Here is a 72089-nt window from a genome sequence, read left to right on the forward strand (position 1 = left end):
TATCATCACCAAAGCTCTTCGTTGGAGTCAATTCTTTACTTGTTAACTCTATGTTCATGGTTGAGGCTCTCAAGTATATTATCGGCTTCACGATGTAGCTTCTCAAGGTGAGTTCTCATCCCACTTATTAGATGAAACAAGTTGATGGAAGGGAACATATCAACCGAACAGAAACCAGAGGTAACTGTTGGACCAAGACTCAACATTGTGTTTAGGATGATTGTGTATGAATGTATGCCAAAATGTGTGTGAGAATGCTCGACTTGAACACATCCTAAAATACTAGAAAATATGCTTAAATGGTAGTTTGCCAAACCACATGTTGATTGTTTAATCTTACTTGCGCCTAATATGCTTTGGATTTATGATCATACATGTGAATCATATCTTGGGTAAATGATTCATGTGTTAAATGCTTATGCTTAAATGTTTACATGTACAGAGTTATGATTTTATATACTTAAGTAAAGTGTGGCCAAAGGCCTTATGTGCTAAGTGCTAGTTTGTGCTTATTATGCTAAGTGTTGGTCTTGTCTCACATACTTGAAAATTTATCTTATTTGGAACATTCCAAAGCGATGAAAATTAAGTTTTGAAAGTGAACATATATGGACTAAGTTAGGGTTCTTATTTACCAAAACTAAATCCTACAAGTCAACTGACACATGGCAAGGCGGGACCCACAATGCACAAAAGGCGGCCAATCTCCCGGTGACACTTGGTGGAAGCAAGGATATTTCTATACTAATCGGTTTTCATTTTGTAGGTTTTTGATTGGTTTCAATCCTGCAAAAAAAGGGACTACTTCTCAAAAATCATCGCTGTCCAAGATTAGTGGTCCAAGAAGCTACATCAAAGAGGGACCTAGAGAAACAAAATTTTGTTAACTGATTAACCAAGTTTTCTCCCCAAAATGTTTCTAGCTGAAACATGTCTCTACGCAGCTCATGTCATATTCCTCCTACACCACTCAAAAGTATCCATTTTCACATGATTTTTCGTGCAGAAGAAGAATCAAAATAATCTCCATAAGTCATGTTCCTATGTTTTTCACCATGAAGCTTGAAGACTCGCGAGGCAGAGGCTACCACGACATCAAAGAGAGACCATTTTCTCCATAAAGAAGTAGCACGACCAGAGGGACACGGTCATCATTTCCATGTTCAGGAGAAAGTTGTAGTTACAAGACTAACTAACCTAGTCACTCCAACAAGCAACAAGTAAACGGTTGTACCATGATTCCCATGACATCACACGACATACATTTGAAGAAGAGCAGAAGAAGTGCTCATCTCTTAGCACTATAAAAGAAGAAGAGAAAGAAACAGAACACTACCCCGAGTCAAATACAAACCCAACATCTTCAATTCGTTATTTGTTTTCTTATGCATGGCTCCGGTCGCTTATCTTTTTATTTAGCATGACTCCATGCCAACTAGTACTTAGATTTACTTTTTCAAAAGCCCTTGTGGTTATGTTTTAGTTTAAGCTTGTAAAGCACGTGTACATCCCAGGATGCATCCCTTTTTAATGAAGATCCTGATGTATTCCGACAATGCGTTGTTTTTCATTTCGTTCTAATAGGAGTTCTTTTCATTCTGGTGATTAGTCTTCTGTTTTTCATGGTTTTTTTCCAGATTGACACTCCAGGCATTTTAAGTACTTTTCCGGACAAGGCAAACCTCTAGCCAGCAACTTGTGTTCTCTAACTACGCACATTCCATTTGGTGTAGAGGTCACATTCGACGTAGGACCCTTTAGACCATCCTATCAAAACCTTTGGGCTAATAGCAAACCTTGGTACACCTGCAAATCCAACATCCATATCCACAAAACTCTTGTTCCCAATCGCCAGAATTGTGAGGTCTCCTGTCTAAAGCAGAAGACGACAAATATATTTTTGGCACACTTGGTGGGACCTAACATGTCAATAATTTGCAGTCATGACAAAAAGAACTAAAAAAGCAGCAATACTTAAACCAACTAGAGACCCGTCTCAGCCACCTTAACCAAGGGAATCACACGATGATTTTCAGCCTACTCGTTCCGACGAAGGCGAAGGAGAAGGTAATATGAGCCCCGTACTCGTCAACTTTTGAGCCGAAAAATCTTCTCAGCAAACCATAGTTTGATGCAGACCATGGAGCAAATAGCCAAGAACATGCAACAAATTTGTTAGCAGACCATCTTGTAGAATCATGAGGCTCTTCAATGGAATTCCCAGGGTTCTGACAAGTTCTTCAATCAATACAGCAAGGCTCACAACAAGTTGCATTTTCAGCACCTGTTCCTCAGCGGTAGATGTAGACTATTCAATAGCCAGTTCTAGCTTAGCCGTCGCAACAATTCTTAATAGAGCCATCCATCATGCTGAAGGTCAACCAATCGATATCAAATCCCAATAGTTACAGCAATGGCCACCCTGTTGCGACCAACCAAGCTCCAATTTCTGTGGCTTTTCCTCTAGCTTCAGTGCATAATATTCAGAATCTTGGAACGCAAGAAAGAAGTTTTCAGGTGATGCCTCTTGGCTCAACTTCTTTAACTCCACTTACTGTCGTTCCAATCATTGGTAGCGCAGCCGTTCCCTTAAGAACAATGGTGAATGAGCAGAGGGATATGAACGAGACAAACCAAAGCCTTCCTTAGGTGACACCTTCTAAAGACCCTTGAAGAGAGCAATATCTTCAACCGTAACAACCGTAACACCAACCTTACCTCCAAGCAGAGATTGGGGAGCAGGGTCCATTTGGCTATCAGCAGCATTACCACCAACTATAGTTGATTCAGCGGCAACCTCAACAGACAATGAATAGGGATCAGGTCATGGACATAGTTCAAGACATGCTAGGCCCTAGATGCTTGGGGAGACCCATGGACCACAGGCCTTTCATTAAGAGAGTAGACTGTATTCCACTTCCCAGAGGATTTTGGCCTCCTGATTTCTCTTTGTTCCCTAGAAAAGACGCCCAATCAACCATGGAGCACATAACTCACTTTACTATTCATTGTGTTGAAGTTGGAATCTCAAATTGTTTGGGAACTCTCTCACGGGTATAATCTTCTCTTGGTATATCAAGTTACCCGCTAACTCTATTCATACATGGACAGAAATGGGGGAGGCTTCCATAACAATTCTACAAAGAAGAACAAGAAGTCACAGTGGTGGATTTGTCTAGAATTAATCAATTTCCAATAGAGCCGATTAAGTCATTCCTTACCAGATTCAAGGAAGCAAGACTTCGATGCAACATCGAGATTCCAAAAAGAGAAGTAGTGGCATTGATAGTGAAAGGGATGACCGATTCACCTAAAGGAACCTACTATAGGGACTCAAACTACATGGTGCCCAATGTTGAAGATGATTTTAACCATGAGGTGGCTGCAGCAAAAATTGTAAGCAAAAAGTCTTACATTTGCAAAGATATTGTCAAGTCAGAACCTCCTAAGTAGCCAACTGCAGTATCATTCAAGTCAGCCAAATTCTATGCTTATGATGTATCCAAAAAAGACAATATCTTTGACTGTCTCCTGGTAGACAAGATGATCAAGCTGGGCATAGAATTCCTCCAATTGAAGAAATCTAGAAGAAAACTTACTATAAGTATCACAATTCTTTCAAGAATGAAATTCAAGCAAGGATAGACATATGAGACTTTATTGCTCCGAAGATGGGAGCTCACATGGTTTTAGTCTACATAGGCCATATGCCTATATCAACCCTAAGATAAAAGGTGAACCTGGAAGATGTTTAGAATGCTAGACCTCCTAGCACACACCAGAGACCTCTTGTCCAGACACCAAATCCTAAGAAGTTCTGGTCCAATCAGAAGTTTTCACAAAGGCGATTACAAATGAGACCTTCTAGAAGGTTGAAGTTTCACCCAGAATGAGAACAAAAGATATTCAATCAGAGACAACCTTTGCAGAAAGAAGGAAGATTCATCCTAACCCCAGGGAAAAGACTGAAGGATCCTTTTCAAAAGGAAGAAGCTTCAAGCTCAGGGTTCAATTTTAGGGGCAAGTTTAATGCAGGGAAGGTGACTTCAGACGGTTCAAGCCAATTACAATAAGGTAAGGGACTAAAGGCTCTTTTCAGAAGTCAGAACCTTAAGCTCGGGTCTAGGCTCTGAGGGCAAGTTCAATGAAGGGAAGGTGAATCAGACGATTTTTATGGATTGTAGTAGGGTAACAGTGGAAAAGGGATCCTAGGACCCAGAAGGTTCAATGGTAGGCCAGTCTAACATCGTTCATCTTAAACCGAGATCTAGGATAGTCAAACCTCTAGCTTCTCCTATCAATGTTTGGGTAAAGGTCCAGCATCCAAAGGATAAATCCATACTCATCAAGTCTTAGAAAAGAAGGCTGCAGAAGAAACGACAAAAGAAGAAGAATGCTGCCAAGCGTCCTCAACAACCATTTGAAGAGCCTGCCAAGTTTCCATCTAGACAGTCTATGGAAGAAGGCGTTTAGTTTGTTGCTGATGGATTTTTATCTTTAGCCTTGGGAGGGATCGACTACCATTCACTTTTCAGGCAAGCGGCACAATATCCGATAGAAGAAATGCATGTTCTTCAGAGGAATTGATACCAACATAAAACTCAGAAGACATACACTCTTGACTCAAAGAAGATAACATTCTAGAGGCATCAGCCTATTGTACAATAGGAACAGGGCTCTGAGGGAAAGAATGGAAACTCTTCTACAGATGTAAGGTATTTCGAAGATCTTTCCTACAATATGACTTATATTCTACCTAGAGATATTGCCAATGTTGAAGCAATACCAGTAGCAAGTCTATCTATCATGGAACAACCAGCAGTTGCTACTATCCTCAAGGAGCGAATTAAGGAACAGACCATGACCTCTTGTTGGGAAGAGACTGGATACTCCTGCATCGTAGTTCTATCCTCTCTACAACAATGTGTGGTGTTCTGGAATGAGAATGACATAGAAGTGATCAGGGCAGACAAGAATCCATTTTTGACATCAGTAAATTCTGTAGAGGCCAAGATTTATGATGAAGACATTGGCACACTTAGAGTCAAAGGCCTAGACAAGCAAGGCAGACCAAAATCACTTACCTTCAACAAGGATTCATCCTTGGAAGAGGTAAAATCTATCTACACTCAAGTTTTTGGCCCACTAATGACCAAAATTTGCAGGCCGATTACCCCTATAATCCAAGAGATCAATGATGTCGAGACCACCGATAGAAGTTGAACAGGCTCATGCCTTGAAGGTTACCATGCAGAGGATAACCTACTGTAGTAACCAGTTTTCGTCTGACGAAATAATATAAAAATATAAAAAGAAACCTAAAAATTCATTTCTTGGACCCACAAGCCTACAAATATTCAGAGGCCTCTTTCTTGGACCATAAGCTCATAAAAATTCAAATTCAAGACCAATGCAACTAAACCCTATAAAATATCTAGAAATAAAAGAATTTATAAATTTATAAATAAAACTTAAAAAAGGAAAAGGTGACACCTTTTTAGGGTTTGCGAAAAGAATGGAAAATACAAAAATGGGTTAGTTTCTTAGGGTTTGGAAAGAGAGAAGAGATAGGGTTTAAGGGGTAAAAAGGGTAAAAGAAGAAAAAGAAAAAGATATAAAATGAAGGATTTTCATTGATTGTAGGGGGCGCCGCATGAGGGAAAAATAGAAAGAAAGGTTTTTCGGGAGGGAGAAAGAAAAACAGAGACAAAGAAAAAGAGGGAAAATCGGGGAGGAAAATCGCTGGAGAAGAAGAACCAAAGGAGAAAAATCAGGAAACCAGAGAGGAATCGAGAGAAATCAAGACCAGGAAGTAGGGAGTAGCAGCTGGAGAGAAGAACAAAAGGGGAAGATGGAGATATTGCTCAATTTGTTCATCCTCCTTTGCTGTTTTTGTTTTTGGAAGGTAACCTATACAGACTTACATCATTCTTTGTCTCAATCTCTCTGATTCCATTTTTTGGTGCTATTCCTGCAATTTCTTTGGTCCTATCTCTTTAGCTCTATTTTCCCGAGACATATCTAGTTCTGGTTTTCATGGTTTGAATGCCTATTTGTTCATTATATGGAAACTTGGTTTTGATATTTGATTTCCATGATTCAGATCTTTGTTTGTTCACTATGATAATATCTGGGTTTTGATACATGTGTTTGTATATGTATATATGCTGGGTTTTGTTGCTTGAATATATGTGTTCGTATATGTATATATACCAGCTTTTTGTTCGTTCACTGTGATAATATCTAGGTTTTGATACGTGTGTTTGTATATGTATATACACGCTGGGTTTTGATGTTTGTATATATGTATATGAATATGAATATATGCTGGGTTTTGATCTTTGTATTTATGTGTATGTGTTGGAAATTGGGTTTGACATATGGGCCCCCTATGAGGGCTTGACCCAACGCAACCCATATTAGGTTGGTTATTGAGCAGTTGTCTTGGAGACAACTACTGGTAACTTAAGTCAGTTACAAAGATGTAACTTACGTTGTTGTGTAAGTTACAGAGAAAGAAGTTTTTGTGTAACTCTCTGTCAAAATCTTCCATATACTTTGATCTTGGAGAATCAAAGTTTACAAGCAAATATATAGTGTTCGTACTGAGGAATCATTCTTGGTTTTAGTAATCAAGTTACAAATCGATCCTCATTTATTCATACCAATCAGGAAATCAATAAGTTTTCGATTTCTCCTTCAACGTTCTATAGTATGTATATGTGTATACATGCTGGGTTTTGATGTTTGTATATAGGAGTTCGTATATGTATATATACTGATTTATAAGTGCTTGTATATATGTGTTTCTATGCACGGTTTATATGTGTCTATATATATACAGTGTGTATATGTGTGTGTATATACCGTGGGTTTGTGTGTGTCTATTTAATATGTGTTTATATATGTATATGAGTGTACATGTGTATATTGTATATATGTTTATAGGTGTATGTGAATATTTAAATATGAACTTGGTTTGATATTATATTTGAATACCCATTTGACCATTCTTATGTTTGATTTGTTGGGTTTGAATCGGGCTTGACCCTACTTGGGCCGGAGGGCATACATAGAAGATTTGAACCGGATTTGAACAATGGGTCCCCATGAGCAATGTTTGATTTTTGTACATTATATTTGTGTTATTGTTAAGTTTATTATTTGTGATGTATATCCTTGTAAAATGTAAACCTTTGCAATAGTGTAGTGAAAATGCGTACATAAATGTTTTAGGGTGCTAGAAGCATATAGACATTAGGAAATGATTTTGTGAATGATGATTGCATTAGAATGCATGCTTAGGACTTTAAATTCTCATATTATGTCATGATGCTTAGATGTATGTTAGGCCATGTTTGAATGCCATGGAAATAAATGCAACGCGTTAGTTTTAGGACTAACCCAAGCCGTCTCACCTTAATAAACACACCAAGATTAAATTATGGAACCTTTATGTTTTGTTTAAATACTAAGGAGCCTTCAAGATATTGGGTTTCCATTGACATTCATTCAAAGCATTTGGATTTCGTGGAACCGGAAAGCAAATATGTTTTTAGGGATTAGAAGAATTTATTTAAGGACTCAAATGTGGGTTTAAAGATATTTGACCCATTCAATGAGCCTTAAATGAATTCTTTCTTTTCTCATGAAGAACGTAATTGTAAGTGAGGCTTGAATTGAACCTCTTTCCTTGATTGTGGGCCTTTTTGTTGCATCAACCGAGTTCCCAAAAACCACATTTTTCAGAATATCAAGACCCACTCCAATGTGGAATTTTCCATCAAAACTTATCCAAATACCTTTTTTCCTAACTTATCCTCATCCAAGACCAAGTAAAATATTTTTGGCCAAGTCGGGAATGGCCATAGTGATCCCGTGCATCTTTTTTTTTATCAAAAACCACTTCAAGTGGAATCTTTATTAAACATTTTTGGCTAAGCCGGGAATGGCCATAGTGATCCCGTGCATCTTTTTTTTTTTATCAAAAACCACTTCAAGTGGAATCTTTATTAAACATTTTTGGCCAAGTCGGGAATGGTCATAGTGAACCCGTGCATCTTTTTTTATCAAAAACCACTTCAAGTGGAATCTTTATTAAATATTTTTGGCCAAGTCGGGTATGGCTATGGTGATCCCGTGCACCTTTTTTATTAAAACCCACTTCAAGTGAAATCTTTTATCAAACATTTTTGGTCAATCCGGGAATGGCCACAGTGATCCCGCGCACCTTTTTATCAAAAACCACTCTAAGTGGAATTTTTCATCCATTTCCAACGAAACCCATTAAAATTGGATTTTCAAAATCAAATCTTGGTCTAACATTAATGGAACATTTCCATTCATTTGATAATATGTGATTTTCCAGGCATATGGAAAACTCATTAAAACAATTGGGACATACAATCATTCCTCAAAACAAAGTAGAGCCAAATATTAAAACATTTTTGAAGGTAACCGTTTTCGGGAGTTGTGGGGGCCTAACACCTTCCCCATGCTCAATAGACCCCTTACCGACTTTTCTCGTAGACCAAAATGGATGTCCAATTGCATCCTAAAAATCAATTGGTGGCAACTTTATTGTTTTTCATGCCAGTTGCTTCACCTCCTACTTAGCAGAAAAATGTTTGGAGGGTTTGTTCCGGACTGACTCCCTAGTGAGTCATTGTTTGTACCAAAACTAAATCCTACAAGTTAGTTGACACGTGGCAAGGTAGGACCCACAATGCAAAAAAGGCGGCCAACCTGCTGGTGCCATGTGGCTGAGGCAAGGAGATTTTTATACTAACCTGTGTTCATTTTATAGGTTTTTGATTAGTTTCTGGCCTGAAATCTAGGGATTACTTTCTAAAAATCAGGGCTATCCAAGGTAAGTTGTCCAAGAAGCTACAATTCAGGGAGTCTTGGTCCTAATTGATAGATTCTTTTCAAATGTGGTTTGTTGGATTATTACAGAGATTTTAGCTGAACAACCCAGTTTTCTCTCAAACGTGTTTCCAGCTGAAACACATCTCTAAGTAGCTCAAGTCACGTTTGTCCTAAATCACTCAGAAGTATCCATTTTCACATATTTTTTGTGCAGAAGAAGCTCAAAATGATCGCCATGAGCCATATTGCCATGTTTTTCACCATGAAGCCTGAAGACTCGCGAGGCAGAGGCAGAGGCTTCCACGGCATCAAAGAGATACCATTTCTTCCATAAAGAAGCAACACGACGAGGACACTGTCATTATTCCCACATTCAGGAGAAAGTTGTAGTTACAAGACCCACTAACCCAATCACTCTAGCAAGCAACAAGAAAGTGGTTGTACAACAATTCCCATGACATCCCATGACATACACTTGAAGAAGAACAAAATAAGTGCTCATCTCTTAGCACTATAAAAGAAGAAGAGAAAGAAACAGCAAACTACCCCACGTCAAACACAGACCCAGCGTCTTCAATCCTTTATTTGCTTTCCTAGACATGGCACCGGCCGCTTATCTTTTTTATTTAGCATGGCTCCGCGCCAATTAGTACTTAGATTTACTTTTCCAAAAGCCCCCGTGGCTATGTTTTAGTTTAAGCTTGTAAAGCACACCTACATCCCAGGATGTATCCCTTTTCAATGAAGATCCTGATGTATTCCCGCAATGCGTTATTTTTCATTTCATTCTAATATGAGCTCTTTTCATTCTGGTGATTAGTCTTCTATTTTTCGTACTTTTTTCCAGATTGACACTCCAGGCATTTTAAGTCCTTTTCTCGACAAGGCAAACCTTAAGCCAGCAGCTTGTGTTCCCAAACTAAGCACAATCCGTTTGGTACAGAGGTCAGATTCAGTGCATAATCCTACAAACAATCCTATCAAATCATTTGCGCTAACGGCAAGCCCTGACACACCTACAAATCCAACATCCATATCCACAAAAATTTTGTTTCCAACAGCCATAATTGTGAGGTCTCCTGTCTATAGCAGAAGACGACAAATAGGTTCCAAACCTTGAATGATCACAATTTGACTGACTTAGATTCAAATGACTTAAAACTTGAACCACATGTCCATGATGGTCTAATACCTATTTTAGGACAAGAATCAATTGAAATTAGGTGCATTACATTTAGATTTGGCCATATGCTTACATTCCGTCAAAACTAGGTTTTTGCATGAAACCTAAGTTTTGTGCATATGTGTTCCTTTGTAAACGTGGTGAACCAAATGAACTCCGATTAACATAAAATTTTATATGCACCTTAGTTTCATCATAATGAATATATTTTCACTAGGGATGGTTCAAGAGAAATTTGGCCATATGCACCTTCGCTATATGTGCTCTATTTGTGTACTAAACTTGGTTAGGTCATAACTTTGTCATTTGCGAACCAATTGACTTGAAATTTGGTATGTACAATATTATAATCATCATGATCTTTCATCTGAATTCGTTGAGTGATCAAACCTTATCCAAATTTTATGAAACTTTATATACACATTCTAACATGCCTAAAATGATTTATCATGTATGAATTAGAATTTTCTGGGCTAGTTTGAATTACGGTTAACCTAAGTGCTCTATATGAAACTCTTTAAGCTTATATACAATTGGGGAGTTCTACCTCCTTTTTCTTTGTAGGTTAATCATAATGATGATCATATATCACTCAAGAATCAGTTTTGGAAGTGTTTGAAGTCTGGTTTTCAATAATGTTCTTGGAGCTCTAGGAAACCAAGAAAATCCTAAGTTCATCAACCTTCCACTAAGGGAATTATTGAGGTGATTGGAACAAGCCTTGGAGCTATATATTCTTGAGTATGAAGATGCAAATTCATTTTGTATATTGAACATTCAAACATGGACAATTGATCTTTCAAGGAGTTCCCGATTATGCATAATATGCTTCTTGAAGACTTATCTACATTGATTAATTTGGACTGACTATATGGAGCTTAGCTGAGTTAAGTTGTACCTTCCATGAAGGATTGTAATAGTAAAAATGAAATTACACAATTAATAGAGAGTAGAGAGGAAGAAGAAGAAGTGTGTAATGAATATTCTCATTATCAGTAAAGCGTTGTTGGCTCAATTGCAACTTAAATATGGAATACAAGTACAAACGGTCATCATGGAATGACCATTAAAGAAATAACAAAAAAATAAATTTGAATACAAATAAAGAGACAATGCAAAGTGCACCGTTTCACTTAAGATTGGGTTGGCTCATTGTAAGACCAACCGGCCTAGATGAACACAAAGCCCAAGAGGAGAGAAAGCCCAAGAGATAGAGCTTCGAGAGACTCTGCCACTCTGGAGCTTTGAGAGAGTTTGAACTAAGAAGATGACGTGCGAATGTTACGATCACCCATGTCGAATGAAGTCGACTTCGAACTGTTACGAGTTTTGCGAACCGTGATGGCTATTTGTGGAAAAAAAAAAGAATAATTAATGGAAATAAGAACAAGAGTTAGCTTCATTCGAGAGAAGTTGGATCTCCTATTGCGACCGAAAAAAACAGTCTTTTCTGGATATATTCAACATAACACAGCTTACAACGGGAAGACTTTTAAATAAAGAGGTTGGTTATGCACATGATCATAAGGATGTGGCCAAACCCCCCCATACAGCACAACTCTCCAATTCCTAATACTTAGGAAGGAGTTACACATGATCTAAACACATAAACAATTAACACGTAATACATATAAATGGGACACTAAGTGGGACATCTTCTCCACGATACCTATAAAGCTGGAAACGTGCAAGCATGCACGTATCATTCCCCCATGCCAAGATTGTCCTTGGCCTCAAGGACAAACTTTGGATACTGGGCGTTGATAGAGGTGATACTTTCCCAAGTAGCTTCAGCGGGCGAGCAGCCTTTCCAATGGACAAGGACTTGTTTCCCTGTGGATGTATTGCGACTCTCCAGAATAGCTTGGGGAACAAGTGAATGGGCTTCCTGAGCATCATAGTTGGGGGGAGTAGACTGGACAACTTCATGAGGACCAACCCGTGGCTTAAGAAGTGAGACATGAAACACCGGATGAATCTTACAATCTGAGGGAAGAGCTAGTTTGTAGGCCACTGGACTGACCTTGTGTATGATCTGATATGGCCCAAAAAACCTTGGAGACAATTTCTGGTTGCTGAACTTGGAGATACTAACTTGCCGATAAGGTTGCTTCTTCAAATAAACCCAGTCTCCAATAGAAACTCAACCTCACGATGCTTCCTATCATAAATTTGTTTCATTCGATTCTGACTTGTGTGCAACCTGCGGCGAATGACCAGAAGCATTTGATCCTGAGTCTGAAGTGCCTGATCGACATCCTCATTTGGGGAAGTGCCAGGAACATATGAGAGCAGTGTTGGAGGTGCTCGACCATAGACAACCTCAAAAGGTGTGGTGAGGATAGCACTGTGATAGGAGGTGTTGTAGATGTACTCTACCCAAGGCAGCCAAGTAGTCCATGCCTTCGGATGATCCGAAGTGATGCAACGAAGATACATTTCAAGGGTGCGATTGACCACTTCCGTTTGACCATCTGTTTGAGGGTGGTATGCGGAACTGAAGTTGAAATTAGTACCCTGCATTCTGAAAAGATTAGTCCAAAAGGTACCGGTAAATGTTGGGTCACGATCACAAACAATGCTTTCAGGCATGCCATGCAATTTGAAGATGTTGTCAAAGAATACTTGTGCCACTCGAATAGCCGTGTAGGGATGCGACATTGCCATGAAATGAGCATATTTGGAAAATCGATCGACCACCACAAAGATGACTGTCTTTCCTTGAGATTGCGGCAAGCCATCCACAAAATCCATTGAAATATAAGCCCAAGTCTGAGAAGGAATGGGAAGTGGTTGGAGGAGCCCCGCAGGAGAGAGGGTTTGAGACTTGTAACGTTGGCATACATCACAATTTCGAATAAAATCTCGAACAGTGTTGCGCATACCCTTCCAATAAAAGACTGAGCGGATGCGTTGAAGATTTTTATGAAAACCTTCATGGGTACTTGAGTGGAATTCTTTCACAATATGGGGAATAAGTTCTGAAGTAGGAAGCAGATAAATTCTGTCTTTAAAAAAGAGAACTCCATCCGCATATCTCCATGGCCCAATAGCTTTCCCAGTATTAATGAGTGTGACAAGATGTTGTAGAGCAGGATCTGAAGCCACCGCCTCTCGGATGGGTTTTAACCAATGAGGAACAGGTTGAGAAATAGCATGGAGATTACCATGTTCTTGTCGAGCGAGTGCATCTGCAACTTTGTTATCAGTACCCTTTTTACATTCAATAATGAAATCATACCCGATTAATTTGGAGAGCCAACGGTGCTGTGCATCCGTAGAGATTCATTGGTCCCAGAGATATTTTAAGCTCTTTTGATCGGTCCTGATAATGAAGGGACGACCGAGGAGATATGGTCTCCATTTTTTTATAGCAAGGATGATGGCGAGCATCTCCTTGTCGTATGTAGAAAGATCCAAGTTACGCCCATGTAAAGCCTGGCTAAAGTAAGCAATCGGCCGTTGGTGTTGCTGTAAAACTGCCCCAATTCCCACTTCACAAGCATCACACTCGATAATGAATGGCTGAGAGAAATCAGGAAGACTGAGCACCGGAGCGGTTGTCATGGCAGTTTTGAGATCCATGAAAGCTTGATCTGCTGAAGAAGACCAAAAGAAGTTATCTTTTTTGAGCATATCTGTTAGAGGGCGAGCAAGGCTACCGTAGTTGTGTACGAATTTACAATAGTATCCTGTAAGTCCCAGAAACCCACGGAGAGAAGTGAGTGTCGTGGGCTTTTTCCATTCCAACATGGCCTGGATTTTTTCTTGGTCCATACTGACCCCATCGTTGCTGATAACATGACCCAGATAGAGCACTTGAGTTTGGCCGAATGTGCACTTCTCTCGTTTGACAAATAACTTGTGAGACCGTAAGGTCGTAAGCACCAGTCTCAAGTGATGGATATGGTCTTGCATCGTCCGACTGTAGATCAAAATATCGTCAAAAAAAACCAGTACAAATTGTCTCAAATAAGATTGAAATACCTCATTCATCAAAGCTTGGAAGGTAGAAGGCGCATTAGTAAGACCAAATGGCATTACTAGGAACTCGTAATGCCCATGGTGAGTGCGGAATGCCGTTTTGTGGACATCTTCAGGCCGAACTCTGATTTGATAATATCCCGATCGAAGGTCGAGTTTGGTAAAAAATTGAGAACCATGTAACTCGTCCAACAGCTCATCTATCACCGGAATGGGAAACTTATCCTTCACCGTAATTTTGTTTAAGGCCCGATAATCAACACACATTCTCAAGGATCCATCATGCTTCTTTACTAACAAGACTGGTGAAGAATAGGGACTAGTGCTGGGATGAATGGCGCCGGATGCCAACAACTCCTTGATCATCTTCTCAATCTCCGTTTTTTGGAAATGAGGGTAGCGATAGGGCCGAACACTCACTGGTGGACTGTTTGGTGTCAATGGTATACTGTGGTCATGAACCCGTGCCGGCGGAAGAGTTGTGGGTATCTCAAAAATATCGGTAAACACCTCCAATAAAGTGAGAATTTCCAAAGAAATATTTGTGGTTGGATCTGACGGCAACACTGGTGTCAAAGCCTGGAGTTGTATGACCAAGCCTTCCTTGCGCCTGCGAGTCTCTCGATAGAACTCTATTGCATTCACAGTTTTATGAGTAGGAGTTGATAATCCATTTAAGCATACCTTGGTATTCCCAACTGCAAACTGCATCTGGAGTTTAGAAAAATCCCATAGAATTGGACCTAGGGTCTGAAGCCATTGTGCACCCAATACCACCTCATATCCCTCTAATGGTAAGAGAAAAAAATCCACAGTTAATGGTACTCCTTGGAGAGAGATTGAAACTCCTTTGCATTGACCTGCGCATGATACCCGTTCACCATTGGCAACCTGAACTTCCAAGCCGTCACTTAAAATTGGTTGTAACCCCATCCGTGCAGCTAGCTCTACCTTCAAAAAATTGTGCGTGCTTCCAGAGTCTACAAGGACGATGACAGAATGGTTTAGAATCTTACCCATCACTCGCATAGTTTGAGAGGCATGCATGCCCGACATAGCATGTAACGAGATGGCAGGTGAGTCCTCTAGGCATTCAATAGTTTGGCCCTTTTGTTCCACTTCTTCTTCAGGCCAAGAAGCTTCCATAGAAAATAACTTTTTGCATATTTGACCGTGACGGGGACCAAATTTGTCGTCACAGTGAAAACACAATCCCTTTTGTCGGCGCTCCTCAATCTCAGATGGTGTGAACTTTCGGACATGTGCTGGAGCGATAGGATTGTGGGCCAAACTTTCCATCCCAAAGGGTTGAATGTGGGTGGTGTTTGGTGACCTCCTGGTGGTAGCTATAACCCGTGCCTCATAGAGCCTAGCAAGACCCACTGCAGCAGATAGAAAGGCGGGTTGGGATGCCTGAACTTCCACCCGAATTGACTCCTTAAGCCCACTAGTAAAACATCCAATTTGCTGTGCCACAGAAAGAGTTCCTGCACGGGTAAGAAGCCTTTCGAACTGAGTTTGATAGTCACGTACACTCCCTCGCTGTTGCAACTTCATGAGATCGCCAAAGAAATCTTCGAATTGAGTTGGACCAAACCGTACATGAAGACCCGATGTGAGTGCTTCCCATGTACAGAGTTGTCGGTCCTCCTTGGCAATCTGGTACCATAACTGAGCGTCACCATCCAAATGATAAGCGGCGAGGGCCACTTGTTCGATGGCTACAATATTTTGAAACTCAAAAAATTGTTCCGCCCGACATATCCAGCTGGTGGGATCATCCTTCCCGTCATAACGAGGAAATTCTAGTTTAGTGAGTCGCGGCATAAGAGAACGATTGCCGGATTGCTATCCAGTAGAATGTTGACTATTGGAATGCCCAGCAGATGATTCACCACGGTCAGGTGGCTTAAACCCATCAAGGCGGGAACTCAAAGCAGCGAACATCTCCTGGAGTTCATGGCGACTTCGCTCCTGGGCAGAGGAGAGATTGGCAATTTCCACCTCCAGACGTTTGATCCGATCTGCGTCCGTTGCTGCCTCTGATACCACTTTGTTACGATCACCCATGTCGAATGAAGTCGACTTCGAACTGTTACGAGTTTTGCGAACCGTGATGGCTATTTGTGGAAAAAAAAAAGAATAATTAATGGAAATAAGAACAAGAGTTAGCTTCATTCGAGAGAAGCTGGATCTCCTATTGCGACCGAAAAAAACAGTCTTTTCTGGATATATTCAACATAACACAGCTTACAAAGGGAAGACTCTTAAATAAAGAGGTTGGTTATGCACACGATCATAAGGATGTGGCCAAACCCCCCCATACAGCACAACTCTCCAATTCCTAATACTTAGGAAGGAGTTACACATGATCTAAACACATAAACAATTAACACGTAATACATATAAATGGGACACTAAGTGGGACATCTTCTCCACGATACCTATAAAGCTGGAAACGTGCAAGCATGCACGTATCAGCGAACATGCACGAGAAGGAGTTCAACTTGCCAACAAGAATCTGTAATCGGAGTGTCGAACCTGGTTTGGTGAGAAAGTCAGCAGGTTGATCTTGAGATTTGAGGTAAGTCAATCGAATCAAACCATCTCTTATTTTGTCTATGGTAAAATGTAGATCCAGCTTAATATGTTTAGTCCGTTCATGGAACACAAGGTTTTAGCTATTGTAGTACAGTGATCCCAAGCACTTTTTCAACTAAGCCGGGAATGATTACAGTGATCCTGAGCACCTTTCCTCATTCTTGTTGCTCGAAACTCGACTAACTACCCCTTTGTCTGCCTTTTATTTCATTAAAGACATACAAAGGGGGCAGATGTAGTAACCGATTTTCGTCCGACCAAAAATAATAATAAAAGAAAAAATAAAAATATGAAATCCAAATCATTTTCTTTGCTTAAAAGCCCGTGAACCCACGAATTCAGAATTTAAAGCCCAGTACCAAAATGAACCCAAATTTTAGTCCAATGATCCACCAATAAATAAAAACTCTAGAAAATATCTAGAGGATAAAAAAATTAGACTAATAAGAGAGAATGATGTGCGGTGTGGATCAAATATAGGAAAAGACAAAAATTATAAGTTTTGGTTTCAAGGGTAAAAAAAAAAAGAAAAAAAAAAAGAAGGCAAACAAAAAAATAAATAAATAAAAGAGGTGTGGTGTGTGGCGTGTAAAAAGGAGAATTGGTGTAAGGGTTTTGGCAGAAAGAAAAGTAGGAGACAGCGTGTGAGGGAGAAAAAAACGTGGGAGAGAGGTTTTTGGCAGGAGGAAAAAAGGGATTAAAGGGGCTGGGGACAACCAGAAGGAAAAGGAGAGAATAGCCGAGGGAGAGGGAAAAAGGGCAGAAGAAAGGAAAGAAAGACAAGAAAAAAGAGAAAGGTCGTAGGGAGAAGAGAAGAAAACCAGAGAGGAAACAAAGACAAGAAAAAAGAGGGAAGTCGCCCAGAAGGGGAAGAAGAAGGCCATTGCACAACAAGGAACCGGAGGTAATATTTTGTTCATCTGAATCTGATTTCGTTTTGGTTTTGTTATCTTGGAATCTTGTCTTGCATATGATGGCTGCCATGTCTGAGATGATGATAGTTTACATATCCTTCTATCATTTGATTTTGATATCTAATCTGGTAGTTTACTCAGCCCTGGTTTGAATCCCTGTTTGTCTACTCTGTTGATACTGGTTTTCGATATCAAATCAGAATAGGTATTTTTGATCTCTGTGTTAATCCGACTTTGATGCATTGGTATATCCACTATGATTGATGCTCGATTTCTGGTTCATTTGTCTACGAATAATCAAGAATGTGAACTGCCATATTAAATGTGTATATGCGTGTATCTATATATTATGTCTGTGTGTGTGTATATTATAGACCGTGTGTGTGCGTGTATATGTGCTACGTTTACATACATATATATTGTGTCTGAGTATATATATATATATATATATATAGCGTGTCTGGGTGTGTATGTATATGTTGCGTGTGTGCGTATTGATTTGTTTGTGTATAAATGAATATATCTATATATATATATATATATATATATATATCTACGGTTTGTATGAGTGTATATAACATGGTTAGGGGTACACATGTGTTTATGTATATTTGTATGCATGGTTTGACCGTATATGGGATTATGGAAAATATGTTTGTGTATATATATACTTGATGCGAATTTGATTCCTTGATATTATATTTGGATACCCATTTGACCCCGTTCTCTTGTTTGATTTTGGACATGGACCGGAGTGGACACTATTTGAGCCGGAGGGCATACATAGAAGATGTGGGCCGGATTGGAACAATGGATCTCACTGGTGATATTGGATTCTTGTACATTTTATTAATTGTCATGTATAATTGTAAAGATGTAAAACTTGTACTAAGGTAGTGAAAAATAGTGGATGTAAAATAGAAAATACATACATGATATTGTAGAGTGTTCGAAGCATATAGACATTAGGAAATGATTTTGTGAATGATGATTGCATTAGAATGCATGCTTAGAACTTTGATTTCTCACATTATGTCATGCCTTAGACGTATGCTGGGATTGTTTGAATGCCATGAAAATAAATGCAACGTGTTAGTCATTAGAATTAATCCAAGCCGTCTCACCTTAATAAACACACCAAGATTAATTTATGGAACCTTTATGTTATGTTTAAATACCAAGGAGCCTTCAAGATATTGGGGTTCCATTGGCATTCATTCAAAACATTTGGATTTCGTGGACCCAGAAAGCAAATATGTTTTTAGGGATTAGGAGAATTTATTTAAGGACTCAAAGGTGGGTTTAAAGATATTTGACCCATTCAATGAGCCTTCAATGGATTCTTTCTTTTCTCATGAAGAACATAACTGTGAGTAAGGCTTGAATTGAACCTTATTCCTTGATTGTGGGCCCTTTTGGTACATCAACCAAGTCCTCAAGAGTCCCTTTTTTTCAAATATCCAAACCCACTCCAAGTGGTGTTTTACCCAATCTTTGGCCAAGCCGGGAATAGCCCCAATGATCATGTGCACACCCCCTTTCCAAATATCCAAACCCACTCCAAGTGGTGTTTCACCCAATCTTTGGTCAAGCCGGGAATGGCCCCAATTATCCCGTGCACACCCTTTTTCCAAATATCCAAACCCACTCCAAGTGGTGTTTTACCCAATCTTTGGCCAAGCCGGGAATGACCCCAATGATCCCGTGTACACCCTTTTTTCAGATATCCAAACCTACTCCAAGTGGTATTTTACCCAATCTTTGGCCAAGCCGGGAATGGCCCCAATGATCCCGCGCACACCCTTTTTTTCCAAATATCCAAACCCACTCCAAGTGGTGTTTTATCCAATCTTTGGTCAAGCCGGGAATGGCCGCAGTGATCCCGTGCACCTTGTTCTCCAAACCACTCCAAGTGGATTTTTCATCACATTCCAATAAAACCCATCAAAATGAGATTTTCAAAAACAAATTAGAGCCAAATAGGAAAACATTCAAAGGTAACCAATTTCGGGAGTTGTGGGGTGCCTAACACCTTCCCCATGCTCAATAGACCCCCTTGCCCATTTTTCTCGTAGATTAGAACGGATGTCCAATTGCATCCTAAAAATCAATTGGTGGCGATTTCATTTTTTTTCATGCTGGTTGCTTCAGCTATATAGATAGCACTACAACAAAATAGCCCTTTAGATGCGGTCAAAACAGCAGCAAAAGGAACAAAACACCACGGGACAAAGTTTTACCTGCGGTACATAAACCGCGGGGAGAGTAGGCATCACAAAGAAAATACCTGCAGTTTATATGACCGCAAGTGATGTAATAATTCTCGCAAGTGCACAAGAGTCTACGAATAGTACAATGTATGCAAGTACGAGGTCGATCCCACGGAGACTAGTTAATCTAATTTATGTACCTAACGTGATGAATGATTGAGATTTGGGGAAAAAGGAAGAGTGATTGATGTAATAAAATAAAATAAAAACAAAGAAATAAAATTCAGATTTTGTGATACCAATATGAGAAGAACACTAGGGCAATGATTTCACCTAGTAATCCTATCACAAGCATTCAATTAACAAACACACAATTATGGTTCCGATTCAAGGGTTGATTCTTTCTTAAATATGTTGGTTCGTTCGTTCGCGGTGCCAACAAATATTATTAACAATGGATTAATCCTGTTCGGTTCGCAGTTTTTAACCCAAGGCTAACAACTCATTACGATCTAAAGAACTATAACAACCAATCAATCCCCTAAACCTTGTTCATGGCAGTCGACAATTGATTTCCTTAATTTCAGTTCCACTAAAACACGTGAATTCGGTTCGTTCCTTAGTCCTAGCTAGATGAATCTAATTGAGCATTCAATTGGTGATCAAGCAATCAAACAAACAATAGACTATAAGCATGGTAATTAAAAACATGAATCCTTGAACCAAAATTATGCATCCATTAAATTGAAATACTTGCAATATTCATACTAGGCTACATCAAGCCCTAGCAAAGAGGTTTAGTTACAACTCATCTTCAAAGTATCAAAAAGAAATTTAAGAAGAGAAATCATGGAAAAGAAATCTAAGAAGAGAAATCATGGAAAAGAGTTGAAGAAAATCCCCTTGATTTGTTGGAGTTGTTGTTGGGTAGGAAACCTTCAGATCCTTGAATCCCTATGAAAGCTTGGTGAGAAGGAGCTTTGTAGCCTCAAAACCCAGGAAAAGAGTTCAGAGTTTCCTCAACTCGGCCGCCCTCTTTTATATCCTTAAAAGTCCCAGAAAAACCTAATTTTGGTGTATTTCGGGAAGCTGCTACGTCAACCTCCGCTCGAGCGGTGATGGCTGCTCGAGCGGTCAAAGATGTAGCTTCTGTGGCAGCAGCTACCTTCAGCTCCGCTCGATCTCTGTGGGGCGCTTGAGCGGAATACTAGGCCGCTTGAGCGGTCATTTGTGCTCGAGCGGCCATTAGTGCTCCAGTGGTCCTATATATGATTCCAATTGCAATTTACTCCTCTCTTTGACCCGTATCTTTGCTCCAACTCCTCCTACCATAAAAATACAAGGAACATGAATAATATCAATCTAATTCCATAAAGAATTACCGAGAACATAATGCACTTAAGCACAAAAATGTGGTAAAATATATGTACATCAAATACCCCCACACTTAGCTTTTGCTCGTCCTCGAGTAAAACAAAATTAAAATAAAAAAAACTAACTCACTTTCGCAGGAATCGCGGTGGCACTCAGCATGTGACACAAGCCTTTAAACCCCTAGGTGTCCCTAGTGGACGAGTTATAGTCTCGTGAGGGTTTACCAGAACGGTACCCACAAACATTTAAAATAGTCCTTCCAATCTCGCTCAAGCACCAAAAATGTCTTATAAACTGGCCATTAGCTAAAGAATATCACAAAGAATCATGCTCAAATATATATGTATAGAATTAGGCCAACATCAACACAACATATCTCAATTGAAATAGTGCACATTCAAACTCAATTTCAACTTCTCACCAGGAATACTCTCAAGATTCACTCAATTTAGTGGGAGTAAAGTGTTTGCACTCAATTAATCTCATGAAAATAGTCCTACCATATGCTTGCTTGTCCACCCATTCTACACTATTAAAAACATGTAACTTCATGAATCAAGAGGTCTTTATTCAAGGTTGTAATGGGGTCAAAGGTGAAGGTAAAGAGAAAAAGTGGTATAGGAAATCACAAAATTTCTAAAGAACTAGTAAAGCACACAAAAATTAGGGCATATCTCATCTTGTCGGCCCAATCTTCATTCTCAATATTCAATACTCCACCAATTTTTCAGAACTTCAAGATTTCTTGAATTATGCACATAAACTTCCTTTTTTTTTTCTTTTTCTTTTTTTTTTCTTTTTCGACTCATTAATACACATGTGTTCCACATCACATTTATTCTCAACCACATAACATCCCAAAACAAATAAGAACTCCCCCACACTTAATTCTTTTCATTATCAAACTCAACATACTTGAACACCATCAACACTTGAAAAATCTCATGGTATGCTCTACTAATCCCTTAGAATTAGGTAAGTAATTGTTTTTCGGGTTAAAGGGTAAGTAGATAAGTTTCATGAATAAAAAGGCTTATTTAGGCTCAAAGGGCTTTCTAGTGAATAAATACATTAGGGTATAGGCAATTTGGCTATAATGGTATCATCCTAATGCCTCAATCATATTCATGTTATCACATGTATCAATATAGTCTCAAAAAGGTTTAAAGCAAGTTCTAGAGAAACATGTAATCATGAGAGCACACAAGAAAGAAATTGGATTGATATGCATAATGTATCAATCATATAGGCACAAAACTCACAAGGGTAATTATGCAAGTCTACATCAAGTCCAAATATGCTTCTTTCTCAATCAACATATCATGTTAACATCGGCCCATGAAAATTGTAATTCAAGCTCAATTCTCATGAAAATTCTATTTACTAACAAACTAATTTTAGACCTAAACAATTTATGTCTCATCATCGCATTGGAAGGAACTAAATAAATTTGTTCAAAATTTTTTTTTTCAAATTTTTTTTCAAAACAAGCTATTCTCACCCCCACACTTGAATTATGCAATGTCCTCAGTGCATGGAATAATGTGAAAAATAACACGAAGAAAAAGTAATGAGTTAGAGTGATACAACCTGACTGCGAAAACATTCGGGAAGTAATTCCCGCGTAGAATTCTGCACTGCACAGCTGTTGTAAAATCATCAATTTCTCCTTCATATGAGCTCGGATTCACGAACCGTAAAATTCTGCAGAAACTAGACGTCCGTATCTTTCTGTACATATATGGCTTGCATTCTGGTTCATCCTGAGTTGTCCCAGAAAATTGTTTCAATCCAGCGCTTTGGCACAACTTTTTCTTTCTGCAATTGATGCACAAATAGCAATTCAATTCAATGTGGGATGAGTGCTCTTCTATAATGAACTAAAATAATCTACAATAAAAAGGAACGAATTTACCGGGTGGGTTGCCTCCCACCAAGCGCTTTATTTAACGTCTAGGCAAGACGTAACTCTTCAAATAGTTAAATTAGTGAACTTGGAAGCCCACTTTCAATTCATTGGGTTGTAGCAATCGTCTTCCTCTAGCCATGCCCACATCAACACCTGATGCATAACTTCCGTCCTTCATAGTTGCATGAGCAATTGCATCCTCAAGAAGATCAGAATATCCCTTTTCTCTTTTACCGAAAACCACTTGTTGGAGGATATTAGCTTGCTGTGCTTTCACAATAGAGGGAAACAACTTGTTAGTGGATAAAGGAATGGACTCAAAGACGGGAGTATGCTTACCTCTCTCGTATGGCATGACTCTAGGTAGATTCACAGACTCAACCTTAGTTGGATGTCCTTCTTTCTCCACAATGTAATCTTTAATGGTGAGCACTTTCTCCATTGATTTCTCACCTTGTGCTGCCATGAGCTTGAAGGTCACTGTCTCCTCGTTATTAGTCATTGTCAGGGTGCCTTCATACACATCAATTGTCATCCTTGCAGTCTTCATGAATGGTCGTCCCAAAATCAGTGGAAACTCTTCTCCATGACCTTGGCAATCTTGCATATCAAGCACTAGAAAGTCAGCTGGAAAAATCAGTCCATGTACCTTAACCAAAACATCTTCTAGTACTCCCTTAGAATATCGAATAGATCGATCAGCCAATTGTATGCCCACAGAGGTCTTTTTGAGCGCACCTACATTCAAAGATTCAAAGACAGAAAGAGACATTAGATTAGTTGATGCACCCAAATCCAATAAAGCATGTTCAAAGTTTTTATTGGCTATGCAACAAGGTATAGTGAAACTCCCTGGATCCTTAAGCTTTGGCGGCAACTTCTTTTGTGATATGGCACTACACTCTTCAGTCAGTTGAACCACCTTATTCTCATCCAATTTCTTCTCTTCTTGCACAACAGAAGGTTCCACATCCGTCTTTGGGGTTGTCTTTTGCACTGATGAGGCTTCTTCTTTATTTCTCCTAAGACGCCCTGGAAACGGAATTGGGGGAACATAAGGTCTCACAGGTGGAGCAGGTTTATCGGGGTCAGGCAACCCATACATGATTGCACGACGCGACTGTTGAAACGGCTGCTCTTGTGCTTGAACTTTCTGCTCTTCCAATTTTGTAGCAACTCGGCTTTGTTGCTCATCACAAAGTGTGATAGCCATGGCATGCTCCCTATTGTTCGGATTGATCTCAGTTTGGCTTGGAAACTTTCCAGCCTCCCTTTGACTCAATGCTTCAGCGATTTGACCCACTTGTGCCTCCAGTTTCTGATGGTTAATTGCCAACTGCCGCACCATGTCCTCCAATGTAGTGGTAGGTGGATTGGCTTGGTTTTGGGTATTCTTCCAAGAAAAGTTTGGATGTGCCCGAAAACCTGGATTATAGGAGTTAGAGTAGGGATCAAACCTTGGATTCCGATTGTAGGAGTTCATCATATTTGCTTGCTCTTGCACAAACTCTGGGAAATCCACTCCTTGAGGGCATGTAATGGTGGCATGGCCAGGAACATGACATATGGCACATAGCTCTTGTTGAATTGTACGTCCATTCATCGCTAGAAGCATGTCCAATTTACTAGCAATGGCGTCAACCTGCAATCTCGGTGCAAAAGTGTCAGAATTATTAAGTTCATAAACACCAGCTCGCTTACCTCTGACTTCCGAATGTTGCGTCTCAATAGCTAGTCTCTCAAATAAATTTTGACATTCTGTTGGGGTCATATTCCTAATCGATCCCCCTGCATAATTATTAACTGCAGCTTTGCTATAAACTGTCAGTGCCTTATAAAAGATGCGCATCAACACTAATAAAGGCAAGGCATGATGGGGACACTGAGTTAACAAGTTATTAAACCTCTCCCACGCCTCAGAAAACGACTCATCAAGTTGTTGTTCAAATTGCATGATCTTATCCCTAAGAGCATCAGTTTTCTGAGTTGAGAAAAATTTTTCTAAAAATTTATTTTGTACCTCCGTCCATGTCGCCAGTGAACCCGGCCTCAAACCATTAAGCCATGTCCTTGCTTTGTCCTTCATAGTGTAAGGGAAGATCTTCAACCTCAAGTGCTCCTCAGCAACTCCTGTAGACAAAGACATGCTAGAAACCATATTAAAAATTTCACGAATGTGACTAAGTGGATCTTCTGAACTTAGACCATGAAAAGAAGGCATCATGTTAAAGTGTATGGTCTTAAGCTCGTAGTTCCTAGCTGCCGTCGGAAGTACGATGCAAGACGGGGATTCTGGAATAGTGGGGATGTCAAGATCACCCATCGTTTCAGCTGGAACTATTGCTGCCATCTTCTTGTCTTCGGTTGAGGATTCTTCGTTACTTTCACCTTGATTCTTATTCCTCAACAAACTTTCAATGTCGTCTATGTAAGGTTGAAGCTCTCCTTTCAAAGAGCGTCTACCTTGCATAAACCTAAAAAAATAAAATAAAAAAAATTAAGTACACAATTAAACTAAACTAGTCCCCGGCAACGGCGCCAAAAACTTGATGTAATAATTCTCGCAAGTGCACAAGAGTCTACGAATAGTACAATGTATGCAAGTACGAGGTCGATCCCACGGAGACTAGTTAATCTAATTTATGTACCTAACGTGATGAATGATTGAGATTTGGGGAAAAAGGAAGAGTGATTGATGTAATAAAATAAAATAAAAACAAAGAAATAAAATTCAGATTTTGTGATACCAATATGAGAAGAACACTAGGGCAATGATTTCACCTAGTAATCCTATCACAAGCATTCAATTAACAAACACACAATTATGGTTCCGATTCAAGGGTTGATTCTTTCTTAAATATGTTGGTTCGTTCGTTCGCGGTGCCAACAAATATTATTAACAATGGATTAATCCTGTTCGGTTCGCAGTTTTTAACCCAAGGCTAACAACTCATTACGATCTAAAGAACTATAACAACCAATCAATCCCCTAAACCTTGTTCATGGCAGTCGACAATTGATTTCCTTAATTTCAGTTCCACTAAAACACGTGAATTCGGTTCGTTCCTTAGTCCTAGCTAGATGAATCTAATTGAGCATTCAATTGGTGATCAAGCAATCAAACAAACAATAGACTATAAGCATGGTAATTAAAAACATGAATCCTTGAACCAAAATTATGCATCCATTAAATTGAAATACTTGCAATATTCATACTAGGCTACATCAAGCCCTAGCAAAGAGGTTTAGTTACAACTCATCTTCAAAGTATCAAAAAGAAATTTAAGAAGAGAAATCATGGAAAAGAAATCTAAGAAGAGAAATCATGGAAAAGAGTTGAAGAAAATCCCCTTGATTTGTTGGAGTTGTTGTTGGGTAGGAAACCTTCAGATCCTTGAATCCCTATGAAAGCTTGGTGAGAAGGAGCTTTGTAGCCTCAAAACCCAGGAAAAGAGTTCAGAGTTTCCTCAACTCGGCCGCCCTCTTTTATATCCTTAAAAGTCCCAGAAAAACCTAATTTTGGTGTATTTCGGGAAGCTGCTACGTCAACCTCCGCTCGAGCGGTGATGGCTGCTCGAGCGGTCAAAGATGTAGCTTCTGTGGCAGCAGCTACCTTCAGCTCCGCTCGATCTCTGTGGGGCGCTTGAGCGGAATACTAGGCCGCTTGAGCGGTCATTTGTGCTCGAGCGGCCATTAGTGCTCCAGTGGTCCTATATATGATTCCAATTGCAATTTACTCCTCTCTTTGACCCGTATCTTTGCTCCAACTCCTCCTACCATAAAAATACAAGGAACATGAATAATATCAATCTAATTCCATAAAGAATTACCGAGAACATAATGCACTTAAGCACAAAAATGTGGTAAAATATATGTACATCAGCAAGTAAATGAAAAAACGAGCGTGGGACTAGATGCTCAAATACTCGCGATTTGCAAACGAGGCTATAAACATAAATTCCATGGTTACATGTGCCCTTAGATGCACGTTTAGATTCAATAATGCGCGGGTATAATATCAATTTAATCGCAGGTGTAAGTTGTGTCATTTTTAGTTGTCACTTTTCTAACCGCAGAAAATGAGTTTTGCAACTGCAGGTGGATATTTAAATAATAATTATTTTTATTTTTGTTTAATTTTAGTCTAGCAAAACCAATTCTAATATTAAAGAAATTTTAGAAATAAAAAAAAAATTGTTGACATTGGATCTTAAATCATATTCATATTATGTATATTACTTTAATCAAAAAGACATGGTGCATATCCTGTTTTTGCCATAACAAGTCTGGTCATTTAATTAGAATCCTAAAATACTGATAAGTTCAACATCTCAACAATATTTGAGTTCTAGATAGATAAACAAAAGATAATAGGGACCAGTACGTGGAGACAGCTTCATGCACGTACGTAACAAGATGGACCTGCAATATAAATTACATACAGATGAGTTTTAATACAATGACAATAAAAATCATGTTCACTAACCCATAAATTCAATGACATGGAGACTTACCAATGCTAAGTTCTCAATGGTTGGTGACTAGCTGTAGAGGAAGATCGGTGCTGCTCAAATGAAGGTATAGATGCAACATTATCAGCACCAGTCGAAGCATTCACCTTGAAAAATTGAACAAAAGAACTTAGTGAGTTGACTCCACCATGCACTACTAATATGGCAGTACACATCTCCTAGCTCGAATGTCAATCTTGACTAAGGACATGCATTGCCTGCCCATGATAATGAATATTGAGAAACATGGCACATGGGACACATAGGAAACATTCATTAGGTCTATATAAATATTGATCACTCACTAAATAGGGCAATCATGGGAGAAATGGACAAAAAGGAAAATAAAACCACATATCATGTCCACAGCAGTAAACACTAATCAAAAGAAAATTCTAAGAATTATGAACACGAATTTGAAAACCCAAGGAAAGATCCCCTTTATCAATGTTAGAAACTGTAAACATAAAACAAAATCCTTACCGTTTAAAATCAAACGCACGCGAGAGAAGGGAGGGCGAAACACGCGCGGACAATAGATTGCAGAATGCACTGACAACAAGAGGTAAAAGATGAAGGCAGAACACACCGGCAAAGAGAGAGAAGAGAGGGAAGAAAGGGTAGGTTTCATGAGTTCTCGTACATAAACAAGAGGGAAGATAGAGGTTTTCACTTTTGAGAGTCCGTGTATACAAAACAATGTAGTTTAACGTAAATATTTTCCACCTGCGGTCATAATTTTACCGCAGTTAAAGTACCACAGCTAATAGTATTTTTAGACCTGTGGCCGCACAAAACCGTAAGTTAATAAGAGAAATCTAGCAGCGGTTTTATAAACCGCAAGTAGATATTATGTTTAGCTGCGGTCACGTTATGACCAGGGGTATAAAACCGCAGGGATACGGTCTATTTGTTGTAGTGTAGATGCATGGTTATCATAATGAAGAATCATAGGTGATCTTCTATAAATCTTCAATTCTTTGAAGAGGTTGGATAACTAGGTGAATTCACATGTTGTGGAAGCAATGGCCCTGTACTCTACTTCAGCAGATGACCTTGAGGTGTTTCTTGGATTTCCAAGAAATTAGAGATTCCCCAATTTTGACACAATGCAAGATGCCTAGTCAGCATCACAGTAGGCTTGAATCTACAAGTTGTTAGTAGTAAGATAGTGAAAAACATGATACATGGTGCCTTTAAGATATTTCAGTATGCGATGAGCAGCATGCATATGTCCTTCCACAGGTGTTTGCATAAATTGACCTAAAGTACTAACAACATAACTTATATATGGTCTCGTAATAGTTGAATACATTAGTCTACCTATCAAGCTCCTATACTAAAGAGGTTCTTCAAGTTTGTTTCCCATGTCATGAGATATCTTATTATTAGTATCTATAGGTAAAGTACTAATTTTTGTATTTGTGAATCCTGCATGAGTCAGAAGATCCTTAGTGTATTTTTTTTGATAGAAAGTTAAACCTGTCCTGGTTTGATTAATTTCTAAACCTAAGAAAAATTTTAGTGGACCTAAATCTTTTATCTTAAAACAATGTCCTATGTATGTTTTTATTTCCTGAATCAAGTTTATATCATTGCCTCCTAATGTCATATCATCAACATATAGGAGAAGTAAGACAATTTTATCACCTTTGTGATAAAAGAATAATGAGTAGTCTGATTTACTTTGTGTGAAACCAAACTGTACTAAAACTCCCTTGTATTTTTCATTCAATTGGCGTGAAGCTTGTTTTAACCCATATATGTATTTATTTAGTTTGCAAACTAATTTCTTATCACTTACATTATATCTAGGGGCCACTTTCATATAAACTTCTTCCTCTAGATCACCATTTAGGAAAGCATTGTGAACATCCAAATGGTGCATATGCCATCTATAAGTACTGGCAAGGGCAAGAAATAGTCTCTCAGTGGTGAAAATCACCACTGATGCAAAGGTTTCCTTGTAATCAAAGCCTTCACGTTGACCGAAACCTTGTGCAATTAGTCTTGCCTTACATCTTTCTAAAGTGCCATCAGAATTATACTTAATTTTATAAATTCATTTACTGTCTATTGCTTTTCTTCCTTGAGGAAGAGTAGTCAAAGTCCAAGTATTATTTTGCATTAAGGCTTGAAGCTCTAAATTCATAGCATTGCACCAGTTTTTGTTCTTTAATGCTTCTTTATATGATTTTGGTTCAATGTGCATGGAATTGGCTGCTATGAAGTGCTCATGTGAAGGAGAGGTAGCAGTAATAGATGCATAATTGCAATCATACTCTGCAAGGTAAGAGTGAATTTTTATTAGTCTCTTATCTGATGTGGTTATATGTCCATTTGTAAGGTGCATGTTATCTTTCAAATTTAAGTCACTAGAATGATTATCATTATATGACATTATGATTATCTTTATCTTTTAGAGGAAATTCATTTTCATAGAATGTAACATCCCTAGAAATGAAAATGTAATTGTTTTCTAAGTCTAGAATTCTATATCCTTTTATCCCTAAAGGATAACCAAGAAAGATACAAAACCTTGCTTTTGGTTCAAATTTAGAAACTTGAGGTTTGTTTATTTTAGCTAAACATAAGCATCCAAAGGTTCTAAGACCTGTATAGTTAACTTCCTTTCGGTATAGAATTTCATAAGGTGATTTACTATCAAGGACCCTACTTGGGAGCCCAATAATAAGGAAGGCTATTGTCTAGACATAAAAAGACTAGAGATTTTTTTAAATACCACTCTGAATTTTTAGAGTTCTAGCAACATTTAGCAAATGGTGGTGTTTTCTTTCAACCACTCCATTTATTGTGGAGTGTAGATGCATGTTTTCTGATGTTGAATACCTTCATTAATGAATAATTCTTTCATATCAAACTCTAATCCATTGTCTTTTGTTATAGTTTTTATTTTCTTCTGAAATTGTGTCTTGACAAAGTTAAGAAAAGTTGTGATATACATTCTGGTTTATGATTTAGATGTCATTAAATACAACCAAGTCATTCTAGAAAAATCATCTACAATGGTAAGAAAATATTTGTACCCTTTTATTGATTGTATGTGATTAGATCCCCAGATATCCATGTGTATTAAGTCAAAGCATGAATCTGTGTATGCAGAACTAGTGACGAAAGGTTGCCTTTTCATTTTACCAATAACACATTCTTCACAATCATAACCTTTATGACTAGGGATTATCCTAACAAATATGGACACTGTCTCAAATGGACGTCCCAGCCTCCTATGCCAAGTGGCATGACTAACATTGTTAAAAAAATGTCCTAGATTTCCATTCGCTTGATTGTTGAGTAGATACAAATTGTCATGTATCATTCCCATGTCAGTCTTGCTCAAAGTATCCATATCCTACACATTACATTTATTTTTAATAAATATGGTTGCACAGTCATGATCTTTAGTGAGTTTGTTAATAGAAATTGTTGGTGCAGGAGTAAAAAAAAAATAGAAAAATATAGAAATACAACTTCGATCGTAGTGGACTGAGACAGGGGTATCTTGCTCTCTTCAAGGAGATTTGAGCCCTCTATAGTTCTTTGATTTAGAACAAGTGCACCAGAATTCTCTTGGCTAGACTCCTCTAGGGTATAATAGCCCGACTCGATCGTATAGCTAACTCACTCCTACACTCAGTTGGTTAGCTCAAAACCCCACAAGAACACCTTTTGATCTCTGCCCAGGGAATATTAGAGAAAGTATTTTCTTAGCGAGAAGAGAGCTTGTGAGAAGTGTGTGTTTTGAAATAGTTGAGGTAGAGGGCTTTATATAGGCTGGGCTGCATCTAATGACATTTAATGGAATTAGCAGTTACTGACTTTAACAGTCATAACGTCCCAATAAATGCACATTAATTATCCATATTAATTACTCCCAATAAATGTACATCAGTTACACGTAACGAACAATCCCACTTAATGACTAGTAACAGAACAGTCATAACAGTCATGCCTTTAACTACCCACACGTGTGCGTAACACACATGCACAACCCGGATCCTTAGGAACGCACAACTGATCGATCCAAATTAAAAATATGATTTATTATTATTTATCTTTTAAAATACACCAATAGAAATCAAGTTGAAAGTGAAATTATAAACACACAGAACATCTCTCAGAATGATGTCAAGTGTCAATTTCACTATTCCTATATGTGTAATGTCATGTTTTAAACCATTAGGCAGACATACTTGTGAATGCATGACGTGATAAGTATCAAAGAGAGACAAATGACAAATTATGTGATCACTAGCACCACTATCAATCAACCATTTATGTAAATCTTGCTTATGATGAATGTTACCTTGAACAGCTGTAGCTGTTCCAACTTGGAAATGATTTTGATTTCCTACATTATCTACTCCTGTCTTCAGAAGAGACATGAGCTGTTGATATTGATCCACTGTCAACTCCATTTTTGTGTTTTGCTTTTGTACATTAGCATTTCCACCATCTAATATTCATGTTGTTGTGTCAGTTTTATCTCTTGGTTTGGGTGGTGGGAATGGTCGTGGGCTAGGTATTGCCAGTATTTGTAATCAGTTTGATTGGTTAGAGTTTAGTCCCTATCATGTTTTTCAAATTTAATCTCACAGAGTTGCCGACTATGGTTAGCTTTTGTACCCTTCGATGCTTTAGTGGTTAATTTGTAAGCAATGCTATGGTCTTCTGGATCATGTGATTGGTTGTTTATGATGTTTTATTTACCTTATCGTGTTTTTAAAATTTGCACCTCATTAACCTAAATTGAGTTCACATGGTATTCTCATAATTGGATAATGCATTAATAATTATAAGCAGCGATAGAACAAACTCTATGTCAATCTATTTGTTTTGTTATGTAGTATAAATGTAAGAGCATTGAGCTGCGCAGCGTGATGCTAGTCAATTTGATAATGGAAAAATCATTAGGAAATAGGTGGTTTTGAAAAGAATGTTGGCTACTGTTTGGATTTGAATATGGGTTTGGCAGGTTGTAGGATGGTTGATGTGATGTCACTGTGAAGGGTTGTGACATACTATAGATGGGATTTGGAAAGAAGGTTGGGTGCTGAGCATTATTTCCCATTGTAGGGACGCCAAAGTTTGAAGGCAAGTAACCTTGATTTATTAAAGGGATTGCCATGGTTGCAGCTGTAGCAGTTAAGTAGTTGGGCAGTGCCTGTGCACTTCTCAGCATTGCAGAAGCATCAATCATAATACCTGAAGCATCTACATCTGAAAATAGAGGTAGAGGAGGATCAATGTATGGTTCCACTGGAGTGTGAGGAGCATTTACATAACTTGGCTCTGATACCATGAAATAAGTTGTATCATGAAATAAGTTGTACCTTCCACGAAGGATTGTAATAGTAAAAATGAAATAACACAATTAACATAGAGTATAGAGGAAGCAGAAGAATAAGAAGTGTGTAATGAATATTCTCATTATCAATAAAGATCCGTTGGCTCAATTGCAACTTAACTATGGAATACAAGTACAAGCGGTCATCATGAAATGACCATTAAAGAAATAACAAATAAGTTGAGTTGAATACAAATAAAGAGATTGTGCAAAGAGCAACGTTTCATGGGCTTCATATAGCTTGGGAAGAGGGCTTTCTCCAAGTTATTTTGGAGACAGATTCCTCTATGGTTGTGGATTGGCTAAATAAGTAGAGTGTTCCAAAGCTCTCTCTTTCCAATTTGATTAGTGTGTGCCAGAAGCTTGTTAATCAAGCTTGGGAGGTGAAAGTAATTCATGTGTATAGAGAAAGGAATCGGGTTGCTGATTTCCTTGCATCTGAATCTCTTAACCATGTCAATGGGCTAACGATTCTTCAACATCCTATTGTTGGCATTCAAGGTCTTCGTTGGGAGGATTTTATTGGAGTTGCTTGGCCTAGGCGGGTCTTGCAAGTAGAGGTTTAATCCTTTGGTTTGTCTATGGGTATTCCCCCTCCCTAGTATAAAAAAAAAAAAAAAAGAGCACCGTTTCACTTAAGATTGGGTTGGCTCATTGTAAGACAAACCGGCCTAGATGAACACAAAGCCCAAGAGGAGAGAAAGCCCAAGAGATTGGGCTTTGAGAGACTCTGGAGCTTTGAGAGAGTCTGAGCTGAGAAGATGACGCGCGAACATATACGAGAAGGAGATGGAGGATGAGGTACTCAGTCTATCATTAGCATTTCTGGAATTCAATTATCAAAACTTCTAGAAGGAGTCTCAAGCATTGGAGGGCAATTTCATTGGCTTTGAATTCAAGAGATAGAGCATGGAGCCAAAATACTTGGTGGAGAAAGTGCCAACAAGGTGCTTACCAAAGACGTGCAAGCATGAGGACAAGTGGGACCAGTTGCGTAGCTGGTTATCAGAAATGATATATGGAGTGTTTGCCTTGAAGAAGGACTTGTATTAGCTGATTTTTAAGAACCATTTGAAGACCCCAAACAAGGCTTAGTGCCTAGTACAATTTGCTTCACATTATGAGTGTAACAGGTCTCTCTTGTAGGCCTAGGATTCAGTTTTGATTGGATCAAATGGCTGTGATTGCAAGGGACTTTTGAGGCGGAGATGAAGTAGTACTATCTGATCCAATAGAGGAGCATGTGACAACAAATTATTTACAAGAAACATCCTTGAAGTCCAAGTCTAGCAACGGCTAGAATGTCCTCGGCTAAGATTGTTTGCCATTTTTCACCGAAGGACCACGATTGATGATTATCTTTTGAAGGCCAAGATCAGTGAAGATCAGTGTCTATATTTGATCCTACGATTGATATTGAAAGAGAGCTTGCACACAAAGAGGGATCTCCTTCCCATTCTAACTTGGAGGGGACCTTCTTAGGTCCACCCCCTATTTAGGTTCACCCTTCTGTCCACCCCCATCAAACACCGTCGGATCTAAAAAGTACACTCTAGATGCTCACCTGTGAAAAGACTATGATGACCTTCATAGACTTATTAAGAAGGGGTGGATGGTCCACTCTTTTCATGAGGGTGGACCATAGTAATTCCCAACTTGGAGAAGCCATTTGCAAGATTGAACACCTATTTGCTCTCAAGCTTTCAAGCTTCATTAAGCCTACTGATTTCATCAAGCTTCTACCCAAAATGCTTCAACTACCATCTTGCTTATGCAAAGTGTGAAGGTCCTCTTCATTTGAGCTACTGTTTTGAAGCTTCTCCATACCCTTGCTTTAAAAGACTTCACCACTATCTTGCTTTTGCAAAATGCGAAGGTCTTCATCTATTTGCTACTATTTTGAGAGAATTTCGAAATCGTCATTTGAGCTTCATTTATACACATACTTGTGAGGTTATTGCAATTGTATTGAGTGTTACTCAACCACATTAGCTTAGTGCTAATTTTGAGTGAACCATTTGTATGTAAAACTCCCTTTATTGGACGACTACCTTGTTAGAGGTTAAGTTTGAGGGAGTGCTTGAAACCCTTGGTTGTAAAGTTTGAAGATTGTCTTGAAACCCTTGTGAGTTTTGTAGAGCTCTTGTGAAAATCACACCCTTAGTGGATTGAAAAGTCCTAGGTTGGTGAGCCTAGGTAGTAGACATAGGAGAAAGGTCTCCGAACTACTCTAAAATACTTGTGTTGATTTTCTTAATTACATTGTTTGCTCCTTGATTAACTAAGTGTTTAATTACTTTCTAAACTATTTTGATCATTGCAAGACCTTGCATTTAAACTTATTTTCTGGCTCCGTTTGTTGATCATTTGCATGAGGTTGTTAATTGCATTAGTGGAGGTTTCTCTAAACCATTAAGACTAGTATTTTAAGTGCAGGAATTTTCTGAACCCAAATCTGTTCGTGACTAACAGGCTGCATTAGAGCTGGAATTTTGATCTGAATTTTTGGTATACTCTTTATTAGAGTGTTGTGATATCGCATACTAAATTTCGTTAAATTTCGGCTTGATTTGCTAGGTGAAATTGCTGCTACTAAATCTGTGCGCAGTTTAGTTACAACCCATCATCCAAGAAGCGAAAACAAATCTCAAAAGAGAAAACATGGAAGAGAGATTTAGAAAAACCCCTTGAATTGATGGAATTGTTGTTGGATAGAAAGCCTTGAGGCCTTGAATCCTTGCAAACGCTTAAAGAGAATGAGTTTTGCTACCCCAAAAACACGGAAAAGAATGTCTCCAACCCTAAACTCGTGGCCCCCCTTTTATACTAAGCTTTTAGAACCAAGAAAACCTAATTCTAGACAAATTTAGAAAACTGGTATGTCAGGGTCCGCTTGATCCTTCTGGGGCGCTCGAGCGGCTGAGGTTAGTCATTTTGTTCCCACAAGACATGTACATGGCCACTCAAGAGACGATATATGCTTGAGCGGCCATATAACTCTCTCCTGGTCCATAATGGTGCACGTGGAGAGATAGATCCTTGTGCATGGATCCCTCTGCCATGTATAGTTTATGTGATACAATTTCATTTGCCTTTGTCTCCTTTTACTTCAAATCTTCTCCCCGACGCTTCTACGTCAAAAACACAAACAACGCAAGTAATACCAACTCAATTCCATCAAATTTACCAAGGACAATATAGAAAATACGCATAAAACTGTGTATAAATATATGCCTATCAAATACCCCCACACTTACGTTTTGCTCGTCCTCGAGTAAATCATGAGAAAAGAAAACACAAAAAAAGGTTCTTATACTCCTTCATTAATCTCATAAATTCATACCACCATAATTACATCCAAAAACAACTTACTCAAATCTCAACTCAGAGACTTCAATAAAATTAGAATAAAAAACTATCATATCCATCTCAAAATCCACGTGAGTAATCATCCATCACATAGCGCTTAGCTTCAACATCAAACCTCACAGATAATTCACTCCGAATAAAAATTCACACCAAAGTTGGCTAAGTACTCTCAAAAGAAGCGTATGTGAGCGGAATAATATAAGAGGATAACCAAATCCCACGTACAAGTCATGAAGAACGCTATGAAAGAAAGCAAAATTAGATCTCGTCAAAGGATACCACTTACCAAGAATCGTGAACAATATCTCAAATCACTTCTCGGAATCAAACCAAGTCATTCTCAATATCAAGTAGGATTTTTTAGGCCTGTAACGTAAGGCTTAAGGGTATTGTGTAGGTAAAGGCAAAGATAAGGGGAATATAAAATTCAAGAGAACCATCTAAGTCTACATATACCAATCCAAACCCTTTTCAAAATATTTAATTCCCAACCAATTTACAATACACCCACACCTTTCAACTCGTAAAAGCTCGTCACCATACATTACAATATACGAGCAAAACAATGATTTTTTTTTCTTCCAACGCATGCTCTTAATTTTTTTTTCCCTGATTCATGCCTCTTTTTTTTTTCTTTTTCTTATCCAAAATTCTGCACTTTTTTTCCTGCATTTTTTTTTCTCTTCTTGCACCACTCTACACTTAACTCCCTTTTTTCATAACCCAACACCATTTCCATGAAACCCATCAAAGCACATCAAACAATCAACTCTCGTTCAATTATTCATTCAACTCAATGGTTCTTAAAAGGAAATAGGAAATTCAATTTTCATTGATCAAAAAAACCTCAATTAAATATGGTAAGGTTGATTGGCCATGAACAAAAAGGCTTGTGTTGAGGCTCAAAAAGGATACTAGCGATAAACATATGTAAGGGTAGGTTAGAAAGATAAACAAACGAATCAAAGAAGGCCTACTTTCATCTCTCAAGATCAACATGATCATCATAAGAAAAGTTCATCAAGACACAAATTCACAAAGACATATTCTTGATAAGCAATCAAAACAAGAAATATGAGATCCATTTCAAGAAAATTTAAGCACAAAAGAAATCATGGAGTAGAAACAAAATCTCTCAGAATAAAAATGATTGGCTCAAAATCTCACTGGGTATAAGTCTCCACAATATGTATGTGATAAAAGACACCATGCAATTTTTCAACTTCACATGTAAGTTAATTATCAATGAAATATTTAATCTCCAAATCAAGAATTCAAGCAAATCATCTTTAGAGCAATCAAGTGGCACAAATCAATTTCATCATTGTGACGGAGCATCGAACCCAAAACTCACAAAAAAAGATTCTAAATAATCCTAACAACCCTTTGTCGTAGGGAATTACGATGGTATTTAGCACATACCACAAGCCTTTAAATCCTTAGGTGTCCCTAGTGGATGAGTTATAGTCTCGTGAGGGCTTACCAGGACGATACCCACAAATGTCACAATTTTTTTTTTGAAAATAAAGAACGAGACTCCACCCCCACACTTGAATCATGCAATGTCCTCACTGCATAGAATAAAGAAAACGTGTTGAGTTAGGGTAACACAACCTGAAAACGAAGCTATTCTAGAAGGAATTCCCGCGTAAACTTCAACACTGCACAGTAGTCACAAAGTTATCAATTTCTCCTTCATCTGATCTCCGATTGACAAACCGTAAAATTATATAGAAACTAGACATCCGTAGATTTCTGAACATATATGTCTTGTATTCTGGTTCATCTTGAGCGCTTCCCAAAAAAAATTTCAATCCAGCGCTTTGGCACTGCTTTTTTCTTTTTGCATTTGATGCACAAATAAGCAATTTAATTCAGTGTGGGATGAGTGCTCTTCTATAATGAACTAAAAAAAATAATATACAATAAAAGGAATGAATTAACTTAGGTGGGTTGCCTCCCATCAAACGCTTGGGGGAGGCAACCCAAGTACTTGCTTGTCTGCCCCATGACATATATCGAACACCTTGTATGGCATACCTTGAAACCATAAGTTGCCTCATCCTTATCTTAGATGAGGATGCACCATTGGTGAAGAGCTCAAAAGAAGATAAAGATCTCAAATGATGAAGCAACACCAATTGGTGAGGAAAGTGTGCAACCCTTGGGGGAGCAACTTTAAATCAAGAAAAATATATTCAAAACATGGACAAGCACAAACACTCTAAGGAAGGAACAAATATTAAAGGAATATCATCAAGATGCTCAAACAAAAAGCTAGGAGGGTTTCGACGGTCATTTCTTAAACCTTTAAACTCCTTTGCATTATTTTTGTTAGATGCTTAACTTTAACTCAATTGCATTTGGAATGTTTGATTTTAGATGATAGATGCTTTAGACATGATTAAATGATGATGATACGTGCATTAAGTTTGAATGAAGCATCATGGGTGCATATTTGCTTAATTGGTATCTCTTGTAATTTTTAATTGGATTGGAATACATTGATTATATGTGGTATGCATATGTTCTCAAATATTCATTGGTATGCATGATTGAAGGGGGAGCATGCCCTAAGTCTAGGAATTCATGTATTATCATTAATTGAAAAAGATAGAATGTATGCTAAGTTTCTTAAGTGAACTTGTTGCATCTCTATAATTTGGAAGCAATATGTGGAATACATGACTTCTGGTGTGTTTTTATTACTATTCATGAATGCATGTATTTGGTTGGTGTCAACTCCTCTCCCTATTCCCTCTTGATTGACTACATTATAGGGAAGAGATAATGATTAGAAAAGATGCATTAAAATGACATATTCTAAATTGGTATACTTTCATGTGATATTTAGTATTTGAGCTTTTATTGACGAAATATACTTATCTTGTATCAAGCATGGTGCATCCTTAAACTAGTACTTGAACTGACATATGAAATGGTTTATAGACCAAAGTTTAAGGGGGAGTGCATTTGCCATGTTTTGGTGAGAAGTATGTATGCTACTATGCTTAAAGTGAGGGGGAGCTAATATGAACATTACTTTGTACTCGATCTATAGCTCACTTCATTTGCATGATTGGAAACAATTAAGAATTTGAGTATAAAATGAAAATTTCAATTAAACCTTAAGATCTTTTTGATAATTACAAAAAGGGGGGAGAAAGAATATAGTTTTTGGATAAAGATTGTAGTTCTTGAAAAAATGGTACATCTTTAGAAAACTACATTGCACATTTTGGAATCATCAAAAAGGGGGAGATTGTTGGACCAAGACTTAGTGTCTAGTCAACATTGTGTTTTTGATGATTGTGTATGATTGTATACTAAAATGTGTGTGAGCATGCTTGACTTGAACATATCCTAAAATGCTAGAAAACATGCTTAAATGGTTATTTGGTTAATTGTTTAATATCTTAATTGTGCATATACAAATGAAGGCTTATGCATATCTCTATTTGGATAAAGATTGTAGTTCTTGAAAAAATGGTACATCTTTAGAAAACTACATTGCACATTTTGGAATCATCAAAAAGGGGGAGATTGTTGGACCAAGACTTAGTGTCTAGTCAACATTGTGTTTTTGATGATTGTGTATGATTGTATACTAAAATGTGTGTGAGCATGCTTGACTTGAACATATCCTAAAATGCTAGAAAACATGCTTAAATGGTTATTTGGTTAATTGTTTAATATCTTAATTGTGCATATACAAATGAAGGCTTATGCATATCTCTATGTGAATTTGGTATCTATATATTTTTGAGATAGTGCTGGAAATTAAGTTTTGAAAATAAATATGCATGGACTAAGTTAGGGTATTAATCTTCTAATGATCATAATTTATCTTACTTAGGTCCAAATTACTTGAAACTTGAACCACATGCACATGAAGGTTTAATATATGTTCTAGGACTATAATCATGAGAAATTAAGTGCATCACATATATATTTGGTCATATGCTTAAATTCCGCCAAAACTAGGTTCTACCTAATTTTGTGCATATGTGTTCTTTGAGAACGTGGTGAACCAAATGAACTCCGATTTAAATGCAATTTCGTGTGCATCTTAGTTTCATCACTATGAACATATTTGACTTAGTAAAGTTCAAGAGAAAATGTCATTTACACTGAGTTTGCAAAATAACTTTGAATTTACACTTAGAATTTATCGGTTTCACTATTAGTGATCAAATTGCTTGGTTGAGTGACCAAACGATTTCCGATTGTTATGAAATTTTACATGGACATTCTAATACATATAAAAGGATTTATCATGCAGTAATATGAATTTTCTGGGTTGTTTTTTTAATATAATTAACCTATGCGCTCTATATGAAGCTCTTTGAGCTTACATGCAATTGGGGAGTTCTACCTCCTATTTCCTTGTAGGTTAATCATCATTGTGGTCTCATATGGCTCAGAATTCAGTATGTTCAAGAGTGGTCGAAGTCCAGTTTCTAAGAATGAGCTTGGAGCTCTAGGAAACTATGAAAAATCCTATATTTGCCAACTTTCCACTAAGGCACTTAATCAAGTTGAATGAATCAAACATTGAGGCTATTGGTTGTGGTCTTCATGGAGATACAACTCTTTTCAATCATATGAGACAAACCTTGTCCTCTCTATCATTAGTGATATATTCTTGTTTGACATTTTCACTCAAGACATGTGCTACCAAGAAAGTTAGGTTGGTGCAATCAAACAAGATCCTTGACATTTTCACTCAAGACATGTGCTACCAAGAAAGTTATGTTGGTGCAATCAAACAAGATCCTTGACTAAGGGATCACTTTTGAAGTCTTTGATTCAAAATGAAGGGACGAGATGACATAGTACAATCTACATCCATGGCTGAGAATTAAAGAGAGTTTGAATGGTCAAGATTTGAAGACATACATTGATCAAATGGTTGTGCATAAGACAACTTTCTTGCTTGCAATTTTTGACTTAAAAAAAGGAGCATGTGCAACGTCTATATGCTCTATGGTGAAGATTTGTTTGCTCAAATCATCAATGACCAAGATTAGGAGCTGCAATGGATGGTAGAGATCAACTCTTGAAGTTTGATCCAATGGCTACAAGCATAGGAGAGAATTGCCTTTAAAAGAGGATCTTCCCTTTCATACAACTTGGAGAAGCAAATTGAAAAATTATCCTTGAGAGAAACCTCTTGCTATCAAGTTCATCAATCATCAAGCTTTCTTGCTATTTGCTACAACAATCTTCTCCAATACAAGCCTCTACAATCAAGGACTTCTCACTACTCTTGCTTTTGCAAAAGGGAAGTTCCTATATCCTTTAGTCTTTGTTTACTTACAATCTAAACCTCTCTTGTTCTTAAAATCCTATCTTTGAGAGTGTTGCTGTAATCTTGAGAGTTCCACACCAAATACCTTTGAGGTAACCTGTGAGAACCTTGGTTGAAAATTCCATTGAAAAATTCCCTTTGTTAAGGGAAATTGTAAACATTGAAGTTTGAGGGAGTTCTTAGAAACCCTTGGTGTAAGGAGTTTTGTGGGTCTCTTAAAACCACACCTTAGTGGAGTTGGGAAAATCCTAGGTTGGTGAATCTAGGTAGTAGACGTAGGAGAAGGGTCTCCGAACTACTATAAATCGCTGTGTTGATTTTTTTGTTTACTTGTTTATATTTACTACTTGTTTCAAACTGCAGGATTTTCAAAACCCTAATCTGTCCGAGATTAGCAGACTGCCTTAAACTTTGAATTTTGATCTGAAATTTTGATATAGTGTTTATTAAGGTGTTGTGACATTGCATATAAAATTTCGTTGCATTTTGACATCATTTGATAGGTAAAATCTGAGTTGAAAAATCTGTGTGCAGTGTGTCGCTTGAAAATCTGTTTTGTGCAATTCTTGATTATTTGATATTTGGTCATTCACTATATTGTATCACATCTTGCATTGGATTGAATATTGATTAGGAAAATCAGTAGAGTCCAAATTTGTGTGCTACTTGTTAATTGCCATTAATTTGTTTAAATTGAAAAAGGGATTCCAATAGGAATTTGGGGACACAATTCACCCCCCCTCTTGTGTTAAACTCGATCCGTCAAGACGTAGCTCTTCAAGTAGCTGGATTAGTGAACTTGGAAGCCCACTTTCAATTCATTGGGTTGTAGCAATCGCCTTCTTCTAGCCAGACCCACATCAACATCCGAAGTATGCCTTTTGTTACTCAGAGTTGTAAACGCAGTCGATTCCTTTGTGCTAGCATTGGGTGCGAAAGTTAGTCAACCTTTGTCTGAGAAAGATGACATTGAGGAATTAGAGCCTCCTACACTAAGAGTTGAATCATCCCAATTGCATCCACCAAGACCGGAAAGAAAACCTTTAGTAGGTGGAGTGAAAAAGTCTCTTAAAAGCCACTTTGTGCAAAAAGTTATTGAAAAAGTTAGGAAAATGTGGCGGCCCAAATCTCGGGTATAATTTTTTTTCCGGAGATTTGTGGACCAAGGAGAATGGACCCTTAGATGTTCGCCGTGTTCCTCAACATGGAAGCAGTGATTTTGAGGACACTAGTGGAGGGAAAGTGTTTAAGATGAATGACCAATGTTTGATACCATTCATGGAGAACTTTGATGATTTGGTTGTTCCTCGGGATCTAAAGGATCCCACCCCCACATAGTTTGTGGGGATTCCACCCTTGTATCATAGTACAGTTGTGATTAGTTTTGCTTTGATTTTAGTTTTTGTGTGTGCCTTGTATGCTCAAAATCCATTTCTCAATTTTTTTTTCTCTCCATATGCACTTATTCAAGTTGGGGGATGAGAATTGTGAAATGGTTGTGTGTTATGTTGTGATTTTCTTACCCTTAATTTTGATGTGTTTTTGTACGTTCACAATACATCTCACAATTTGTTCTTGCCTTGTTTTTCATTCTTGACATTAGGGACAATGTCTCATTAAGTTGGGGATAAGGGAATTGTGAATTCATTGTAAAACTTGCTTTATTTTGATGTGTTTTTGTGAATATCAAAAATTTTAAAATTTTAAAAAAAAAATCTTGTTGTGTCATGCTTGGATAGTATGGTTGGTATTAACCTTTTCAAGATATGCTTTATTTCTAATGATTCCAACCACTTTTAAAGAGTACGGTATGACTTCGTACCCTCCATCCTATTGTGTTATGCTTTGTTGTTCATACATGCTAGATGGAGTTTAGGAAGGAATAGGTAGACACTGTTGGGATTCACTATCAATATGAACGTTAATATCTTATTCTTGTTCAAACATGCAAGTGTAAAGTAGGTTTCTCGGTTTCTTTTGTGAAATCAATACATGTGATTGAGTGGGATGACTATGATCAATATCTCTTGAAATGATTGGGACCTAGTTTGGTATAGAATTATGTAGTTGAGCAGACATCTTGGCATTGAAGCATTTGTATGACTGCGTATTTGGATCCTTTTGTCTGAAAATTACTTTTTACCCTTCTCATTCTTTTGAGCCATTGTTCATTGATATACATTGGGTTTTGGGTGATTCTCTTCATTAATATTCATTTGAAATCTTATGAGCATGTTCTTCAATAGCTTTGCATGCATTACATTTGATTACTGAGAAGTGTGACTTTTTGCATTTATCACTTGCTTGTGAACTTAGGATTGAATGATTCATTAGATTGAGAGATTTGAGCCTAACCTATTCATTTGTGAGTGATTATGAGCCCTAAATTTCTTTAAGCTATTTGATTTCACTTACAAGCCTTGTGTGAACCACTTTCCCAAACATTTCCCACGTTTGGTTGCAAGGTTGATTAGGAGCTTGAAAAATAAGTCAGTAGTGATATTACCCCTCCTTATTCTGAAAAAAATTAAGGGTTGTTGTATAATGATGTTTATATTCAAAAAAAAAAAGAAAAGAAAAGAAAAGAAAAAAATGCATAGAAAAGAGAAGAAAGACATCAAAAAGAGATATATGCAATAAAGTTAATCCTTTGGGTGTAAAGGAGGAGAAGTGTTTGAATTTGTGGTACAATTGAAGGGGTGACAAAATGAGAATTTAGCTCACATGTTTGAACTTAACATCGCAACTTGTTACCAAGATCCAAATTCTTCCTACCTTGACCCATGGCCACATTACAACCCATTAAACCTATTGATGAATTCGATCCAAGGTAAGCAAGTGAGTTGGTGGATGCATTAATTGCTCTTGTAGGTGATTTCTTTCTCAAAGCTATGCCCATTCAAATTATCCTTCATAAACACATACATTTAATCCGATTGTGTAAGTCATTCACTTAGCACAATGCTTTCATGTTTTTGTTTACAATTGGGATTAGGGATTTATGAACACCAAAAGGGTCCATAAAAAGGTTTTACTTGTGTGAATGTGTTGAGTTGCTTTATTTGATTACACGTATATTTTCCGTAGTATAAAATGTTCTTGGTTATCTTTGAGGGGTTGAGATTGGTTGTCCAAAGATTTTGTATGTTTTCGACTAGCAGGGGAATTGGGGTATTAACTATGCTTCTTGCATTTGAGAACTTAAGAATCATTTATATTACTTTCAAAGTAACGGTGGATCCGCTGGCAAGTGTTTATGGGTATCGCTCTGATAAGCCCTCACGAGACTACAACTCGTCCACTAGGGTTACTTGGGGGTTTAAAGGATTGTTGCATGCGCTAAATGCAACGGTGATGCCTACGTCAGTCAGTTAGGATTTTATTTAGTAGATTTTAGTTATAGGTAGTATTTGCATTGCTACGGACTAGCAACGTCTAAGTTGGGGGGTGTGATTGGACCTCTATTTTGAGGTTCCAATCTCCTTTAATTAGGATTTTCTAGCACTTAGCTAATATATTTTATTGCATTTTAGCTTAGTTTTACACTAACAAATGTTTCCCCTTGGTTTTGTAGGAATCAGATCTTGTTCGGGCAAGTTGGAGTACTTTTTGGGCATTTTTTGCTGTGAAGTGTCAGGACACCTCCTTTGAAAAATGAAACAAAGCCTATGATGAAGACTTGATTAAGCCCAGGTGTCCGAACACCTCCTTTGAAGGGTTTTTCGGGCATTTCTTAATTGTAACCAATGAGGATTGATATTGTAAGGGTAATTAGGTATTTTCCATTGTAAAAAGAGGAAAAAACCCTAAGATTTGGGTTTCTACCTCATTCATTCATTAGACAATATTTGAGCCTCCATAGTTTTTCTCTCTCTAGGGTTTTGCTTAGTTCTTGTGATCTTGATTATAAACATTGGTTTTCATCTATAAAATTGATATTTATTCTCATTATAATGAGTGGCTAAGTTCCCTTTATAGTTTCTAGTCCCGAACGGTGGGTGTAAGGTTTCAATTACTCAAGGTATGTTCAAAGGGTCGTAGCTTCGATCACTCTCTCTTAATTTCGTGATAGTTGTGTGATTGGGTGCAGTAGAATGACATATTGATTTGAAACCCCATTGCATGGTTTCCTTAATTAATTGAGTAATCCATTGCATAGCTATTAATTATGTGTATTGATGATGGGGTTTTGGGTTACTTTAGCAATGTATATAGGAGAGTTATGGTTAATTTGTCTTTGAGTGTGAAGCTAGGGTGTTAGCTACGCCCAGCCCCAAGGGGGAACATTAGTCCATAATATTAGGTGTTTATTTCTTTGTGTTCATCGTAGAGTAAGAGACCCGATGGCCTCCATGCATGAATAGAAGTCTTATATCCCAATTCTCTTTGCATATGCATGATTGATAGTATCACACAATGCATTGTGTATGGTTGTGTGTGTTTGTAACGATACCTTGAGTATAAGAACCGAGTAGCCACCGGGACAGAGTAGGGAGTGGGTTTTTAATTAATTGTTTTAAATCCAATTCGTGCTTACTTTGATTACAAAATCGCTCGTGCTACCGAGTCATTCGGCCCATTTCATTTACTTGTTTTTATTTGATATTCATTGCGTTTATTAGAGTTAGCTAGTGATTTGCATATCATTCACCACCAAATTTGCATTGCTTCCTTGTGGATCGATACCGGACTCACCGGTTTATTACTTGTTGATACCCTACACTTGGGGTAAGTACACACATACACTTTGGTGTTAGTCAAGCTGGCTTGGGCTTGAAGGTAACTGTTTGTTCATTATTGGTCATTGTCAGCATGCTTTCGTACACATAAATTGTCATCCTTGCAGTCTTCATGAATGGTCACCCCAAAAATCAACGGAAGCTCTTCTCCATGACCTTGGCAATCTCGCATATCAAGTACTAGAAAGTCAGCTGGAAAGATTAGTCCATATACCATAACTAAAACATCTTCTAATACTCTCTTAGGATATCGCATAGATCGATCAGCCAATTATATGGCCATAGAGGTCTTTTTGAGCGCTTCTACATTCAAAGATTCAAAGACAGAAAGAGACATTAGATTAATTGATGCACTCAAAACCAATAAAGCATGTTCAAAATTTTTATTGGCTATGTAACAAGGTATAGTGAAACTTCCTAGATCCTTCAGCTTTGGCGGCAACTTCTTTTGTGATATGGCAGTACACTCTTTAGTTAGTTGAACCGCCTCATTCTCATCCAACTCCTTCTTTTCTTGGACAATAGAAGGTTTCATATCCGTCTTTGGGGTTGTCTTTTGCAATGATGACCCTTCTTCTCTATTTCTCCTAAGACGCCTTGGAAACGGGATTGGAGGAACATAAGGTTTCACAGGGGAAGCACGTTTGTCGGGGTCAGACCAACCATTTATGATTGTACATCGCGGCTGCTCTTGTGCTTGATATGTGACAATCTTATTCGATATTATTGATATTTTCATATTATAATCAACAGCTTTCTGTTCTCCAATATCCGTAGCAACTCGGTTTGCTACTCATCCAAGCTGTAATTGCCATGGCTTGCTCTCTATTGTTCGGATTGATCTCAATTTGACTTGGAAATTTTCTAGCCTCCCTTCGACTCAATACCTCTGCAATTTGACCCACTGGAGCCTCCAATTTCTGTTGACTGATAGGTGGATTGGCTTTATTTTGGGTGTCATTCTAAGAAAAGTTTGGATGTACCTGAAAACCTGATTATAAGAGTTAGAATAGGGATCAAACCTTGGATTCTGATTATAGGAGTTCATCATATTTGCTTGCTCTTGCACAAACTCCGGGAAATCTACTCCCTGAGGGCATGTAATGGTGGCAAGGCCAAGAACATGACATATGGCACATAACTCTTGTTGAATTGTACGCCTATTCAATACTAGAAGCATGTCCAACTTACTAGCATTGGCATCAACCTACGATATTGGTGCAAAAGTGTCACAATTATTAAGTTCAAAAACACCAGCTTGTTTACCTTGTGTTTTTGAGTGTTGGGTTTCAACTGCTATATTGTCAAACAAGGTTTGACATTCTGTCGGAGTCTTATTCTTGCTAGATCACCCTACATAATTATTGACTACAACCTTACTAGGAATTGTCAATGCCTTGTAGAAAATACGCATTAATACTAATAAAGGTAAAGTGTGATGGGGACACTGAGTTAACAGATTATTAAATCTTTCCCATGCCTCAGAAAATGACTCATCAAGTTGTTGTTCGAATTGCATAATTTTATCCCTAAGATCATTAGTTTTATGAGTTGACAAAAATTTTTCTAAAAATTTATTTTGTACCTCAATCCATGTAGATAGTGAACCCAGTCTCAAACAGTTGAGCCATGTCCTTGCTTTGTCCTTCATAGTGTAGAGGAAAATCTTCATCCTCAAAGACTCCTAAGTAATCCCAATAGTCAAAGACAAGCTAGAAACCATGTTAAAAATTTCACTGATGTGACTAAGTGGATCTTCCGAACTTAGGCCATGGAAAGAAGGCATCATGTTAAAGTGAATGGTTTTAAACTCATAGTTTCTAGCAGCTGTTGGAAGTGTGATGCAAGATGGGGATTCCAAAATAGTGGGGATGTCAAGATCACCCATCGTCTCAGCATGCACAACCATCACCATCTTCTTATTATCCGTTGAGAAATCTTCTTCGCTTCGCTTCTTTGATTCTTGTTCCTCAACAAACGTTCGATGTCGTTGATGTAAGGTTGCAACTCTCCTTTTAAAGAGCGTCTACCTTGCATACAACCTAAAAATTAAAAGAAAAAGAGCTAAGTACGCAACTAAATCAAAACTAGTCCCCGACAGTGACGCCAAAAACTTGATGTAATACTTCTTGCAAGTGCACAAGAGTATGAATAGCATAGTGTATGCAAGTACGAGGTCGATGCCACAGAGACTAGTTAATCTAATTAATGTACCTAACTTAATGAATGATTGAGAAAAGGTAATGAATGAGAATATGTATGATGTAATTAAACTAAACTAACAAAGGAATTAAAATTCAGATTTTTGAGATATCAATATGAAAAGAACACTAGGGCAATGATTTCACCTAGTAATCCTATCACAAGCATTCAATTAACAAACACACAATTATGATTCCGATTCAAAGGTTGATTCTTTCTTAAATATGCTGGTCTGTTCGTTCGCGGTGCCAACAAATATTCTTAACAATGGATTAATCTTGTTTGGTTTGTAATTTCTAACCCAAGGCTAACAACTCATTACGATATAAAGAACTATAACAACCAATCAATCCCCTAAACCTTGTTCATGGCAGTCGACAATTGATTTCCTTAATTCTAGTTCTAAACTAGGACATGTGAATTCGATTCGTTCCTTAATCCTAACTAGATGAATCTATTTGAGCATTCAATTGGTGGTCAATCAATCAAACAAGCAATAGATTATAAGCTTGGCAATTGAAGACAAGAATCATGAACCAAAATTATGCATTCAATTAATTGAAATACTTGCAACAATCATACTGGGCTACATCAAGCCCTAGCAAAGACGTTTAGTTACAACCCATCATCCAAGAAGCAAAAACAAACCACGAAAGGGAAAACATGGTAGAGAGATTTAGAAAAAAACCCCTTGAATTGATGGAATTGTTGTTGGATAGAAAGCCTTGAGTCCTTGAATCCTTGCAAAAGCTTAGAGAGAAGGAGGTTTGTTGCCCAAAAACCATAAAAGAATGCCTCCAACCCTAAGCTCGTGGCCCCCTTTATACTAAGCTTTTAGAACCAAGAAAACGTAATTCTAGACAAATTTGGAAAACTGGTTCGTTAGGGCCGATCCTTCTGAGGAGCTCAAGCCATTGAGGTTAGTCCTTCTGTTCCCGCAAGACATGTACATGGCCGCTCAAGTAGTGATATGTGCGTGAGCGGCCATATAACTCTCTCTTGGTCCAGAATGGTGCACCTGAAGAGATAGATCCTTGTGCATGGATCCGTCCGCCATGTATAGTTTGTGTGATGCAATTTCATTTGCCTTTGTCTCTTTTTTACTTAAAATCTTTGGGCCGACGCTCCTACATCAAAAACACAAACAACACAGGCAATACCAATTGAATCCCATCAAATTTACCAAGAACGATATAGAAAATACGCACAAAAGTGTGTATAAATATGTGCATATCACACGTGTGAGTAAAATGACCCTTCTTGTTGTCTCTTTTCTTATATTTATTGTTTAAGGTTTCAAGAGTCTCTCGCTCGTCCAGCACATATTGGATTTTCATATTGCAAATATCATAATTCTTCTCATTAAATTTTTTTTCACCCTTGTTCAATTCAGCGACTATATTCTTCGAAGCTGATGTCATTTTTGTTGAATACAAAGTTCTACATAGACATGCACGAAAAATTAATCATTCACATGCTTTTATTTTGCTAATAATTAACTATATTAATTAATAAATTCACGAGGGGTCTTAGAATCAAAAGGTCACTACGTTTTCAGTCATCTTCCTAAACCCTATGTGAATAATATCATTAATATAATCATTTATGCAATATTGTTCATAAAAGAAGATACATAAACTTCAATGATTCCCACATATATAAATGCACAATTTATATATTATCTATAATCACAAAGATTAGACGTATTGAAATAAAATATAGTATCTCAATACATGCACAACGGAATATTTCAACAAATGAGATTAATTTAAAGAGAATTAAAAAAACACATAAATATGCACACGTCCAATCCCGCTCGGAGGGTCTAGTCTTAATTCTCTTCGATATTAAAAATATTTTTTTAATATCTCACAATGTTTTATATGCTCCTAAATAATTTCTGAGAATATTTCATAATTTTTGATCAATCATAAGTATTTTAATTTAATTTTCTAACTAGAACAATCGATAGAAAATAATAATTTATTTTTATGGCCAAAAAATTATTTACAACTTATAGAAAATTCAAAATTTTAATTTTGAGCATCTCAGTATTTTTTGGGAAAAAATGGTCACCGAAAGAGGGTCCACGCGCCCCTGTATGTCACTATGTGTGTAAGGGGTTGTTTGGCTGCATGTTTGTTGACCAGAAAAGTCAACCCAAGCTCCTAGCCGGGGAGTCAACTCCATTCGCCGCTTTCCTGACCACCGTTCGCCACCAAAGTTTCACATCCGACTAGATTTTTCGTTCTAAATCTAATGGTGTGCTCGGATTTGTCACTAGAAAACCGTGGGTATGACACTTTCACCAACCCGTGAGTGGGCTTTGCATTTTGGGGTAATCTTCAACATATGAACCCCCTAATTTTCTGGAAGGCTATTTCTCCCTTATTTCAAGTCTGATTGTAACATACAATATACCGTTTGAAAGCTTATGTTACATACTCCATTAATATGTAAATACATGAACACAAAATGGTATAATATGGAAATGAAAAAGCCTCAAACTTTCGGTTTTAATCACAATTTTTGCAACTTCACTAGAGAAAACAGTTTTTCAGGTCAACTTCTGGACCCCATAACTCATTCGATTTTTGTCCAAAAATTATGTATGATGTACCATTGGAAATATTGAATTACATAATATCTAAATACATAATCATCACAACAACATGCATACTGTACAAAAAATTACAGAGCAAACAAAAACTGGGTACAACAAGATTTGAAAAAAAGTTCCTAGAATTTTGCGAGAATTTCAAACCCGAATTTGTTCAATCAAAACTTGTTCCATACTATCTAGAAAACATTTACAGACCATAATACATGTTAACCTTGCTTTGATACCGATGAAGGATGGCGACACATGCACATTATCATAAAAAACACATTTCCATGGTCAAGATCACAGTATTGTGGCCTAAAGGCATATTATTAAACATATTGTTGCCTCTATTTGGCTGCAGATGCCAAAAAGATCACCCCTGCCTTTATGGAGACGGGATAAGATGGTTGCAGGTGTACCAGAGACTTGCAGTCAGTCTCAAAGTGTAAAAATAGACTATTTTGTGATTGCACGGATAATCTAACTTCTGAATCAAACGATTGTAAGGAGAAAGGGTTTAAATCATGATCTCAACATGAAAACTCCAAAGAACTCTAGATCCACCGAAGTGCGCTTCACTAGACAAATCAGAAATGAACAAATGCCAGAATGTAACGCTTCATTCATGAACAAAGATGTACATTAAGGTTGAAAAACAATAGTGTGTAAGAACAAAGCTTGAGAACAAGAATATTAACAAAAATGCTTAAGAGCTTGAGCGTTTGAGAGCTTGAAGGTTTGAATGCTTTAGAGTTTAAGCCGATGGGCTGAAGTTTGTGTTTGTTTGATGTGTGTGTGTTGTCCACTTCTCTTCTTGCTTTTATATTGCATCAATACCTTCGTGTAAGCTAGAACTTCGCCTATATCAGCTAGAAAAATGACCATAATTGTCATGACTGCAGTGTCCGGAAATTCACTCCATTATGCTCCATCTTCTTCAACTGTCTCTTCTGGAAGCTCCATGTCTCCAAAGACCCTCTTCATACTGTTTAATTCGTGCAAAAGGTGGCTCTTAACTCTATTTGGTTGTAGATGCCAAAAAGATCACCCCTGCCCTTCATGGAGACGGGATCAGACGGTTGCAGGTGTGCCAGAGACTTGCAGTCAGTCTCAAAGTGTAAAAACAGACTGTATTGTGATTGCACAGATAATCTAACTTCTGAATCAAACGATTATAAGAAGAAAAGGTTTAAATCATGGTCTCAACATGAAAACTCCAAGGAACTCTAGATCCACTGAAGTGCGCTTTACTAGACAAATCAGAAATGAACAAAAATGCTAGAATGTAACACTTCATTGATGAACAAAGATGTACATTGAGGTTGGAAAACAATAGTGGGTAAGAACAAAGCTGGAGAACAAGAATATTAACAAGAATGCTTGAGAGCTTGAGCGTTTGAGAGCTTAAATGTTTGAGAGTTTAAGCCAATAGGTTGAACCTGATGGGATAACAATCAATTTGATTGAAAATGCCACCGAAAAATCGAAGATTTGATAAAGATATTGCAACAGGAAGCGAACTTTCTGAGGGAGATCCTATAACCAAGGACTCAATCAATCATTACCAATTTTCAAAGAAGAGCCACTTTTTCAAAGTTTATCACCAAGAGTGTAGGCCACTGCAAGTAGGCCTTCAAGTCCAGTTCAAGCCATGTAAACCAATGCATGGGATGCAAAGTTAAAGGAGTTGGAAACCAAACTCATTGTTGCAATGCAGAATTCGATCAAGACTGCAATCCATACTGCAATGTAGACCGTTACTCGTTCATCCATTCCAGCAGGGCCAGAGGAGATACTTGCTGAGGATGGAAAGGAAAAACAGAAGAGTTATGAACTCTGAGGGCATACGTCTGGATCCCAGGATTCCATCGACTACCAAAATCATTTAAGGTACACTCCACCTCACAAGAGGGACGAAACCATGCCATCTGTTGCTAATGTAGGCATTGGGTGGTCACCAGCACTAAAGACACAGTCACATGTTTTTGCAAGCACCAACCCAAATATCTTGCTTGCAGTTTACCAGCAGAATGAGGTAACCAATAATAATCATCAGAGAGGCTCTTCCTGAGCTCCTGGGTTTACTATTTATGACAATCCTACTATTCAAGCTCCACCTGTAGATGTTGATGCAGTCAGGAATGTTGTTCAATAACTGTATGGACCCGGTCTTAGACAGGTTGGACGTCCTGAATATCACAAGCCATACATAGAGTACAGTGATCGAGAGAATCCATACCCTCGAGGATTCAGAGTTCCAGAATTCACCTTATTCTCCAGAGGAGATGAAATCCTGTCTACTATCGAGCATATCGGACGTTTCACTGTCGAATGCGGTGAGCTTGCAACTGTGAGAACTTTGACAACTTCAAACTTCGTCTTTCTCCAAATTCCTTGACAGGACCAGCATTCACATGGTTTTTCACACTGCCAAGAAACTCTAGCGAGTTTTGGAGAGAGATGGAAAGAGCTTTCCACACCCAATTCTTCAGAGCTGAGCCAGAAGTTTGCATTGCTGAACTGTTTAGGCTAACCCAGCGGCCGGGAGAAAGCTCTGATGCATTCCTAACCAGATTCAAAAATGTGAGAAACCGATGCAAGATTGTCCTTCCTGCGACTAAATACGTGAAGATGGCTTAGCGGTGTCTCGATATAGAGCTTCGTAAAACGTTTCAAGGTATGGAATTCTGAGATTTTTATGAACTTACAACCAAGGTTGCGGAGTATGAAGACTTGTTTAAGGAAAAGTCTCAGAGAAGAAAGAATTCAACAGACACTTACTATCAAGAAGCACAACGTGGAAACTACAGAGATAGTCAAGAATGCAAGCCCTGTCGTGTGTCCGTCCCTGACCAAACCAAAAGACGAATTGAAGAAATCAACCAACAATGGGATGCAATACACCTTTGATACGACCAAGACTGAAGAGATCTTTGACTTCCTTTTTGCGGAGAAATTCTTATTGCTTTCTTTTTGTCACAAAATGCCTACCAAAGAAGAGCTTAAGAGAAAGAAATATTGTAAGTATCATGATCTCTGGTCGTATCCTACCATTAGTTGTTGGGGTTTGCGAAATATGATACAAGAAAATATCAAGAAGGGAACCACCAAATTTTCTGACAGGAAAACTATGCTGATAGAGGAGGATTTGTTTCCACCTGTAGCAACAGTTAATCCAAACAAGACTGACTTGAGGAATTTCCTGAACAAAATTCAATATGAGAGGAAGGTCAATCAGGAAAGGACTCAAAAGCTTGAATGAAGGTCGAAAGGTATACACAAGCCAAAGGATGCACAGATTTTACCTACATACAGATGTACATCAAAAGATTTTCAGCAGCACCACAACCCAAGGTATGTCATTCCTCCTAAAATTAACCATGATGGAAGGTGGCATCGGTTGCAACATAGAAAGTCCCCTCTAACATTAACTCAGACTCATAAACGTAGACTGTAGAGGCGGAATCTCACCACCAAGTACAGAACTGAAGCATTCAGAGCAACAGGTCACATAAAATGATTGGAGCCGTATTATCCAGAGCAACATCACCAGAAATTCAAAGAAGTTCATCACTCATGCAAATGGGATGGATCCAAGTATTTGGTGAAGGTGGAATATCAAGCTCCTCCAGTCAAGTCCATTTAGCAAATTAGAATGACTAAGCCCAAATAAGAGGAGGCCAAACCTAGAAAGTAACCTGGCAGACAAGCAACTAAAGATGCTGAGTCCGTGGGTAGCTCTTCTAGTGAGGTTGGTCATACTTTCGATTGTTTCATGGTAGGAACTATTCTGGTTAAATATCAATGTAGTGCGATAATATTATCCCTTGCATATCAAGCACCTGAGACTTGCGAGCCAGATAAGTCAGTCAAAATAGAAGGGAAATGTGTTGAGAAGAGTCAAAGTGCGGTTATTATCCAGAACATTGACGATGATAAGCCTAAAAGGGTGATTTTCGAGAAGCTTTCCTACGATATGGCCCAACACTCCGTCCATTGTACATTCAAGCTCAGATGAATGGTCGTCCTATCAGAAAGGTGCTAGTGGACAATGGGTCAATTGTCAACACAATGCCAATTACAGTCTTGAGTTCACTTGGGTTGACAGAGGATGATCTAATCCCAACGAATGTCACAATGGCAGGGTTCACTAGAGAAGTCACCAAAGTAGTAGGACTACTGCCAATTCAACTGACTATAGGCAGTAAGACCTTTTTGACTACATTCTTTGTCATTAACTTTCAAGCCAATTATCATGTATTAGTTGACAGGGACTAGATACACACCAATTGGTGTGTGTTGTCTTCTTTGTATCAATTTCTGCTTTTTTGGAAAGACAATGATGTGGAGGTAATATGGGCAGACAGAAAGCTGTTCAAAGCCAATGTTGACAATGTAGAAGATGGATATTATGATAAAGACATGGAATCGATAAAGTTCTTCAGTTATACTAATTAAGGAGGTCCAACATATCTGTCTGCATCCAAGAAAGAATTCAATTTTGTTCTAAAAAGAGCAAAAGAGATGCTCAGGCCAAAGACGATTGTGCCATATAGGCCGAGCTCAGCTCCGATCATTGAAGAAGTTCCTTGATGTCTTTCTCCCTAGAAGAGAAGGTCATTTTGCTAGCCGCAGTCAGGAAAGCCTAGATGCAGGCCGCACTGGATAGACTAGCAGGAGATCAAATGTAAGAGTAGAACGGAGCAGAAATGATCTTTGAAGAAGAAGAGTTGTGCCTGAAGGTGATGAGATTAAGATGGATGATTTAATGAAGGCGCCACCAAAGTTAGAAGATTCAAAAGCTGAAATGCAGGATCCTCTAGAAGAGATCAACTTGGGCTCGAAGAAGGATCCTCGACCTACATACATCAGTAAACTTCTATACAACAATCTGAAGGTACGGATGATCAAACTGAGAGAGTATCGAGATTGTTTTGCTTGGGATTATAATGAAATGCAAGGTTTAAGCCGTGATCTAGTTCAGCACAGGCTTTCTATCTATCTTGACTACAAGTCGATCAGACAAATTCCAAGGCGATTCTCAATTGAAGTGGAGTTGAACGTTAAAGAGGAAATCTAGAGGTTGCTTCGAGCAGGCTTTATACGACCATTCAGGTACACTGAATGGTTGGCTAACATTGTATCGGTGGTTAAGAAAAATAGGAAAATCAGAATTTGCATAGACTACAGGGATCTGAATGCAGCTACACCTAATGATGTTTACGTGATGCTTGTAGTGAACATGCTGATCGATGATGTTGCCCAGAATGAGCTACTGTCTGTGATGAACGGTTAGGTCGGATATCAATAGTTTATGCTGGCTAGAGAGGACACTCATAGGACTGCATTCAGGTGTCCTGGGGCTCTTGGTACCTATGAGTACGTAGTAATGCCCTTCGGTCTGAAGAACGCAGGCGCAACATATCAAAGAGCGATGAATGCAATCTTTCATGATATGATAGGCTACTTTCTTACAGTCTACAGCGATGACATTGTAGTCAAGTCCAAGAAAGCAGAAGACCACATTGAGCACTTGCGGAAAAGTCTTGAAACGATGAGGATTCATCAATTAAAGCTCCATCCACTCAAGTGTGCTTTTGGAGTCAAGGCTGGAAATTTTCTAGGCTTTCTTGTACACCAAAGAGGAATTGAGGTTGATCAAAATAAAGCTAAGGCTGTCATGGAAGCTAAAATCCCAACGTCCAAGAAAGAGCTTCAATGGTTCAAAGGCTGAAGAAACTTTTAGTTGGAAGGAGAAGCATCAGTAGGCTTTTGCCAAAATTAAGGGATATTTGAGCAAGCCGCCTATTTTGGTCCCTCTTGCACAAGGAATCCCACCGAAGCTATACTTGTCAGTATCTCACGATTCTCTAGGCTGCTTATTGAGCGACATTGAGATCAGGTATTCTGTTATAGAAAAAATGTGCCTAGCTTTCTATTTTGCTTGTACAAAGCTCCGACATTATCTAATCATGTCTAAAGTCGACACTGTATGTAAGATCGATTTGTTGAAATACATGCTATCAAAGCCACTCTTGAAAGGAAGGGTAGGCAAGTGGTCGTTGGCTTTAACATAATTCACTTTGATCTGAAAGCCTCAGAAAGCAGTCAAGGGTCAGGCCTTGGTAGATTTTTTGGCCGACCACCAGACAGTAGAAGTTCCAGACGAAGAGGTGCAGTCTATGTACGAAGTACGAAGCTCTTCTGATCGGTTTAGAGATCCTGAAGGAACTTGGTGCACAAGAAATCTATGTTCTGGGGGATTCACAGTTGGTCTTGAAACAATTGATCGAGGAGTACAAGTGCAACATCCTTGCACTAGCACCATACTATGCTACGGTCGTTCAATTACTTGTTGAATTTGAAGAAGTAACTCTCAATCATCTGCCTCGAGAAGATAATTGGGAAGCAAAGGAATTGGTCTGGACCATATCAGGATTACGAATGTCAGTAGATCTTACACAGAAGATTATTCTAGTAGAGAAATGTTTACACCAAGTCAATCAGAGACAGTGGAATGCCAATAGAAATACTGAATGTAAACAATCTGGTAGCTAAATGGAGGCAGCTGATTATGGAGTACCTGAATAACCCCAACTTCAAGACACCCAGAAACGTTAGAGTGCAGGCTCAAAGCTATGTCCTGATCGAAGGTGAATGTTACAGGAAGGGGTCTAATGGCTTACTTCTACGGTGCCTAAATTTCACAGAAAGCATGGAAGTAATGAGACAAGTACATAAAAGATTGTGTGGGGCTCATCAAGCTGGAATCAAGATGCGGTGGTTGATAAGACGACATGGTTTTTTTTGGCCAACCATCCTGAAAGATTGCATCAGATATGCAAAAGGTTGCAAACAATGTCAACATTTTGGAAGCATTCAGAGAATTCCAACGGCTGACATCCATCCGATTGTCAAGCCATGGCCATTTCGAGGAAGGGCCATTGACATAATTGGTAAGATATATCCCACTTCTTTTAAAAATCATGGGTTTCTCGTGGTTGCAACAGATTATTTCACAAAATGGGTTGAGGCCATTCCTATGAGGCCATCCCTGAGTCAATTACAATTGACCAAGGTACCATGTTTATTGGGGGAGAATTCAGATCGTTTGCTGAAGATTTTGGAATCAAGCTAATTAACTTAACTTCTTACTACGCTCAGGCCAACGGTCTGGTCAAGACAAGCAACAAGGTCATCATCAGCATACTGGAGAAGATGATGGATGATAATCCTAGAGTGTGGGCGTACAAAACGACAATACGGTCAAGTACTGGCACAAGTCCATTTCATTTGACTTATGGACATGATGATGTACTTCCAATGGAGATTGTCATTCCTTCTCTAAGAGTGGCAACACATAACAACTTGACCACCGAGGATTATTCAGAGGCAATGGTGATGGAATTGGAATAGCTAGAGGAAGACCGCATTCAGGCTTTCAATAGAATGCTGGTCCAGAAGAAGAAGATTGCTAGAGCTTAGAATAAACGGGTAAAGAAGAAGACCTTTCATGAAGGTCAGTTAGTATGAAAGGCTATCTTACCATTGGGTACCAAAGACCGACAGTTTGGTAAATAGTCACCTAATTGGGAGGGACCTTTCAAGGTTCACAAAGTGTTGAAAGGAAACTCATATTGGCTCAGCAGTCTAAAGGGTCAACCACACAGAAAGTTTATCAATGGCAAATATCTCAAAGGATACTTTCACACTATTTGGGAAAGGAATCCTTTTGTGCAAGGATGAATGTAGTTTGGGCCAACATATGGCCCAATAGCTTATCTATTGTTAGAAAGGCTATGTATCAAGGAAAGATAGGCTATATTAATAAAGGCCGAATTACGGCCAAACATTTCAAAATCATCCTAGTTAAAGGCCGAATCACAGCCTTCGGTTCCAAAATAAGACTCACCTATAGCCAATAGTTCAAAAATACAGACCGACTATAGTATGGAAAGATTATTATAGTCATCCAAAATAAAACTGTTCATTCAGGAAAATCAAGAGATTTAACGACTACCCATTGAGCAGAAAGTGTTGCCAGCTGATGCTATATCTGTTGCTGCTAGGCATTTCCTTTATGGATTGCATCATAGGAAGATAGGATCTGATAAGCTACAAGCTTCAACCTTGTTGTATCCACCAGTCTGGTCACAGTCAAACCTTCGGCCTTTTCCTTCAGGTCAAATGATTGCTTCTTCAAATCTTCAATTTGTTGTTGTAATCCTGTAATTGTTTCTTGTTGGTTAAGAATGGTCTAGCATAAATTAGCATCCTCAGCATGAAAAGCTTCAATTCTTGCTCTCAAGTCCTTAGCTTGCTTGCTAAGTTGAGAAAATTGATCCAGTCCTTCAACCAAACTGGAATTCTCTTCAGATAAACGTTGGAAAAAAGAGATCATGCTAAGCAGATCATTGGTAAGGCGTAGTAGCTAGTCTCTAAATGAGGCCGCTAGATTGGGATCACGAAGTAGTACCCTTGCAGCATTTAAGCAAGTGTCAGAAACTTCAGCTGTCATGGCCTGCAAGTCAATGGTCAAGTTTTCTTTCAAGGACTTGGTTGCACCTTGAACTTCTTCTGTGGTTGGAGGTCCAACAGGAACTATTTTAGGAGCGATAGAAGCAGACGGAAACTCAAAGTCTAGACCACTTAATGGGTCCTCAAATTCCTCAAGGTTCACTGTTTCTATAATGCTAAAAGAGACATCACTTCCAGAAGCCTATAAGGACAATATGCGGATTAATATCAAGACATTCAGCATGGGTAAGGTGAGAGAATGGTTGCATACGTGTGAGATAGGGTTGGCTCAAGGATGTACAGAGGAAAGAGGATTAGCTTGGTAGAGTCTTGGCGGGTCAATCTTTTCTTTCTTAATCGAACGATTGAGACTGAACAAAGAGACAAATTGAGTAGCAAAGGCCTCGTTATCAGAATCCAACAGTTCATCTTTGGAGACATGAGGAGAGGAATCAGGCGATAAGTTTTTGCCGTCACTCTCAGAGGATTCATTAAGATCGATAGGTTGGTTGGATTATTTTTACGAAGTAGGCCTGACACGCAGATGGGTCGATCGTTTAGTTGGAAAAGAACTCTTAGGGGCAGCAACTTTCTTTGAGGATTTGCTAGTCTTTGGCTTCTTATGAGGGGGACTAGAGGGTGCATAAGGAGTCTCTATCATAAATAGACACAGGTTGGAATACAGGTCAGGCAGAAACAAACAAAGATCAAGAAAGCCAAACAATCATGTTAACTTCAAGGGAGTATGTATCTTTTTCACCTACAATTCTTACAATAGTGGTGGATGCGGGAAAAATTTCTTTTGCTTGCTTTTGCCACCAAAATCGTAAGCTTTTGCCTATTGAAGGTCTATGTGGAGGAGGTACTGTAAAGGAGAAGGAATCTAGCATCTGGTCATTCAGGATTTGGTGTTCAATGATGGTATTCTTGAAAGTGATGGATACTCGAGGATGACCAGGGGGTTGAAGAGCTTGAGAGGCAATTCGGGAATGCCATGAGTGAAACCAAACTGACGGAACCAGTACTAAGGAATGTATAGTTCCAGGCCATAAGTGGGATTTCGTGGATAAGATAAAGTAACTCCAAGGTGAAGATATATGCATACCAGGAAACTGGCCCAGACTGGTTTGATTACAGCATGGTTTATGTTGGAATCATCCATAGGAAAGTCAAGCCAGTCAGGGCCAATTCTTTGAGAGAAGCAATAAAACAAATGGCTTGGCAGGTCAGTAGGCATATTGTACAGAAAAGAAAAGATGAAGTCAAAGGAACGATCACAGGTGCAAGTGGCCATGAGTTCACCGTAGGAAAAGCAGCTGGCAGGAGGGACGTATGATAATAGGCAACTAGACAACCAACTTCCTTGGAAGTAGGAACAAACTCATGTTTATAGAAACAAGCCAATAACTGATCTTATCTCCATGCTTTTGCACCTAATATGGGCCAGATAAATCACTACTTAACAGCCCAAATACCATGCAACTAAGCTCGGCCCAAATAACCTCACTCTGTCTAGCCCGTGCAATCGAATTGCAGCCCAACCTCTAACACTTCTGTCAAGCCCACATTCTGACCTTAGGTCGACCTATAAGCCTGAACAAATATGGTGTAAACATTTAGCCCCCGCGCCAATCATGTTAAGACCTCATCCTAAATTGGTGTAGATAATTCAAATTTCAAATTGATCGTATTTACTGCAACTTCATCCGTTTACAGCTTTTTAGATCAACCTAAATGCCCTTGCAATGAACACTTCTCTTAAGCCCTGGACTCTTCTAGAGAAACATATCTCCATCACAGTTGAACCCTAAGACTTCGAAATTTCCTCCTTCTTTCTTCATTCCAACCATGGCAGCCTCTTCTCCTAAACCAGTCTCCCAAAACATTTACTTCCCTATAGCCTCGAGCAACGCAAACCCTTCCACGCCCTTGGCTTTCTAAGACACAAAGGAAATCCCTTTTCATCATTCTTCTGTGGTCTCCATTGTCAAACATCGTGCCTGGTCCAAGCCCTTTGATAACTGGAGAGAATGGATCGATGGTCTGGCTCCCACTTTTGTTGATTTCTGGGCTTCAACAGGGATTGACCGCTTGATTGCTTTATCAATGATAGAGGTCCCATTTGTGGAAAACCTACTGAATGCCTTAAATTGTCACTCTTCGAGATTTTGTTGCACTCACTAGTCTGCCAGTCACTAGACTAGAGTTCCTCACCTGATTGCTGCTCCAATTGACCCAGAGTTCTAACTCTCCGATGTCGTCCTGAAGTGTAATTCTTACTTCAAAGCAAGAATCTACTTTTCTGGTGACCCAGGTATTGACGAACATATAGCTTTCCTATGGTGTTTCCTCTGCCGTTTTGTTTTCTATGTGTCAGGAAACCAACCCACCAAGGAATATCGTCCAATTGCACAAGCCCTTGCCCAAGGCACACATATTGCCCTAGGCTCGATGTTACTAGCCCGTTTTTACCTTGTTATGGCCAATTTGACTCACCCTTTGCCAGGTTTCAATCCTCCATACGGCGGCCTCCTTTGGTTGTTGCCACTCTGGGCTTTCAATTATTTTCCTGAATTTCGTTCTGCGACATACGTCCCTCCTACTAGCTATTTTTCCTATGGTGCACTCATGGCCACTTGCACATGTGATCATTCCATTGACTTCAACTTTTCTTTTCTATACAACATGTCTGCTAACCGGCTAAGCCATTTGTTTTATTGCTTCTCTAAAAGAATTGGCCTTGACTAGATTGACTTTCCTGTGGATGACTCCAACATAAACCATGCTGCAATCAAACCATCATTGAACAACAAATCCTAAATGACCAAATGCTAGATTCCTTCTCATTTACAGTACCTCCTCCACATAGACCTTCAAGAGGCAAAACCTTTCAATTCTGGTGGCAAAAGCAAGCCAAAGAAATTTCCCGCATCTACTACTATTGTAAGAATTGTAGGTGAAAAAGATACATACTCCTCTGAAGGTAACATGATTGCCTGACTTTCTTGATCTCTGTCTATTTCTGCCTGATTTGCATTCTAACATGCAGTCTATTTATGATAGAGACTCCTAATGCACCCTCTAGTCCCCCTCACAAGAAGCCAAAGACTAGCAACTAAATGATCGACCCGTCTGCATGCCAGGCCTACTTTGTGAAAATCATCCGGCTAGCCCATCGATCTTAGTGAATCCTCTGAGAGTGATGGCGAAAACCAATCACCTTATTCCTCTCTTCATGTCTCCAAAGATGAAACGTTGGATTCTGGTAACGAGGCCTTTGCTACTCAATAATTCTCTTCATTCAGTCTCAATCGTCCTATTAAGAAAGAAAAGATTAACCCACTAAGACTCTACCACGCTGATCCTCTTTCCTCTGTTCATCCTCGAGCCAGCTCTATCTCACATGTATACAGCCATTCTCTAAGCTTACCCATGTGTAATTTCTTGATATTAATCCGTATATTTTCCTTATAGGTTTCTGAAAGTGATGCCCCTTTTCGCATTATCGAGACAGTGAACCTTGAGGAATTTGAGAACCCATTAAGCGATCTAGACTTTGAGTTTCTATCTGCTTCTATCGCTCCTGAAATTATTCCTGTTGGCCCTCCAACCACAGAAGAAATTGAAGCAGCAACCAAGTTCTTGAAAGAAAACTTGACCACTGACTTGTAAACCATGACAGCTAAAGTTTCTGACACCTACCTAAACGCTGCAAGGGTACTGCTTCATGATCCCAACCTAGCGGCCCCATTTAGAGACCAGCTAATATGCCTTACCAACGATCTACCTGCCATGATCTCCTTTTTCCAATGCTTATCTGAAGAAAATTCCAGCTTGGCTGAAGGACTGGATCAATTTTCCCAACTTAGCAAACAAGCTAAGGACTTGAGAGCAAGAATTGAAGCTTCTCGTGACGAGGATGCTAATTTATGCCAGATCATTCTTAACCAACAAGAAACAATTGCAGGATTACAACAACAAATTGAAGATTTGAAGAAGCAATCATTTGACCTGAAGGAAAAGCCTGAAGGTTTGACTGCTACCAGACTGGTGGACACAACAAGGTTGAAGCTGGTTGTTGATCATATTCGGCCTTCCTATGTTGCAGTCCAGAAAGGAAATGCCCAACAGAAACAGATACAGCAGCAGCTGGCAACACTTTCTGCTCAATGGGTAGCCGTTAAATCTCTTGATTTCCCTACATGAACAGTTTTATTTTGGATGACTATAATAATCTTTCCAAACCATAGTCAGTCTGTATTTTGGCACTATTGGCTGTAAGTCAGCCTTATTTTGGAATTGTTGGCCATGGTTTAGCCTTTAACTAGGATAATTTTGAAATTGCTGGCCGTAATTCGGCCTTTATTAATATAGCTTGTCTTTCCTTGATACATAGCCTTTCTAACAATAGATAAGCTATTGGTGCATATGTTGGCCCAAACTACATTTATCCTTGTACAGAAGGATTCCTTTCCTAAATAGTGGAAAAGTATCCTTTGAGATATTTGCCTTTGATAAACTTTCTGCACTATTGACCCTCTAGACTGCTGAGCCATTATGAGTTTCCTTTCAACACTTTGTGAACCTTGAAAGGTCTCTCCCAATTAGGTGACCAATTATCGAACTCTCAGTCTTTGGTACCCAATGGTAAGAGAGCCTTCCATACTAATTGACCTTCATGAAAGGTCTTCTTCTTTACCCATTTATTGTAAGCTCTAGCAATCTTCTTCTTCTAGACCAACATTCTATTGAAAGCCTAAATGTGGTCTTCCTCTAGCTATTCCAATTTCATCACCATTGCCTCTGAATAATCCTCTACGGTGAAGCTGTTATGTCTTGCCACCCTTAGAGAAAGAATGGCAATCTCCATTGGAAGCATAGCATCATGTCCATAAGTCAAATAAAATGGACTTGTGCCAGTACTTGACTGTTTTGTCATTCTATATGCCCACACGACTTTTGGGGGAATTTTCTGCCAGACTCTAGGATTATCGTCCATCATCTTCTCCAACATGCTGATGATGACCTTGTTACTTACCTCGGCCTGATCAGCCTCAACCCATTTCATGAAATAATCTGTTGCAACCATGAGAAACCCATGATTTTTTAAGTAGTGGGATAGATCGTACCAATTATGTCAATGGCCCATCCTCGAAATGGCCATGGCTTGACAATCGGATGGATGTCAGTGGCTGAAATTCTTTGAATGCTTCCAAAACATTGACAATACTTGCAGCCCTTTGGATATCTGATGCAATGTTTCAGGATGGTTGGCCAGAAAAAACCATGTCATCTTATCAACCACCGCATCTTGATTCCAGCTTGATGAGCCCCATACAATCCTTCATGTACTTGTCTCAGTACTTCTGTGCTTTCTGTGAAATTCAGGCACCGTAGAAGCAACCCATCAGACCCCTTCCTATAACATTCACCTTCGATTAGGACATAGCTTTGAACCTACACTCTAACGTTTCTAGGCGTCTTGAAGTTGGGGGTCAAGTACTCCATAATCGGTTCCCTCCAGTCAGTTGCTAGATCGTCTACATTCAATACTTCTACTGGCATTCCTCTTTTTTTGATTGACGGTTGTAAACGTTTCTCCACTAAAATAATCTTGTGTGTAAGATTTGATGACATTCGTAATCCTGATGTGGTCTGGGCTAATTCATTTGCTTCCCAATTATCTTCTCGAGGCAATTGATTGAGAGTAACTTCTTCAAATTCAGCAAGTAACTGAACGGCTACAACATAACATGGTGCTAGTGCAAGGCTATTGCACTTGTACTCTTCGGTCAATTGATTCAAGACCAGTTGTGAATCCTCCAAAACATAGATTTCTTATGCACCAAGTTCCTTCAGGATCTCTAGTCCGATCAGAAGAGCTTCGTACTCTGCCTGATTGTTAGTGCAGTCAAAGTCGAGATTAAAGAAAAGTGTTGATTTTCTATAGCAAAATACCTAATCTCAGTTTCGATCAACGATCTGCTCAGATAGTAGATGGCCTACTCCTAACCGTTTAGATTATCCTACGCCAATAAGTAGCCTAGAGAATCGTGAGATGCTGACAGGTATAGCTTCAGCGGGATTCCTTGTCCAGAAGGAACCAAAACAGATGGCTTGCTCAAATATCCCTTAATTTTTTCAAAAGCCTGCTGATGCTTCTCCTTCCAACTAAAAGTTTCTTCAGCCTTTAGCTTCAGCAAGTCTGAAAAGTCCTTGATCTTTCCTGTTAGGTTAGAAATGAACCTTCTCAAATAGTTTACCTGGCCTAGGAACCGTTGAAGCTCTTTTTTAGACGTTGGGACTTTAGCTTCTATGACAACCTTAGCTTTATTTTAATCAACCTCGATTCCTTTTTGATGTACAAGAAAGCCTAGAAAATTTCCAGCCTTGACTCCAAAAGCACACTTGAGTGGATTGAGCTTTAATTGATGAATCCTCATCCTTTCAAGACTTTTCCTCCAGTGCTTAATGTGGTCTTCTGCTTTCCTGGACTTGACTATAATGTCATATATGTAGACTACAATATAGTAGCCTATCATATCATGAAAGATTGCATTCATCGCTCTTTGATGTATTGTGCATGCGTTCTTCAGACGGAAGGGCATTACTATGTACTCATAGGTACCAAGAGCCCAGGACACCTGAATTCAGTCTTATGGGTGTCTTCTCTAGCCAGAATAATCTATTAATATTCGACGTAACTTCCATCACATACAGTAGCTTGTTCTGGGCAACAACATGTCCGCTACAGGTATCACGTAAACATCCTTAGGTGTAGCTGCATTCAGATCCCTATAGTCTATGGAAATTCTAATTTTCTCATTTTTCTTAACCACCGGTACAATGTTAGCCAACAATTCAGTGTACCTGACTGGTCATATGAAGCCTGCTCGGAGCAACTTTTGGATTTCCTCTTTAACCTTCAACTCCACTTTAATTGACAATCGCCTTGGAGTTTGTCTGATCGGCTTGCAGTAAGGATACTGTATTGGACTAGATCACGACTTAAACTTGACATTTCATTATAATCCCAAGCAAAACAATCTCGGTACTTTATTAGTAGTTTGATTATCTGTACCTTCATATTACTGTGTAGAAGTTTATTGATGTATGTAGGACGAGGATCCTCCTTCGTGCCCAAGTTGATCTCTTCTAGACGATCCTGCACTTCAGCTTTCAAATCTTCTAACTTTGGTGGCACCTTCTTTAAATCATCCATCTAAATCTCATCACCTTTAGGCACCAACTCTTCTTCTTCAAAGATCATTTATGCTCCGTTCTGCTCCCACACTTGATCTTTTGCTAGTCTATCTAGTGCAGCCTACTTCAGGGATTTTTTTACTACGGCCAGCACAATGCCCTTCTCTTCTGGGAGAAAGACATCAAGGAACTTCTTCAATGATCAGAATTGAGGTCGACTTATATGGCACAATTGCCTTTGGCCTGGGCATCTCTCTTGCACTTTTCAGAACAAAATTGAATTCTGTCTTGGATGCAGACAGATATTTTGGACCTCCTTCATTAGTATGACCGAAAAACTTTATCGGTCCTATGTCTTTATCATAATAACCAGCTTATACATTGTCTGCATTGGCTTTGAACGGCTTTCTATTTGCCCATACTACCTCCACATCATTGTATTTCCAAAAAAGCAGAAATTGATGCAAAAAAGATGAGACACACCAATTTGTGTATGTCCAATCCCTTCCAAGTAATGCATGATAATTGGCTTGAGAGTTAATGATAAAGAATGCAGTCAAAGAGGTCTTACTACCTACAATCAGTTGAACTGGAGGCACTCCTACTACTTTGGTGACTTCTCCAGTGAACCCTGCCATTGTGACATTTGTTGGATTAGATCGTCCTCTATCAGCCCAGTGAACTCAAGACTGTAATTCGTATTGAGTTAATAGTTGACCCATTGTCCACTAGCACCTTTCTGATAGGATGGCAATTCATTTGAGCTTGAATGTACAATGGGCGGATGTGTTGGGTCATATCGTGGGAAGACTTCTCAAAAATACCCGCCTAGGCTTATCTTCGTCAACGGTCTAGATAATAACCGCACTTTGACTCTTCTCAACACCTTTCCCTTACATTTAACTGACTTGTCTGGCTTGCAAGTCTCAGGTGCTTGATATGCAAACGGTAATATGATCGCACTGCATTGATATTTAACAGGAATAGTTCCTATTGTGAAACAATAAAAAATATGACCAACCTCATTAGAAGAGTTACCCACGGACTAAGTATCTTCAGTTGCTTGTCTGCCAGGATACTTTCTAGGTTTGACCACCTCTGGTTTGGGCTTAGTCATCCAGATTTGCTTAATGGACTTGACTGGAGGAGCCTGATATTCCACCTTCATCAAATACTTGGATCCATCTCGTTTGAACGAGTGATGAACTTCTTTGAATTTCTGGTGATGTTGCTCTGGATAATACGGCTCCCATCCTTTTATATGACCTGCTACTCTGAACGCTTCAATTCTGTACTTGGCAATGAGATTCCACCTCTACAGTCTATGTTTCTAAGTCCGAGTTAATGGTAAAGGGGGCTTTCTATGTTGCACCCGATTCCATCTTCCATCATGGTCAATTTTAAGAGGAATGACATACCTTGGGCTATGGTTATACTAAAATATTTTGATGGATATCTCTGTGTAGGGAAAATCTACACATCCTTTGGCTTGTGTATACCTTTCGATCTCCATTCAAGCCTTTGAGTCCTTTTTCGATTGACCTTCCTCTCACATTGAATTTTGTTCAGCATATTCCTTAAGTCAGCCTTGACCGCATTGACTGGTGCTATGGGTGGGAACGGATCCTCTTCTATCAACATAGTTTCCTTGTCAGGAAATTTGATAGTCTCCTTCTTGATAGTTCCCTGTATCATATTTCACAAACCCTAACAACTAACAGTATGATGCGACCAAAGATCATGATACTTACAGTATTCCTTTCCTTTCAACTCTTCTTTGGTAGGCATTTTGTGACCAAAAGGAAGTGATAAGAATTTCTCCACAAGAAGAAAATCAAAGAACTCTTCAGTCTTGATCGTATCAAAGGTGTATTACATGCCGTTGTTGGTTGATTTCTTCAATCCATCTTTCGGTTTGGTCAGGGAAGGGCACATGACTGTGCTTGCATTCTTGACTATCTTTACAGTTTCCACATCGTGCTGCATTTCTTGATAGTAAGTGCCTGCTAAATTCTTTCTTCTCTAAGACTCTTTGTAATACCCAGTACTTCTTTTTTCTTTTAGGGATTAGGTAGGACCAACATGTGTTGAGTATATATATACACTTAAAATCATTACAAATTAATTCCGAGTGGCTTGGGGGTGTACGAGTGGTTTTAAAACTGAAATTTTTTACTACAGATGTAACTATCCAGACAATTTTAAAAAGCCGTTCGGATAGCCTTAGAAGAAATGGAAACAGAGACTATCCTAGGCATAGGTGTACGAACGGCCATAGAGGTGTCCAAACACCTTCCTAAAATCTACACGCGTGAATTGTTTCAAAAACACTCATTTCGTGATTTCTCCTCAATTACCCGACCTAAACAAACCCTAAACCCCTTTTTTATCTCAAATTTCTTTCCTTCCATCAATCTAAGATCATCAACCAAGGTTAGATTGTCCTCTTTCAAGTTGATTCAAGATAGATCAGGAATTCTCTCTCTAAATTACATATTCCTAAATTTCTCTCGTTGTTCTATCTTTCAAAGTTTAAACCCAAACTCAAATCCATGAGTTCCAATATCATTTGAGACCTAAAGGAAGCTTTAATCCCTTCCTTCTACTCGTCTCTACAACCTTGGTAAATTTTCTTAAATCTAAAAGCTAGTATCGAGAGATTGGATGATTTGAGATTCTAGGGTTTTATGGGTTTTGTAGATTTGGGGGAAAATCTTTAAATTAGATGAAATTAGTGATTTAATAGGTTGATTTAGACTTGTTTATGGTTGTATTTCTAGATTCTATTGTTGATTAGAGTAGCAAGCTTGAGTAGGTGAAGTTCAAGAACTTGAAAAGTTTTGGGTAAGAGAAAGTAATGGTTTCTTGATTTATTGGATTAATTTGTGTTAGATATGTGAAATTAAATTGGTTTATATATTGATTGGAGGATGGGCTTACCAAATAATAGGTGGATTGAGGCTTGAGAATTCAAGGTTGAGTATTGGTTTACATAGCTAATTTTTGCGAGTGCGAGCGAGCGAAATTTCACCCCTTTGCTATTTTCTTAGAATATGTCCTCCTATTAACAACGTTTACCTTTTCTCATTATTCATTATGATTTCATTCTCACCTTAATTGTCCATAAGGGAGAAAAACCCCATTGTGATTACTTTGCCGTATGACTTGAGTTATCTTGCATACCCTACATGATCAATCTTTTATTGAGCATGGATTATTCTTGAACATGCATCATGTAGTAGTATATATGTAGGTTGTATGTATATTTCATTGTATAACCATGTTGGACATGTATTCTAATTGCACGGTAGGTGTTGGGTATGGACACGTACATCTCCTAGGTTTGTTTTACGTGAAATGTGAAATGTCGATGGGCTGTTCAGGGTTCCTATGAGTATGGGAACGCCGGTGGGCCGAGTCAGGATTTCACATGTACTTGAGGCACCTTGCAGTGATGTCGTTGGGCCGTTCAGGGTCCCGATAAGTATAGGGATGTCGGTGGGCCAAGTTAAGATCTCGTATGGTGTTGTTATCTACTTGTGTTTGGGGTGTACATGATGTTAGTTATCATATTGTTGCATTTATGTTTTTCCTTAATATTTCAGGTTTATATTAGTCATTCATTCTTTATTATTCCCGACTGGGCCTTTCGCTCACCCTTTTCTTTTCCTTATTTCCTCCTCTTAGGAGAGTCTAGTTCCAGTACCAGGGTTGCAGATCAAGAAGAGTGTGTGTGACATGGATAGGCCCCTGGAGAGTAATAGGACTAGATGGTTTTAAAATTTGATTATGTTATTAGTATTTTGTCGTACATGTTTTCTTTGTTGAGACATGTTGTGTGATACCTCAATTCGATGGTTGGATGGACAGTAGGGAGGGTGCTCCGTGTGGTCAGGACTCCCGGACCAGGTTTGTGAACTTCGTGTCCTGACGATTGCTTATGCTTGTAGGATTGCTCCTGACATTGGTTGTTTGATTATAATGTTATTGTGTGTGGAGAATTTATATGTGATTGTTAGGTGGCCTAAGACCATGTTTAGATTTGAGAATTTATTAATCATATGAGTTGTTAGATTGTCTGAGGCCTTGCCTAGGTTGTGAATATATTTATGATATTGCTGCGTGTTTACTCTAGGTTGGCATCTTCCGTAATACGGGTAGGTGCTGTCGAAATTTTTAGTGATTTGATGATTGAATTAATTAATGGTTTTGATTAAGATGGTACCAAAAGTAATGCATTCCGGGTTGAGGAGTTACATTTTCGTATCGGACCTAGGTTCCGAAATATAGGATCTGTGTGGGTCAGAGAAGTGTGTATAATATGTCAGTAAGTCTCCAGGCCATGTCGCGATATCTACTGATCCGGTATGTGTTATTTCCCCTATAAACTCTTGTTTGAGTTGGTTATTGAATTGCATTATCTATGGTGATGCAGATGGATACTCGTAAGACGACTCGTTCTTCTCGTGCTGCGGAGGCCCCTAGTGTCGAGGGTAGACGAGGGAGACCGAGAGGTCGAGTTAAAGGCCGAGATATTAGGACGACATGTACTATGAGGCATACTTCCAGTACACAGGAGTCGGTACCTGATTCTGATACAGGGACGCTGGAGGAGGGCATTGTGCAGGACAAGCCACATACTGGGAGTGGTCAGCAAGCGAGGACCACGGTTCTTCCACCAGGACATGTGCAGGAGACCCAAGGAAAGCAGGTGGCCCTACCTACTATTGAGGAGCCACCAGCATCTTTTGAGGGACATTGTAGAGATAGTGAGGTCACTTGCTCAGGTGGTAGACACTCAGATTGTTAGGGAACCAATGGATCGCAGTGAGGGGCAGATTTAAAGATCTAATATTGAGGATAGAGTTATGTCGAGACCGGGATGAAAGTTATATGAGATGGAGCAGCTGCGTAACACAAATCCCCTGGAGTTTTCTGGAGAGGGGGAAGGCTTTGAGGCTGGGGAGTGGTTGCGCCAAATGAGCAGGTGATTGGATACCTTAGCTATACGGGACAATAAGAGAATGATGTTGATCTCATATTATTAGAGGGGGACAACTTTCGAGTGGTGGGATTCCTTGGATAAAAGGAAGAATGATTTGACTTGGGTGTCCTTTGAGCTACTATTCATGCAGCAGGTCGTGCCACCGTCTTTCTAGACGGACAAGGCCAAACAGTATCTTGATTTGGTATAGACACCTGAGATGATAGTGTCACAGTATAC

General features: G+C 38.6%; 1 protein-coding gene and 2 non-coding genes across 3 annotated transcripts; 2 read left to right on the forward strand and 1 right to left on the reverse strand.

Moving 5' to 3' along the window:
• Positions 1–24908: 24908 nt before the first annotated feature.
• On the forward strand, positions 24909–25015 carry LOC119986335. The gene has a single exon (XR_005465232.1). It is a non-coding gene; the product is annotated as a small nucleolar RNA R71 (small nucleolar RNA).
• A 22753-nt stretch (positions 25016–47768) lies between these two features.
• LOC119986347 lies at positions 47769–47875 on the forward strand. The gene has a single exon (XR_005465238.1). It is a non-coding gene; the product is annotated as a small nucleolar RNA R71 (small nucleolar RNA).
• A 16564-nt stretch (positions 47876–64439) lies between these two features.
• On the reverse strand, positions 64440–65227 carry LOC119985511. The gene is made up of 3 exons (XM_038829800.1): positions 65124–65227; positions 65015–65037; positions 64440–64738 (listed from the first exon to the last, which is right to left on the reverse strand). The coding sequence occupies exons 1-3, from the start codon at positions 65225–65227 to the stop codon at positions 64440–64442; spliced, it is 426 nt and encodes a 141-aa protein (XP_038685728.1).
• Between the last annotated feature and the right edge of the window lie 6862 nt (positions 65228–72089).

This window comes from Tripterygium wilfordii, chromosome 19 (genome assembly GCF_013401445.1).
Source record: "Tripterygium wilfordii isolate XIE 37 chromosome 19, ASM1340144v1, whole genome shotgun sequence".
Lineage (NCBI taxonomy): Eukaryota > Viridiplantae > Streptophyta > Magnoliopsida > Celastrales > Celastraceae > Tripterygium > Tripterygium wilfordii.

Bases quoted from the DNA above. Each gene is read 5' to 3' on its own strand.
- LOC119985511 (XM_038829800.1), bottom strand. From the start codon at position 65,227: ATGCCAGTAGAAGTATTGAATGTAGACGATCTAGCAACTGACTGGAGG. The intron at 65,038-65,123 runs GTAGGTTCAAAG...TGAATTTCACAG, and splicing joins ACGCCTAGAAACGTTAGAGT to AAAGCACAGAAGTACTGAGA. The intron at 64,739-65,014 runs GTACATGAAGGA...TGGTTGCAACAG, and splicing joins GCACAGAAGTACTGAGACAA to ATTATTTCATGAAATGGGTT.